Source organism: Emydura macquarii, unplaced genomic scaffold (assembly GCF_026122565.2).
Source record: "Emydura macquarii macquarii isolate MOO-44397 ecotype Brisbane River unplaced genomic scaffold, CSIRO-AGI_Emac_v2 contig_1477, whole genome shotgun sequence".
Lineage (NCBI taxonomy): Eukaryota > Metazoa > Chordata > Testudines > Chelidae > Emydura > Emydura macquarii.
In genome coordinates, this window is record NW_027131614.1 from 17,842,289 (window position 1) to 17,914,377 (window position 72,089).

General features: G+C 41.6%; 1 protein-coding gene across 2 annotated transcripts; it reads right to left on the reverse strand.

Annotated features, from left to right (window-relative positions):
- Window positions 1-17,092: 17,092 nt before the first annotated feature.
- UBXN2B (UBX domain protein 2B) lies at window positions 17,093-51,151 on the reverse strand. 2 transcript variants are annotated; one of them, XM_067553736.1, is made up of 9 exons: window positions 50,867-51,151; window positions 46,419-46,522; window positions 44,095-44,166; window positions 42,244-42,409; window positions 41,811-41,897; window positions 39,453-39,562; window positions 36,787-36,924; window positions 28,257-28,418; window positions 17,093-19,212 (listed from the first exon to the last, which is right to left on the reverse strand). In XM_067553736.1, exons 1-9 carry the CDS (start codon window positions 50,993-50,995, stop codon window positions 19,050-19,052), a joined length of 1,131 nt encoding a protein of 376 aa, XP_067409837.1. In that variant the 5' UTR covers window positions 50,996-51,151; the 3' UTR covers window positions 17,093-19,049. The 2 variants fall into 2 exon arrangements, with proteins under 2 accessions (XP_067409837.1, XP_067409838.1); XM_067553737.1 differs by lacking the exon at window positions 50,867-51,151 and adding an exon at window positions 43,903-43,921 and having other exon boundaries at window positions 46,419-46,519.
- Window positions 51,152-72,089: the final 20,938 nt, after the last annotated feature.

The window sequence follows — 72,089 nt, forward strand, 5'->3', positions numbered from 1 at the left end:
AAATAGCCAATCAGAGAGGGTAAACCAAATATTACAGCAATACCTGCGATGCTTTATCATTTACCACTAGAACAACAGGTCTGTACTTCTGCCTTACGTGGAATTTGTAGATAACACTGATGATGCCTCCACTGGGCAGAACCTTTTTTATTTTTGGCCAATTATGGTTTCCATCTTTGATTCCATCCAGCATTACCTATGACTTCCCCAAACCTAACAGCCACCGACTGGATTCAACAGATTTACCAGGTCCGAGAAGAATTAAAGGCCACTTTGAGGAAGCAAACAAAGCCTACAAGCGAGATGGAGACTGTTGATGATGGGAGGGACCAACATTTTCAGCAGGCCAAAAGGTGTGCCCCTCCACAAAACACCTCTGCACAGATAGGCTATCCCACAAAGAAGATCACCAGTTTCTTGGGCTGTTCTGAGTCTGTCAACAACTCAATTCCGTTACCTTCAAACTCCGCCCACCTAGATCCCTCAAGTTATACCCATCTTCCATATATCGCTCCTGAAACCCTACATGGAGAAGCCATTCCCCCATGGAACCCAACCTCCTACTTCACTGGCACATGTCCAAGAACACAAAATGTTTGTAGTCCACAAGGTGTCCACTTCCCCTCTATAAACAAGGTGTGTGACTCCAAGATAAATTAGGTCATTACAGAGACTTGGTGAGATAATACTCATGACAGGTGTGTTACCAACAAGAGAAAGATTAGGGAAAGTGTGGGCCCCTTGAAGAATAGGGGAGGCAACCTAGTGACAGAGGATATGGAAAAAGCTGAGGTAGTCAATGCCTTTTTTGCCCGTCTTCACAGACAAGGTCAGCTCCCAGACTACTGCACTGGGCAGCACAGAATGGGTAGGAGGTGAACATCCCTCAGTGCTGAAGGAACAGGTTAAGAACTATTTAGAAAGATTGGACTTACACAAGTCCCTGGGTCCAGATGCAATGCATCCGAGGGTGCTGAGGGAGTTGGCCAATGTGATTTCAGAGCCACTGGCTATTATCTTTGAAAGCTTGTGGCAATTGGGGGAAGTCCCTGATGATTGGAAAAAGGCAAATATAGTGCCCATCTTCAAGAAAGGGAAGAAAGAGGATCCAGGGAACTACAGACTTGTGAGCCTCATCTTGATCCCTGGAAAAATCATGGAGCAGGTCCTCAAGGAATCAATTTTAAGGCACTTGTAAGCGAGGAAGGTGATCAGGAGCAGTCAACATGGATTCACTGAGGGCAAGTCATGCCTGACCAACCTGATTGCCTTCAGTGAAGAAGTGACTGGCTCTGTGGGTGGGGGGAAAGTGGTGGACGTGATATACCTTAACTTTAGCAAGCCTTTGATACAGTCTCCGACAGTATTCTTATCAGCAAGTTAAAGAAGTATGGGTTGGATGAATGGACTATAAAATGGATAGAAAGCTGGCTAGATCATTAGGCTCAATGGGTAGTGATCAATGGCTCCATGTCTAGCTGGCAGCCAGTCACAAGAGGAGTGCCCCAGGGGTCAGTCCTGGAGCCAGTTTTGTTCAACATCTTCATTAATGATCTGGAGGATGGGGTAGATTGCATCCTCAGCATGTTTGCAGATGACTCTAAGCTAGGGGGACTGGTAGATACCCTGGACGGTAGGGATAGGATATAGAGTGACCTAGACAAATTAGAGGATTGGGCCAAAAGAAATTGATGAGGTTCAACAAGGACAAGTGCAGAGTCCTCCACTTAGGATGGAAGAATCCCATGCACAGATACAGACTGGGGACTGACGAGCCAGGCAGCAGTTCTGCAGAAAGGGACCTGGGGGTTACAGTGAATAAGAAGCTGGATATGAGTTAGCAGTGTGCCCTGGTTGCCAAGAAGGCTAATAGCATATTGAGCTGCATTAGTAGGAGCACTGCCAGCAGATTGAGGGAAGTGATTATTCTCCTCTATTCGGCACTGGTAAGGCCACATCTGGAGTATTGTGTCCAGTTTTGGGCCCCTCACTACAAAAAGGATGTGGACAACTTGGAAAGAGTCCAGGGGAGGGTAACAAAAATTATTAGGGGGCTGGAGCTCAAGATTTATGATGAGAGGCTGAGGGAACTAGGTTTGTTTACTCTGCAAAAGAGAAGAATGAGGGGGATTTGACAGCAGCCTTTAACTACTTGAAAGGGGGTTCCAGGGAGGATAGAGCTAGGCTGTTCTCAATGGTAGTAGATGACAGAACAAGGAGCAAGGGTCTCAAATTGCAGTGGGGGAGGTCTAGGTTGGATATTACGAAAAAGTTTTTCACTAGGAGGGTAGTGAAGCATTGGAATGGTTTACCTAGGGAGATGGTGGAATCTCCATCTTTAGAGATTTTTAGCTGCGGCTTGACAAAGCCCTGGCTGGGATGATTTAGTTGAGGTTAGTCCTGCTTTGAACAGGGGGTTGGACTAGATGACCTCCTGAGGTCCCTTCCAACTCTAATATTCTATGATTCTATGACTGAACATAATAAAGTGATAAGTAACAGTCAGCATGGATTTCTCAAGAACAATTCATGTCAAACCAACCTAATAATTTTCTTTGACAGGGTAACAAGCCTTGTCGACAGGGGGAAAGTGGTGGATAGGGTATATATTGATTTTAGAAAGGTTTCTCATACTGTCTTGCATGACTTTCTCATAAATAAACTAGGGAAATACAATCTAGATGGAACTACTAGAAGGTGGGTGACATAACTGGTTGGAAAACCATTCTCAGAGAGTAGTTATTAGTGGTTTACAGTCAAATTGGAAGGACATATCAAGTGGGGTCCCATAGGAATCTGTCCTGGGTCCAGTTCTGCTCCATATCTTTGTAAATGATTACAGATAATGGCATGTATGTACACTTATAAATGGAATGTACACTTAAAAGTTTGCAGACGTTACCAAGCTGGGAAGGATTGCAAGTGCTTTAAAAGATAAGATTAAAATTCAAAATGATCTGGACAAACTGAAGAAATGGTCCGAGGTAAATGGAATGAAATTCAATAAGGACAAATGAAAAATACTCCACTTAAGAAGGAACAATGAGTTGCACCCATACACAATGAGAAATGACTGCCTGGGAAGGAGTACCATGGAAAAGCATATGAGAGCTTGTTGCAGGGCAAATACACCCCGTTGTCCCTTGGGGCAGGGTGGGGGCATGCTGGCCTCATTGTTAAACTCATCCGGCTGCCCTCACCCTCAGGACTATGGGGCCCAGCGTCCAGAGTCAATATGGCAGCCCCTGCCCCCAGGGCAGTGTGGTCTAGTGGCCAAAGGGGAGTGGGCCATCACCTGCATGAGGGTGTGTGTGTGTGTGCGTGTGTGCGCTGGCTTTCATGGCCAAGGTAGAGGGAGCCAGGCCCACCCTACTTCACCAGCTCAGGGCCCTAACAGTAGTGGATGGTTCTGCCACTAGGTCAGTGGGGATCCAACCAAAACACTCTTTTCAAGGAGCAATGACTAGCCCCCCCACTGAGTGCCTCTTCCTACCGATTCCTGAAACCGTGGTCTGGGTGTGGTCAGGGTCTGCAGATCCCTTGGTGGGTGCAGTACCCGGTGACTCCGGTCTCCATCAGGCGTCCACAGACTCCTGGGCAGCTGCCTGAGTCTCAGCACCTCTGGTTCCCATGGTTTGATGTTTCAGTGGCTCCCGGGCTGGAGCTTCCACCACATGTCCTTCCTCCTCAGCATCCGGTCCCAACTATGCTGAGCTGCTCCCTTTTATACTAGTGCACCAGTTGGAGCATGCCCATCAAGGTTGGAGGGGTGGAACTTCCCCTGCCCAGAGTGTAGGGTTAACTCCTTCCTGCCCAGTTTGGGGCAAGTACATCCTATCACAGGGTTATAGTGGATCACAAGCTAAATATGAGTGAACAATGTCACACTGTTGCAAAAAAAGCAAACATCATTCTGGGATGTATTAGCATGGGTGATGAAGCAAGACACACAAAGTAATTCTTTCACTCTATTCCGGGCTGATAAGGCCTCATTTAGAGTATTGTGTCCAGTTCTGGACTCCACATTTCAGGAAAGATGTGGACAAATTGGAGAAAGTCTAGAGGAGAACAGCAAAAATGATTAAAGGTCTAGAAAACATGACCTATGAGGGAAGACTGGATTTGTTTAGTCTGGAGAAGAGAAGACTGATGGAGGACATGATAACAGTTTTCAAGTATATAAAAGGTTGCTACAAGGAAAAGGGTGAAAAATTGTTCCCGTTAAGTTCTGAGAATAGGACAAGAAGCAATGGGCTTAAATTGCAGCAAGGGAGGTTTAGGTTGGACATTAGGAAAAGCTTCCTAACTGTCAGGGTAGTTAAGCATTGGAATAAATTGCCTAGGGAGGTTGTGGAATCTCCATTACTGGAAGTTTTTAAGAACAGGTTAGACAAACACCTGTCAGGGATGGCCTGGTTATTATGTACTCCTGCCTTGAGTGCTGGGGACTGGAATAGATGACCTCTCGAGGTCCATTCCAGTCTTACACTTCTATGATATCTCATTGACTGGGAAGGCTTTGGCCCTGAAGAATGGCCCTGGGAACCAGCTGCCTATTTCCAGGCATCTGACCTTGTGGATGCCTTTCATAAAAACCACCCGCACAAGCCTGGTCCAGCAGTGCTTTATGGATGCCCCTGAAACAGGGGAGTGTGATGTGAGGTTCTGTGGGGAGAGGACGGGAACCCAGGTCTGAAGGGTACAGGATGGCTCATCCCTCCACACCACCACCCAGCAGCCAAGGTAGGGCTGCATGCATTACCACATAGACCCCATGGAGATAAATACCACAGGAAATACTGCCTCAGAAAGCTGGACTGTCAGCTTGCCTCGTGGTCTCTCTTTGGTCCATACACTCTATTTAAGCTCAGGAGGAGTTCCAGGAAGTGTCTGTGCAACAAGGTGGACTCCCTACCAGCCATAGTAACGTACCTGCCTGTTGGCTTACTCTCAGATTCCTGAACATGGCTCAGACTCTAGGTTCCTGACTCCAGCTCTGAAGAGAAGCGGTTCCTGGCTTCTGACCAACACTGCTCCAAACATTAGCCCTGACTGCCCAAGCCCCAGTCATGACAGTGGGAGGAGGGGGGCTCACAGCACTCTTCCATTATGGGATTGTCACCTGCTTCCATGCTAACTTATGTTTCCCTTTTGGCTCTGTAAGCTTCCCCTCCTTACCTTTAACACCCACCATAGCCTTTTGCAATACACCTCACTGGGAAAGACCATTGGTTTTCATGCCGTTTTGACCAAGAATGAGTGAAGAGAGCAGGTTAGGTTCCAGATGCAGCTTTTCCCTTCTCCATTTCCCACCCGAGGTTAAAGGACTTTGCTCTCTCTGGGGATGGACTACGAGAAACATCCACACAACAGTGACTTATTTAAAACAAGATTTGTTAGACAAAGAGAAGCAGATCAAAATAAAAGAAGTGATTCATACAACATACCGCATTCCTTAGCTTCATTAAAATGAAGAAAGGAAAACAGGACATGGTCCAGAAAGCAGCTCCTAGCTGTGATCTACCCTGGTGAAAACTGAAAGCCTTGCATGGCTGATTCTGGAGAGAGATACCCCCGTCTTAACCCAAACCAGTTTTCTCTAGCTACATACACATAACGCAGGGGTTGGTGAGCTGCATTGTCTAGGGGATGTGCTACTGAGAATAAGAGGTCACTTTAATGATACTAATGGCTATCTTCCAAATGCTTAACCACCAAACCCAAGTACAGCCTTGCCCAATTCATCTGGGCTGGCTGTCTCCAGTTTATCCAGAATACTTACTGAACACTCTGTCACTTTCCCCTTGCTGTGAAGCGTAAATTATTAATAGAACCCAGCCCCTCTGATGAACCCCAATACTCAAAGCAAAGTCAGCCAAAACAGCCAAATTTTGACTTTTTTTTTTTACCAAGGCTGTAAATCAGCCCCAATGTGCATGAAAACAAGCCAAACTTCAACAACACATGCACAAGACTTGGCAAATCCTGCCTGAGTTTAGAAACAAAACCAAAATCCAGATTTGTTTTGCTTGGTTGACAATTTTATTACAAAACCAACACACTGTTTAATTGCCTTTAACAGAAATAAAATATACAGTCTGACAGAATGCAGCACAAGAGGCAGTACTATAGAATGTCATGTCATTAGTATATGGGAAAGGTTATTTCTAAATACTCTAACTAAAGATAGATTTTTAGTATTAATAAAATACAATATACTTCTCCGTGATAAAATTAGACCTCTATCGCAGCCACATTCAATGAGAGTTTAATTACTGTACTTGTGGAGAGACTAGTCAGAGTATCTGAGTTTGCAGCAGACGGGGTTTTAACAGCTCTACTCCATATGCCACAGTTCTAAGAAAAGTCATAAAATGCAACTTGTTTGCAATTGGCCTTGGCCACTAACAAAGGTCACTTGGAAATCACTAACTCCAGGTCATCTCTACCTGCTCTGCTTGCGCAGTAGATTGGGTAACAGCTGCCTTATAGGCTTTAAGGCAAACAGTCCTTGCCAGGTTGGCATGTTCTGAATTTGTATGGGCTGAGCTAAACTATCACTTCAAAGGGATAATAAATAAATAAAGCAAACGAACAAACATTCAGGTTTACTGGACAGCTTCATGACTATTATATTCCAAGAGTTGTTGACTAATATTGTTTGCTCATCAACAGCTACAGGTGGAGAAACTAAATGATGAATTTACCAACCTGTATTGTTGTTTAGTAGCATTCAGAGGTCCCAGTCAGAACAGCAGAGCCGCTGTGCTAGGTACTGTACAAACACATACAAAGACCTGTAGAAAGTCCCAGGTCCTCGACGATATCAATGAGAGTTGAGCACCTACATTCCTTTTAGGGGCTGGGCCAAACGGCTGACAATCCAAGCTCCCAATCTTGCAAACATGCATAATTTATGCATGGAAGTGGTCCCATCCACTTCAGTGTGATTACTCATGTGTCTCAACTTTTGTATGTGCACGTGTGTTTCCAGGATCAATGTCTCTGGAGACAGCATGAATACTGAGCAAGTCAGGTATAGTTGAATATCCATCAGAAAATATTTGGCTGTGTAAAAATAAAATGTCATGTCTGGAAATAGTCAGTGTGGAATGGAAAACAGATTCTGAAAGTGAAACTTCTCCTGAAATATCTTACCTGTATAGTGTTCAAAATCCTCTCGAATTTGCCTCCTGACAAATGTGACCAGACCCCTATATGTAATATACATAGCCTGATCTGACCAGCTATCTACTTATCTTTTCTAATTTGGGCCACATAGTTTTGCAGGAAGGTATAAAACCGAGCAGAGCCTTCCACACCACCACTAAGGCTGAGATCTGAGAACAGTGTTTGCTTAGAGCTGCAACAACAGAAATATAAAAAGCACTATATCAGCAAAGAACTTGCTCTGCTTACACACCAGTGGGAATCAAAGTCCAGATTTATTGAACTAAGTAAAACAAAATTAAATATGAGCTGTCAAGTGAGCTGTAACAGGCTGGAAAACTAACACCGTATGGTCTGGAGTACAAAATGTATCTAACCGGGTTTATTGCCACCCAACTATGCCAAAAATGCTTTTTAAATTAAGTTTTAAAAAATTGTTTTGGGCAGCCATATTTTAAAGCAATAATTCAAAAGGGCTTCTTTCAGCCAAGATTTTCCCTTTTGTATGTGGAGGGTTTGGTTGCTCTAACAGGCCAGGTTGAGAAAATGAGATTCTGCAGATGACACTTCTCACACAGAGCCTAATCCTTGACAAGATTAAGGTTGCCTTAAATGGGCATTATGTCAATCCCATAAAGCCAGAGGAAAACTCTCATTTACTAGTGGAAGTTGGACCGGGCCTGTAAATCGTGTGTGTTTCAGCAACTCAGTTTTAATACAGACGCATTTTGATCAGACCCAGGCTGAACGTCAGTCCCTATACTGAAGGCGGCAGCAGTAGCACGAGCTCAGGCAGAGATGGTCAGCTCTATCCTTGCCAAGTATGACATAGTGTCTGTAGGCCTTATCTCATGAAAGGTTTCTCAGCAAAAGAGATGCCCAATAAACGGAGTATTGCATTGGCACAAAGAAAAACTTGGAAAGTTCTTCAGTTCTGTTTGAATGGAAAGTAGAGATGAGCCCAAGTCAGTTGAGAGCCTGAGCTTTCCCAGAGTTTGTAATCGCGGTTTGGTTCAGGCCCACCTCTAGGCCTTCATCAAAAATGAAAGGCTACAGCTGCATAACTTCTTGTCCAAAACACAGAGCCCCTCTCCCTAGGTCAGCTTGTTTCCTCAGACCTTGGTCAGTCTATCCCCTTCCTTCTCCCACCCAAACTTGCTGTGCACCTCTCCCTGAGTCTTCCCTTGTGAGTGCTTTTATAACCTTTTGGTTATAAGCTCTGATCACCTGTCTCTGTGTCCTGGTTTAGGAAGTCACCCATAACTCTCCACTTTGGAGAGGAGGAGGAGAAAACATCCTCCCAGCTCGAGCAAAACCATTGTCTCAATGTACTTAGTAACGAATAGATGGCTGTAGAGACTAAATGATCCATAATTGGCCTCAGTCTAATGTGTACCTGTTGCAGGTCCTGCCAGCAATGGTAGATTACATATTTACACGGGGTATTTGGGGATACAGCAATATTTATAGCAACAACTTCATAACAGCCACAAATCATATATTGTGCAAATCAACACATTAATTTAACTCTATAATCATACAGTAACTATCCCAATATAGCCATACAGTCATCGCCCCAATAATAAGGTTGACATAGAGCATATTGAAGAGCAGCACCACATCTGTCACAGCAGACTATGTGCCTAAAGTGGGCCACCAAAAACTGAGGCACCCAAATGAGGAGCCATTTTTGAAAATATACACATTTATTTACATGTATGTGCTTCAGATGAGTGCAGCACTGTCAGCTTTATGCCTGGCTTAGGAATGGCCTCAACCTTCCACTTCCTCTTTTTAAAATAGTTAAATGGTTAAATTAAATGGCTACATTTTGATTACTGGATTTCAGATTGCTTATAGCAGCACTTGAAGGGTGAAAGAGTTACATGCATCAAAATGTTTAGAGATACAGTTTGTGCTTCATTTTCATGCAACTGTTATAAAAATGTCACTGCTGTCTATAAGGACAGATTTTTTTGATGCATATACTATAATCACAAGAACATACAGGGTTACATTTTCGAAAACAGGCACCCCAGAGGTGCATGAAGAAAAGTGGACCCACAATTCTGCACATAGGCTTACACATGCAAATGGCTAAGCATCAAGCTGGTAATTTATGCACAGAGAATTAGTTCATTCACGCTTTTGCATGTGGACCCCAGGCCTCCTAGCTTGAAAATTTCACTTACACAATCTATATTAAAATAGCAAGAGTTCACGCTCCTCCAGTCAAGCAGAAACTGAAAACTTTAATCATGCTCCCTTCTACCCACCACAAAAAATAATACACTCACTTGCAGTCGTCACATTCAGGCAACACAAATACAGGGCTTGTTTACATGAACCAGTTTAGCTAATGGTGTAATTTAAAACTGATTTAGTTTAATCAGCTCAAATGACTGTGGACACAAATTAATATAAACCTGGCCTTCACTGAGTTATTTTTCATCAAATTTAAGGCCAGACCACCAGATTATCTAGTCTGAGGTCCCATTCATCACAGGCCACCAACACCACCCAGCATCTACACACAAAGGCCTGGTCTACACTATAACATTTTGTCGACAAAAGTCAGCTTTTGTCGACAAAACAGTGGAGGTGTACACACAACAATGCTCCTCCTGCTGACAAAATTCTCCTGCTTTGCTGACAAAATAAAACTACCTCGACACGAGGAATAGCGGTTTTTTTGCGAGAAAGTTTTGCAACAAAGTATCCATGTAGACACTGCACTTGGTTATCTCACAGTAAATGGCCTCCAGGAGGTATCCCACAATGTCCATCCTGACTGCTCTGGTCATCAGTTTGACATCTGCTGCCCTGCACCCAGGTACACAGACATCTGCCCCTTCTTCTGTAAAGGCCTGGGAATTTTTGAAATTCCAATTCCTGCTTGGTCAACATGGAGAGCTCATTTTGCATCTTCCCAGTTGACCATTGTGGCGCCACACCAGTGGCGTAGCTACAGATGGGCCTGGGTGGACCATCTGTTGCCTGACATCATGTTTAAAAATCTTTCTCCCTCCCTGAGCTTGGTGGACCATTAAACTTGTGATTGGCATGGGAAGTATGGCCTAAGGATTTAATAGGCCTCACATGCAATAGCTGAATTTTTACTACCGTGTGCATGAAGATTGAGTGCCTGGTGCAAAAGTTAAGCACTGTGTGCACAAAGTTGAATGCCACGTGGAAAAACACTGCAGTGCTGTGTGCAAAGAAACAGTGCCAGGTGCAAATGCAGGAAGGAGAAGCATGCTGATTGGCTGGACTGGCTACACTTAAGACCTTTCGTGACTTTGGATGGATGCTGTCCTCCCAGGCAGGAGCCCTCAGACAACTGCGTGTATTCTCCTTGAAATGTCAGCGCTCTCATCATGGTTCCAACTCAGTTCCAGTGTGTCTGCATTTTGGTTCCTTGTTCCAGTGTCAGTTCCTGTGTTCCAATCTTCAGTTCCTGCTCGTCTCCTGTGCTGTCGTTCCTGAATCGTCTCGTCTCACCTGACCTTCGTGTACGTACTTTATCCTGCCTTAAAGAGCCGGAAGTCATGAGTTAAAGACTGTTTAGTTTATTTTACTATTACCCAGAACTGTAAACCTATGGGTCCTGAGCTTAATGCTCTGTGTGTGTATCTCTGGTTCTGTGTTTAATTAATTGTTTATGGTTTACTTTATCTGTGTTATCTGTTCTGAGGCAAACCCTGGTTGATAGATGCCAGAGGAGACAAGTGCCTGCGAGGGTCCATAATATAAATTTTGGATCTGTTGTTTGATTTGGGAGGGAGGGTTGCAGGCCCATTGGCTCTGGGAGGGTGTTGGGATCTGTTTTCACTCTGCTCTATCTCATTTCGCAACACATGGTCCACCCACTTCGAAAGCAGGCCTACCCAATCAGATTTTAAGCAATTCAGCCTGCGTTTTTATCAGCTTCTGTAAGCCTTGTGACACAAAGCTTGTGCCCACCTGTGACAACCCCAAAAAATCAGTTCTGGTTATGCCTCTGCTGCACGGAGAAAACGCTCTCCTGCTTGGAGCACATTGAAGCTGTTGGATTTGCTGTGCTGATAGAGGGGAGGCTGTGCAGTCCCAGCTGTGTCCCAGCTGCAGGAACTTGGATACTTATGGTCAGATTTCTCATGGTATGTTGGAGAAGAGCTATGAATGGGACATGCTTCAGTGCCATGCGAAACCAAAGAGCTGAGGCAGATGTACCAGAAGGCAAGGGATTCAAACCGTCGTTCTGGTGCTGCACTGAAGACCTGCCACGTCTATAAGGAGCTGGATGCCATCCTTGGTGGCAACCTAACCTCCATTGCAAAGAGACCCGTAGATACTTCGGTGAGCCTGGAGACAGCGAACACCGGACTCAACCCCCAAGGATGAGATTGTGGATGAGGAGGTTGAGTTGGAGGAGGAGGGGGAGCAGGGGACAAGGTCATTCAGTGCCGTGGGGAGCCAGGACGTCTTCTCAACCCCGGAAAGTTCGAGCCAGTCCCAGAACTCCAGTTCTGGCACACCAGATGCAGGAGAGGGGAGCTCTGGTAAGTGATCTCTTTGAGTTGATGCTACTTGGTTACATGAGGTACATGTCCTTTGCTTTGTTGTATTCTGCAACTGGTTAAAGGGATAGAAAATATACAAGAGTAGCTGTGTTTGTGTGTGCTTCACATTCCCCTGTACAGCTAGGCAGTGTGGCGGAAAAATGTGTTAATGCATACCAAGATTTCACAGGAAACCTCCAGAGAGATCTCTAAGAAACTTTCCTGGAGGTTCCTTGGCAGAGCTGCTTTGCTTCTTTCCCAATTGTAGGAAAATTTCCCGCACCAATCAGCGATCACTTTTGCACGGACCAAAGCGGTATGCAGGTGAGCAGCATATTGATGCGGTCTGAAGCTGCTCACTATCTCTGAAGTGAGATATTGGTGTCTATGAATCCTGCCTGTGGAAAATGGTGGCACAATTTACAATTTTGTCCATAGCTGCCTGCGATGACCCCTTTAGACAATCATCAAGACCCTTTTCCCCATCTTGAGCGCCCGTCCCCCCCAGGCAGAACTCAACATGTTTAGGGTGTTCACCAAGCTGTGTGCTTGCCAGGGGACAGTGAGAAAGAGGTCTATTTTACTGTGATGATTCAATGTTGTCAGTGCACTAACAATCATGTTTCTGCTCAGTTTATTTTGCTTTTGCAGATGTGGCCTTCAGGGGTACCTCTACACACTGACAGAGCACCTCCGCCTCATAAGAAAGCAACTGCAGAGGAGCAAGGATGAAATGTTTCAGGAGGTGTGCCGATCCTCAGAGACAAAAAAACAAGAAGACAGGGCATGGAGACAGACTGTAAATGAAAATCAGAAAACAGATAAGCAGGAAAGGAGGGAGAACCAGGAGTGAGTTTTGGCAGGACGTGAGCAGATGATAAAAGCCATGGGTGAGCAAACGGAGCTGTTAAAGTCCCTAATAATGCTTCAGAGTGAATGAATGTGTGCTCGTCCCTCCATGCAGCTGATACAGAACTGCTTACCATGCCCTCCCCAAATTCCTCCCCCCCACATCTTTCCCACCTCTCATCTCGACTCGGCATTTCGTTCACGCCAAATTTTCAGACAGTTTCCAAAATGATAGCTGGACTTACACACAGCTGTGAGAGCTCACACTGCCCCTCGCTGTTTTCTCCCTTCCATGCAATGTTTTGTGTGGGTCGTGAATTGTTATTTAACAATAAACATGAAACGTAAGGCTATCTTTATTTATCTCCTACGTACGGAGGTTGCTGCTGAAAGTGATACACAATGGAAACTGGATCATTTGCAGAGTACAAATCACTGTCAGGAATCATCCAGATTTTCAGGCAAGGTGACTAGTAAACAAAACATGGCACAGTGCTTTTTTGAAAGACACCTTAGTGGTGCTCATTGTCAAAAAGGTTCCCCAAGATCTCCCTCATTCGAATAGCCCCCCATTGTGCCCCTCTAATAGCCCCAATGTCTGGTTGCTCAAAATCAGTCTCCAGGCAATTCACCTCCATGCTCCACCCTGGGGGAATCTTTTCACCCTACTCTCACAAATACTATGGATCACACAGCAGGCAGCTATAACCATGGGGATATGTTCCTCATTTAGATTTAACCGGCCATAAAGGCATCACCAGTGAGCTTTTAATCTGCCAAATGCACATTCTACAGTCAATCAGCATCTGTTCAGCCTCTTATTGAAGCCTCCTTGCTGTTATCCAGGTTGCCCATATAAGACTTCATGGGCCATGGCAGTAAGGGGTAGGCTGGGTCTCCCAGGATCACTATGGGAATTTCAATATCCCCCATTGGAATCTTGTGTTCTGGAAAGAAAATCTCTACTTGCAGCTTTCTGTACAGGCCAGTGTTCTTGAAGATGCGTGTGTCATGCACCTTCCCTGACCACTCAGCGTTGATGTCTGTGCCTTGTCTGATGTCAGTGTTGATGTGAAATGCCTACAGTGATCAATAAGCACTTGCAGTACCATAGAGAAGTACCCCTTTCTATTACTGTACTCTGTCACAAGATGGTCCAGGGCCAAAATTGGGATATGCGTGCCATCTATCACCCCGCCACAGTTGGGGAATCCCATCGCTGCAAAGCCATCCACTATTTCATGCACATTTCCAAGACTCACAGTCCTTCGTAGTAGAATGCGATTAATGGCTCTGCATACTTGCAATAGCACAGCTGCAGCGGTGGGCTTCCCAACTCCAAACTGATTAGCAACCAACCTGTAGCAGTCTGGAGTTGCCAGCTTCCAGACGGTGAACTCCATGTGCTTCTCCATCAAGAGGGCAGCTCTCATTCTGGTGTTCTTGTGCCACAGGGCAGTGGCAAGCTCCCCACAGAGTTCCACAAAGGTGGTATTGCACATTTCAAAGTTCTGCAGCCACAGCTCAACATCCCAGACCTTCATAATGATGCGATCCCACCACTGAGAGCCTGTTTCATGCCCCCAAAAGCAGCGGTGCATCATGTGCAGATGATCTGTGAAAGCAAACAGTAATCCAGCGTTGTTTGTTTGCATGACACACAGCAGGTCAGGCGCCTTGGATTCCAGTTCCAATTGGGAGCTCATGATATACTGCATGACCAACTGTGATGTGTTCAGAACACTGACCACAACAGTGGAGAGCAGTGCAGGATCCATCCTTTCAGATAGAGATGGTGGGTGCTTAGGAAACTGGGGCCACTGAAAAATGCCTCGAAACGCAGTAGGAAACCCATGGCATGACAGAACAGAAATCACTGCATCATGGGATGTTGAGCTCATACCTATGATGCACTATGATCCTCTCAGCCTTTCAATAACTCCTAGTGGCATAAGGGGGTGAATTACACAGTGGGATAGCTGCCCACAGTGCACTGCTCTGAATGTCAATAAAAGCGCACCAACTGTGGACGCGCTCCGCCGACAGAAGTAGTACTGTGTGAACAGGCACAAGCGATGTAATTATAGAGCTTTTTGAGCATCGGCGTAATTGCATCGACAAAACTCTGTAGTGTAGACAAGGCCTCAATCTCACAGTTAGTTTAAATTGATTAGGAACAGCTGTAAACTAAACTGAACTAAACCACTCAAGCCAAAATAAGAGCATCTAACCAAAATTTTGCACCTATTTAAAGAGGTGGAGTACCGTGTGTAGACAAATCTCGAGTCAGATATGAAAAATGAATGAGTCAAATCCGGAAAAATTATGATTTGCAGGCTGGTGGCTACTAGGTTTATTTGGTCTAGAAATAAATATTTATATTTTGCATTTAGAAATTAATCTGCATTATCCTTCAGTGCTAAAAAGAATCAGATTCTAGATTAGTGACTCTCTACCTTGAACTGCTGAATGGCCACAAACAGAGCTTCCAGCTGTGACACTGCCCACCCCACAAAAACCACCCCCGTTCTTATCTAAACTTAAAAGGATAGACTACGTTATTTGGTAGAATGACAGCTAGAATGAAGATGTACTTTTCACTTGTGATAACTGCTTGGATTTTGATTTGTTCGACCTCCTCTGCTTTTCAGTTTAGATTACCAACTTTGATCCTTTCTTCCCTCATCTTGTCCTTGCTCTCTGGCACTCAAATTATCTACAATCATAGCTTTTAAACTGGAGGCAGGACAAAAATGTTTCCAATGCACCGCTTTCACCCTGGCTACCAGGGAATCTGTCAGCCCCTTGTAAAGCAGGGGAAGCCAGCTGTCCAGTGAAGAGAACCATAGGAAGGAGATCACTGTGCTCTAAATCTGAGTTTTGTTAAAATAATCATTTGTTTGAAGTCCAGAATCTGTCCAAATTGTTGATTTTAGATATTTGAAAAGACATTGTTCACCAGCAGAAGCCACATGGCAAGATCACTTAACATTTTCAGCCCTTAAATTTGGCATAATTTCCTTCCCATCATGAAGTTTTAGAATTTTGCTGAAAGCTATGGGAATGAAGTTTTCTGAAACCTTTGGCACTTAGCAAACAAACAATTAAGTTATTGCTGTATTGCAATGAGGCTTATAGTATAACTAGCCTGAATCATCCTACACACACCCCTGCTGTTCAATTACTCACGCCTGACTAGTGTACAGCATGCCTATGCTTACATAGCAGATGAGAGGAGAGAGAAACAGAGAGAAACAGAGGATGTGGGTGAATATTGTGACTCAGATCCACCCTTAAGATACACACTTGCCTGAAAGGTGTTCCTGTACCCGGATCACACGGAGATCAAGAAAGATCCTCAGAGGGTCATAAACCTTGCTTTGAGGGTAAGAGCATCCCCTCCGGTCTGCCTTATTCTCCCTTGTCAGACTCCTTTCCTTACCTCATGGTATACAGAACAAACATAACGATGTGTTGCAATGCAGCCTTCCTTGTGATGCTGTCCTCTCCATACCCACCCCCACAGTACTGGTATCTGAGCTCCCTACCATTTTCACCTCCTCCCCCACTTATTCTGATCCCTGTCTGACTCTGCCACCTATCACTATAGGACGTATAGCTACTCTCAGCTGCATGTCTGTGTGGATCCTTACTCCATGCATTGTCTGCTTTAAGTGTGTCAATACTGCAAAGCAGCCAGTGAAACACTGTTGCTTGAACTCCTTAACCCGTGCCTATTTATTCAGTTATGCTTCAGATATAATTAGATTGAGAGTACGTGGGATCAAACTCCCTGCCTTGGCGGCCCTTACTCAGATCATGCCTGGACACACACCAACACCAGTAGTCAATTTGCTGGGCAGCCTCCGGACAACTTAGCCAAGAGCTAAATGCTCTTGTCTAAATGCTCTGGCCAACCAACTCAAACTTTTAGCCAGAAATAGCTGGTCAAATGTCTGTTTGTGCCCATACAGGCTTTTGAAAATACAGGGGTTTACTTTTAGTAAAGGTTGTGACTTGCTGGTATGGCACGCAGCTTCCATGGGGTGTAGATGACTCCCTAATACAGAAGTTTTCAAACTGTAGGGCACGATTCCCTAGGGGGCCCTGGAGGAATGTTAGGAAGAGTCAAGTGGCAACACCAGCTTTGCACAGAGTTGGAGCGCCACTTCTACCTCTTGACTCACCTTAGCAGGCCACCCAGTTTGTGGGCCTGTGTCAAGATCTGCTGCGGCTGCACTGATTTCCACTCCCAGCAGCCTCTGTGCCCACTGCTGGCTCTGCCCCCAGAGACCATCACACGCACCTTCCCCCAGCCTGAAAACCTGAGGTAGTGTGTCTATTTTTTTCTAGGTTGAGGAGGGCACATCCAAAAATTGTAACTCGAAAGGGGTGGCTCACCTCAAAAAGTTTGAAAACTGCTGCCCTAATACCTCCAAAGATATCATTAATAAATACAAATGCATGTTGTATTTTCTATGAGCTCTTTAATCTTGAAGTAAAGACTTTTACCCAGTTATTACAAAGCTCTTACATTAGACGTTTACTGGCTATCTGGAATAAAGAAAGGGGTGATAACATATATTTATATGTCTTAGAACAATCCTGAAAAATGAGAACCTATTTCTTTTATGTAACCGTAGCTTCTTATGCATCAAAGTAAACTGTTTTATTTGTTATCATTACCTGTATAGTACTTATATTTTATTAGGGATGGATGTGAAGCTAATCCTTGAATCCAAACATGCCCAAACTTTGGAGTGGTTCGGATCCATAACAGAACTCTGACTTGGAAATCTATATTTCATGTACTTAGGTCTAGTATTTAAAACAATCGTTTTAAACATGTATTTCCCACCTCAACCCAAATATACAACATGCATAACACACAAACAACTGCTTTTCTGTCACAACCTAAGAGAGAATAACATAGTATGAAAACGTTGCCTGGGACATTTTAGCTTAAAACATTTTCTTTATTGATTAGCACACACAATGTATTTGTGATTGTTTAAATCATGCAGATATTTGTCTTACAAAACATTAACCTCATATATGGTTGCAAATGATTGAAAATTACTTATAGTTGGAAATGCCTACCATGAGGTTAGAATTTAAAATAAATTATATTGACCAACAGAGAGCTAAGTACAGTGAAATAAGTTTTCAAGTTTTTGGGAAATAATATTTAGTAAAGACAATATTCTATACAGTGTGGGGCATGGAATGCACCCTCTCTTTCCCCATCTAAGGTTTGATCCTCTCTTCTGTCTCACTGTATGGGGATTTATAATATCTGTGGATGTGTAAGTACCCATTTTCCATTTCACACTTTCTATCTGCATTTTAGAATATAGGATTGAGCTCATTGAAAAGGATATATTTTCAAATAATTGACATGATTTAATCAAGCAACTGCCAGTGAGAATAATGAAAATTGGACAGCTAAATCCCCATTGTACTACTTTGAAAACAACACTTTTGGCCAAAATACCAAATATGAAGACCTAAAGTCCAGGTGCAAAAATGCCTGCACAACTGCACATCTTCTTTTGTGCGTGCAGGTGACTGCATAAAGAAATCTTATGTTTGTGCACACAAATGTCATTTAGGCACCTAAATAACTACTTGTGCACAGAACTGCGTATCTGCATAGGTCTCAATTGCACATGGGTATTTGAATGTGACCATCAGTCCACTTCTTTTGAAAACATGGAGCTTGATTTTTGTCCATTAGTTGCTATTACTCTCTACCATTTCAGTGTAAAACTAAATTATTTCCAACATTTCCAACTGGGGTACAAGTGAGAACAATATTAAATATATTCAGAAAAAGCTGAGATTTATTTTTCTTTTGTTACTGATCCGCTCATAAGTGAAGGATATAGGATAATTTACAGGAAAAATATTTATAGGTTGTTTTATGTAAGTAATTACACTGTACCAACAAAACACTACAAACGGAATATTTTAAAATCATATTAGGGCATGTAAATATATCAACTTACAAAGAAAAATGTGAAAATCAATGTGCTAAGGGAGGTAAACATATGTCAACCTTCTGGGTTATGTTTTCAAATGGCTGTTCATAAATGCAGCATAAAACATTTCCTTAGTGCAAGACTTACTAAGTGTGTAAAAAGACACGGACTCCCTGAAAAAACTGCTTCCCCCCTAAAAATATGTGAATAATAAAATGATACTGTGTTTCTTAAGTAGCTTATTAGTTTTTGCTGAGTTTTGGAACATATCAATTTATACAAGCTTAGTTTTGAAACTGTAAAAACATTTGGTGAGAAATCACTAAAAAATCTGATTCATATATGCTATAATTGGAAGACAGAACAGAAATAAAAACAAAACTGATCTGTGTAAGTGAAAGAAGATGCTGATTTGATTCCCTCCCACTACACCACTGGAAGCATCTTTGTATGACAGTTTGGCACATTACCTATCCCCAAAAGCTATATTGCACTGACAGGCACAAGATTACTTTAGTTGTTGAAGAATCACAGTGTTAAGTACATCTGCTTCTTGTAGTGTCAGACTTTCATCTGTTAGCTCTTTATTTGGAAATGTAGTCACAAGAACAAAATCAGCTTCTGCAAATGCAGGACGTGACTGGATAATAAAGTCTCGAACATCCATAATCCTGTTGAAATAATATAATTATATGATATAAATATGGAAAACTACTAATGAATTAATTTCTACAGGTATCAGCTGCCAGAACCAATAAGGGTAAAAATATGAATATTGCAAATACAGCATGCACAATTTACAAATGCACTTTTGAATATATACCTATATTTTGATCATATTCTTCAAATGATTAGGATGATAATCTAGGAATTCTTGTTTTCTGAACACAAGGATTGAAAATAAAGGTAGACCAGTGGTTTGTCTCATCATATAATAGAAAGAGGAGGTTATTCACCTTGTGCAGTAACTGTGGTTCTTCCAGATGTGTCCCCTATATGGGTGCTCTACTTAAGGTATGAATGTTCCTCTTGAGTCCTGAATCGGAGATTTTCAGCTAGCAGTGTTGGTTTGGCCTCTGTATGTACCCTATGCCTCCTTGTGCCAGACACCAAGGCCATATAGGTGTGTGCAGGCAAACCAGCTTCAGTTCCTTCTCTACCCAAAAGTTCCCTAAGAAACACTCTGAAGCAGAGGGAAAGAAGGGCAGGTGCTGGAGCACCCAGAGGGACACAAATCTCAAAGACTGCAGTTACTGCACAGTAACCTCTTCCTCGAGTAGTGTCTCTATGGGTGCTCCACTTCAGGAGACTTCTGGGCAGTATCCCCAGGAGGGAGCTTCAAAACACAGTCCAGAACTGAAGATAATGCTGTAGAACCTATTACTCCATCAGTTCTGACAACATGGATAAGGCCATAAAGTTTCATAAATGTATGTACTGAAGCCCACTCAGTGGCCCTATATACCTCAGTAATGCTGAGATCTGATCAAATGTGCTATCATCTGGGGAGAGAGGGGTGTTAAGTACCTGTGGATTCACAACAAGTGAAAATACAACCAAATATTCATTTCAATATTCTCTGAGTTAAAAGAATCCCCAGGATCTATCCTATCTATGATAGAAACGAAGAGCCGAGTTGACCTTCAAAATTGCCTGGTCCTATCTAAATAGGCCAAAGCTCTTCTAACATCCAGGGTATGGAAATAGGATTTCTGCTGAGAACTATGAGGTTTCAGAAAAAATACTGGTAGGTGGATGGATTAATATGGAAATTGAATAGAACTTTTGGTAAGAATTTAGGGTGTGGGTGTAAAAAGACCTTATACTTGAAGAACACACAAGGGGAAATCTGCCATTAAGGACTCAATTTCCGCAACCCTATGGAATGACATGATGGCAGGTAAAACAGTCTTCATAGATAAATGGAGCAGGGAGCAATGTGCCATTGGTTGAAATGGAGGTCTCATGTTGAGAACCAGGTTGAGGTCCCAGGTGTGGGTTGGCTGTTTAATGAGGAGGTAGAGACTGTCCAACCTCTTAATGAATCTCGATGATACCAAGTGAGGAAATACAGAGAATCCCACCACTGGGAGATGAAATGTACCTTAGTCAAACTGATGGATAATCCCGATTTCTTCAGATCCAGCAGGTAATCTAGGATGGGTGGAAGTGGAACTGAATCAGGCCAGAGGGAGTAACAACTGCACCAATGAGAGAATCCCTTCCATTTCTGCAGGTAAGTTGTGCAGGTTGATGTTTTTCTGCTGTTTAGTACCACTTGTTGTACTTCCACAGAGCAAGAGCCTTCTAACTCAGAGAACCATCAAGGAACCGCACTATGAAATGTACAACCACTAGGCTGGGATAAGCATACAACCCGCATCCTGAGATAGGAAGTAAGGAATGAGTAGAAGCTTGAATTGCGGTTGGACAGCTAGGTGAAGCAGGTATGGGTACCAAGGTTGTCTCAGCCAGGTTGGAACAACGATAACTCTGGCTCTGTCCTGTCTGATCTTGTTCACGACCCATCGAATTAGGGGCGTAGGGAAGGGAACACAAAAAACATATCCTTCTTCCAAGGTAGAAGGTAGGCACTTCCCAAAGAGTGGTGACTCAGACCTCCTCTTGAACAGAAAAGAGGGCACTTTTTGTTTTTGGAGATAGCAAAAAGGTTGTCCTGTGACAGTTCCCACCTTTGGAATATGCTGTGGAGAATTTGAGTGTCCAACTCCCATTCATACTTCTGTGAGAAGAGTCTGCTGAGAGTATTGGTTATGATGTTTTGAATGTCTGGGAGATAGACCACTGAAATATATATCTGATGGGTTATGCACCCGTGCCATAGCTTCATAGCTTTAGCGCACAAGGAGGGGGACCTTGCTCCCCTCTGATTGTTGATGTAAAACATGCACAGCATGTTGTCTGTCATGACCCTGATTGCTTTGCCCTTGATCAAGAGTAGAAAATTACTTCAAATGTTCCTGATAGTCCTGAGGTCAAGCAGACTGATGTGTAGACTAGTTTCCTGGGCTGTCCATCTGTTCTGAATCATGAGGGCATCGAGATAGGCTCCCCATCATAACAGGTGTGGATTGGTTGTTAAAGTCACTAATGGGGTCAGGCAACAGAAAGGGATGCCCACACAGATACTGATTTGCTCCTTCCACCAACTTACGGAGTTTTTGAGTTGCAGGAGAACCATCAGGTGCCTGTCAATGGGTGTCCCTGACTGGGGAGTAGGTTGATGTGAGCCAAACTTGGAAGCATCAAAGACGCATACTTTGCATGATCAGTCACAAAGGTGCAAGCTGCCATGTGTCCCAAGAGTCGAACACAGTTCTTTATTGTGGTCCTAGGGCTTCCTTGATTTGCCCCACCAGAACTGATAAAGTTACGAATCTGTCCACAGGACGGTAGGCTCTGCCTGTCAATGAGTCCAGATACACGTCTATAAATTGTACTTTTCATATGGGTGTCAATGTGGATTTCTTTACATTCAGATGCAGGCCCAGCTCCTGGAACAGAGCAAGTGCCACGTGCATGGATGATAACACTGCTTCGTAAGAGCAACTCTTGAACAGCCAGTCGTTGAGGTATGGAAAGACGAGGATCACTTCCTGCCGAAAGTAAGCTGCTGCTACTGTGAAAAATGTTTGAGACTACCCTTGAAACTGATAATAGGCTGAAGGGAAGCACCTAGTATTGGAAATGATCTTAAATGTAGATATTGTCTGTGCAATAGGTATATTGATATATGAAAATAGGTATCTTGTAGGTCAAGGGTCAAAAACCAGTCCCCTTCCTCCAGTAAGGGAATTACAGTTGCCAGAATTACCATCATGAACTTTTGAGACTTCATAAATACTTGCTTATGAGACTTAGAGCTAAGACTAGCCTCCTCCTTTGGCACTAGGAGATACTTTGAGTAGAACCCTTCGCCCCTGTGAGGAGAAGAGACTGGTTGTACTGCTCCTAGCTGGAGGAGAAACAGTGCCTGTTGTCTCAGCATAAGCATGTGAGAGGGGTGCCTGAAGAAAAATGGGAAAGGGGGTGTAAGGAAGGAAGTGATGTAAAATGGATGGTATAGCCTGATATTATGACCTCCATGACCCACTTGTCCAGGGTGTTCCACTTCCAAATCTGCTGGAAATAGAAAAGATGGAGGAGGTAGGCCCCAAAGGCAGGGGAGGTAGGCTAATGGGCACAGCTATAACTACAAAGCTACAGTAGGATTCGAACCCTCGACCAACCTGATCAAAATTGTTGCTTGGATGAGTCTTGGATGGTTGAGGAGGGTGGTTAAGTAGCTCTTTTTCTCTAGAATGTGTGTCTCTTTCTGTGGGGTTCAGAGGATCTATGGAATCCAGAAGACTGAGCAGGAAGTGACCTCTGGACAGTCTGTGATCTATTAAACCTCTTCTTATTTGTAGGTGTATATATACCCTGGGATCGTAAGGTAAGCACTTGAATCTTTCTAAGTGTGCAGGGATTCATTCATGGTTTCCGAGAAGAATTTATGACTGTTGCAGGAGAGATCCTCCACAGTGTTCTGCACCTCTCTCGGAAACCCTGGAGCCATGATGCCCTGAGAATAACCACCGTCATGGAGATGGATCTGGCAGCAGGGTCCACAGCATCTAAGGATGCTTGAAGAGCACTTCTGGCTATTAATTGGCCCTCTGAGATTATGCATTGGAATTGCTCCCTGTGTTCTTGTGGCAACTGTTTAATAAAGGTTGTGAGCCTGTTATAACTGGTGAATTGAATTTAGCCATTATCACCTGATAATTCACGATCTGAAATCGCCGGGTTGTTGATGAATAAGTCTTTTGTCCAAAGAGATCCAGCCTTTTCTGATTCTTATGATAAGGGTTAGATCTAGAAAAATGCTGTCTACCCTGCTCATTTACAGTATCTACACCAGTGAATCTGAATCTTTATGGAAAACATAGTACTTTTTATGCGCTCTTTTACAAGTGAAATAGCAGAATAGTGGTAGGTGTTTGCCACGTCATTTTAGCTGGATCTAGAAGTGCCTCATTGATTGGTAATGCCAATTTGGAGGGTGTTGCTGTCTGCACAATATCCAGCAGTTTGTGTTGTGGATCCTTGACTTCTTCAAGGGGAATCTGAAAAATGTCAGATATCCTTCTAATGAGGTCTTGAAATTGTCAGAAGTCATCAGCCATGGAAGGGGTGAAAGCATGACCACCTCCTCTGGAGAAAAAAATGAGATGGGCATTGGCATTTCAGGGACGGTCTTCTCATCCTCCCTAACCTCCTGCTCCATAAATTGATCCTGTTGGTGTGATGGTTGGGGAGGGGAAGGTTGCGCCACCCTGGTCTCCCTGTGAAACAATAACGGTGGTCTGGCATAATGGGGGTCCCAGTATTGCCACTGTGGTCCATATGCCAGTTGAGCTGGCATACAGAGTTGGTTCCACCACCCTTGATGACCAATACAACTCCCTGTGACTAGCCAAAAAAGGGATTCCTGAAGGGGCATGTTGCAGAACCCATGACCAAAAGAGAGGAGGCCAACTGAAAGTCTCCTTTTTTTCTCCTCCACATCATCTCAGGGGGAAGGGATACCCACTGAAAATGGTGGAGAGTCCTATGGCGCTGGGATCTTGGTACCAAAAGGTGCTTAGTACCCATAAGAAGCGGGGACTCTGGCTCATCAGATACCATAAGGTCCTTAGAGTACTGCAATTCCTGAGGTACTGAGAAGGAATCTTTTACTAAAGCCGTAGCCAAGGCCATAGTTGCCAAAGCCAACAGTACAGATGATGATTGCACTGCAGTTGAAGGGTGTGGGGGTGTCATGCCAAATGTGCTGGTGGCTGGATAAACTGCATCAGTACCAACAGCTGGGTTAAGGAGAGTAATGGCACTGACGGCTGGGTCGGATGAATTAGTACTGACAGCTGGGCTGAACTCGACAGTGCCCCACACCTGTTCTCCTTGCTGGTAGAGGATACTGGGGCCCTGTCAGAATGATGTCTCCTTTCCTTGGAGCTCTAAGGCTTCAGAGCCCCCCAGTGGTTCCTGTAGAGGAGTCCTTGACCTCAACAGTACCCTTGGAGACCGTGGACTTGGCTGGGCATTTAGTCTTTTCTGGAGCTGGCTCCTTGGAGTGAGAGTCCACACTTCTCTTTTTGGGAGTTTTCCCAGAAGCTTCCAAAGTCTTCTCTTCCTTTGGGGAAGCTTGCCCCAAGGTAAAAGGCATGCTCTGGATCTGTCTGGGGACAGATATCCAGAGGGAAGGGGTCACCTGGTTTTGGTTGCAGGGAGCACTCCATCGCAAACAGTCTTAGCTTGGTCTCCCTGTTCTTCCTTGTCTTAGACTTGAGGGCCAAGCAGAAGTTGCATTTCTGGGAGATGTTGGACTCCCTCAAGCAATGAACACACAGAGTGGCCACTGTTTACAACAATAGCCTCTCAGCATGACAGGCAGCATTTGAAGCCTGATGAGTCAGGCACATCCTGCTAGGAAAATGAGTCTCCTGGAGGGAAAAAGGGGGAGGAGAACAAAAAAATCCCCTCACTATCTTTAGAAACTAATTAATTATAACTACTAGTAGTAAGTAGTAGAAATAGTCCATCGCTGAAAACGATGACAATATTGTCACAATTCTCATCTATGGCTACACACGACTCTGAAGTCCAAATTCTGGTGCAAAAAGTTGGCCACACTGAGGGCACGGGAAGTTTGTATCCAAGATGTTTGATGATACAGCTCTATGGCGCCTTTCATGTGTAGCCTGGAGATGATTTCATCGATCCCGCTCAAACCTGTTGCATGCTAATCTTGTCAGAGACTGTTCTGAGCTGTTTGCTTGAGTTCTTTGAGATTGATGTCAGCCCTGGAGACAGCTCTTCAAATTATCTTTCAAACGCTTACACGAATGACCTTTCTTTTGCCCGCCTCATATAGCATGTTTTGAGAAGTGGTGGTCTTCCATTCTGATGACATGTCCAGTCCACCTAAGTTGTGCTCTGATTAGCAGTTCCTCAATGCTGGTTGTGTTTGCTCTAATTATACTACCCTAACTATATTCTAACTATATACTCTATATACTAACTATATACTCTAATGACACTACCAACTACTAGACCAAGTATCTTAACACTAAGGAAAAATAGAATGGCCGAGGCACACTCAAGGTAGACATGCTAAGGCTCCATCTCAGGCTGAAATGGTTGATAAGAAGCTAAGGACGGTTCACCTGTGCACCCCTATATAGTTTTGGTATCTGGCATGAGGAGGCACAGGGTGCACAGGAGAGCCGAGTGGACGCTGCTAGCTAAAAATCTCCAATTAAGGGCTTGAAAGGCACATGAGCACCTAAAGTGGAGCACCCATAGAGACACGTCTTGAAGAATAAAGGTTGTGGCATAGGAGTTCATTGGATAAACTCCTTTTATTTTTCTAATTTATTCATTCAGCAGTTTGAGTATATGAGTAAAATCCAATACACAACATGTAATGACAAAGCCAAACTAAATTAATGCCAGTTCCTTAATCAGTTTCAATTCCCAGTGATCTACTTCCCAGTGGTCCTTACTTCCCAGTCAGGGCCAAGTCTGAACAAAAAGAGAAGCATTATACAGTACCCCTGTGGTGTAGCTAGTCATGGAAATTTAGGTGGGCCCCAAAACATGATGGATGGGCAATGTCCAATATCTGAGCTCCCACCTTCAGGATGCACGGTTCCCAAATAAAGCCCATTAATAAATTCACTTAAACTTGGCATTCACACAGACTCTGATTCTGGTGGGCCTAAGTGCTAATTGTGTGAGCCACAACCTGCCTGGGCCTACCCATGCCTACACCTCCACTGTACCCTGAAAATTAGCAGACTAGTTTACAGAAAAATCATGGTTGGGGACAGGAATATATTCTAAAACCAAAAGGGTTTCCACTGAATACCTACCAATCATCCACTGTCTAAGAACTGTCAGCAAAAGTACTTCAGATGACATTATATATGTATGTCAGCAACAGAATAAGAAGTCATTTTTAAGCCAGCTAAGATGCAAACTATATAGGCTCTGGAGAACAAAAGTAATGTTGCAAAAGTCTCCGAGAAGAAAATAATAAGCTTGTGCAATCTTTGGAGAGTTAGTATAATACATCCTCTTTAACCAACAACTAGGCAATCAGATAGCAGCATTCTGCAGTAGCTGTAGTTTCCGATAGATCCACAGCCAGACATAATCCACTAAAGAGTAATCTATATTGACATCACCAGCACATGAATAACTACAACTATGTGAGAAAAAGGGTCACTACTGCCTAACAAATATATGGAAACAAGTGCTTTTGGCTATTGCTGCTACCTGGCAATCTAGGAGCAGGTTGGGGTCCAGAATCCCCTTTCGATTCCTGGATGGCAAAACTTCTTTAAGACTGGGAAAACTCCCTCAATAACGGGGAAAAGCAACATCTTGGTCACACCTTCTAGAAGCTTCCCAACTGGAGCTAGTCAGGAACATTCAATGCAGTGGTTTGTCACAAAATGTTGATTTGCCAAAACCTTTTGCAGAAACATGCTAGTTTCAATAAAACTTTTCTCAGGAAAGGTTTCTTGGGTTGAAGATGGAATTTCTGGTCAAAATGAGAGAGACAGACACCCGCCCCACACACACACCTCTGCCACAATAACCCAGTGGTGAGGCTACTCAACCAGATATGAGAGATCCAGGTATGAGTCTTGCTTTCCCTGATTCAGACCAGGGATCTGAACATGGTCTCCTACATCCCAGCAGAGTGCCCTTTGCACCATGCAAAGGCTATTCTGGGGTATGTCTCTCTCCAGCTCTTTGCAACTACTTCAGAATGTGTCTATTTTGTCTCTATACAGAAAGGGAATGTTTTTGAGATCACAAACATTTTAACAGGACAAGAAATTTGTTTCCTGCACAGCTCTATTCCAAACCTTCCAGCAACATCATTATTTTAATTGGACTGAGCCTCTGCCACCTTTCTCTCACCCAGATACTGGTAAAAAAGAGAGGTTGTACTATTCATGTCTACTAAAATAAAGAGACCTAGTATTGCAAGTCTCTCTGCTCACTGATTGCACCACAGCCCAAACTGTCTCACACTGCCATCAGAGCTCTCAAGTACAAGCAGAACAGGAAATGTGACAATAGTATAACTTTGCCAAACTACACAAATGCACCCTTAGAACGGATAAGTAATTTAATAACACCACACTCAAGGAGCTGACAGGATGGAACAGTACCACTAAAATGCAATTCCATTCATTTCAGCCAAGGTCCTCAACCAGATCAATAAAAACTTATGATAAACATTATCAAAGTTTACTGAACAACAAAAATCTTAATTGACACTCAGTATCTGTGCATCACTAAAAGGGAATCAACCAGCCAAACAGAAGTGCTTCTCAAAGCTGTATCCAAACTAAAAGCCAGAATGATATGAATATGGACAATGAAAGTTATATGAATTTAGCAGTTACCAAATGCCTGAGTCTGATCACCTCCAAAAGTGTTATTCTACATCTAGTATTCCTCTACCATGAACGTTCATAATTAATACATTGCTTACACACTTTACCTGTGTTACCATCATTCTTGCCTTTTTATATGCCAGCTGCTATTTTAGTTCCTTTTCCATCTACTAGATACAAAACACAATTTTCCTGAAAAAGGCATGGTTACTTGTATATCCCTGGTACTACTGTACCTGTGTGTTTGATTGAATCTTTGTATCAAACGGCTTCCATCCGCTAGCCTAATCTGAATTTTAGTTGTTGCAATGGAGTCATCAATCAGAACAGTTGCATTAAGGATGGATTTCTCCTCTTCTTCTGGGGAAGAAGGTGTACTGATAATTTCAGGTGTGAGGCTAAAGAATTGAAGCATAGGTGTTACCGAAAGAATGAAAGCACAACTGAAAAGATGCATTCTACAGCATTTCTTCTTAGCTTTCTTTTCTATCTGAAGCTAGTATCATGCACAATATACTAATTGAGTTGAATATTGAAGAGTGTCAAAATTGCCTGCATTTGTATATGGATAAGATTTTAGATACATGCACTTAAGTCACACAAGAACACATTCTCCATACAAGATGTTTCTTGTACATGACTATATGTACAGGAATATTTCATGCACATCACTACTATAAAAAGGAAGATTAATACAATCACATAATTTTATATATATGGACTATGGATGAACATAAAACAACATTTTTGTGTATGTTAATACTAGAACATGAAATAAAGGGTGCATAATTTTAAATTTATTCATTGTAGCTTATGGGCCATATTTGGAGATAATGTAAATGGTTACGTAAATTATACATTGGTAGGTTGCCTCAACTGCTTTATAGTTTATGCTTTCATGCACCCTGTTGACTGTTCCTGCGACAACCTTTCTCTGTCTCTTCACCCTCTCAGGATCTTATTTATAATGATTTATTGGTGTTTAATTTACACCATCATTTAAGTCACCTCTGAATTTGGCCCTTTACGCACAAGAATGTTGATTAGTGTAGAAACAACGAGTGTCCTGCAATACTTTAAAGACTAACAAATTTAATTTCTGCAGGCATAAGCTTCCGTGGGCTGTAACCCCACGAAAGCTTATGCCTGCAGAAATTAAATTTGTTAGTCTTTAAAGTGCTACAGGACTCTCATTGTTTTTGCTGTATACAGACTAACACAGCTACCCCTCTGGAACTTGATTAGTGTAGGGATTGCTAAGTCTGTTGTAAAGATAGGGTGAAGGGAAGTGTTTCGGCTCCGGTTGGGTGCAGTCTAGAGTTTTGATTATGGATAGGAGATTGCATCCTGGGCAGGGTCTATATCTGAGAGTGCTATAATCTCATGGTAGAGAAGGGTTGAGTAGCTAACATAAAAAAAGAAAAAAGTTTTCAGAAACTGTAACGTTTACAGCTTGGGCTATTTTTCACACACCTAGCAGCTGTTCTTTAATGAATGCACTAACGCCAAATTAATCTGCTATCTACTTTTTCCCTCTTGGTCACATAAGTCTGTATGTAATTTAACATTTAAAGGATTTATATCACCAACATTTTTATTTGTTTTTAATAATCAGTCCTCTTTCCCTAGCCTCCAAGTCTAGGTTTGGCAAATTTCGATTGCAAACTCTTTTGGAGTAAGGAATCATGTCCCATTTAATTTATGTAAGCAATATTCCATGTTATGGTTATATTTAAAAGTTTAAAAATGATACTTCATTAAAGAAAACCTGGGAAAATGACCACTATGTGACAAATAAGTTAGCCTTTTAATCACATACCCGATTATTAATTTTGTATCTATTAGATTACCTTTTTCACTGTTTATGGAGTTAAGACTTTAGGGGCCAGAAAATCAGAAGTACATACAACTACATGCAGAAAAATAAACAAATGCAATTGTTTGCCTAATTTCCATGCATAATTATCCAGTTTGCGAATGCCATCAAAATGTTTGTAAATGCAAATGGCCAAATCTGAATTAAGCTGCCCATTGGCAGCACACTTTCTTCATGTGTCCAACCCATGCATTTAGTGCTTGAGAAATTCCATTTAAAAAAGGCATTAAACACATGAATAATTGTGAATTTGCATACTACAAATTAAACTGTTTTGTATTAGAGAAATTAAGAGCTATTTATGTACTCTTAAGTGATGAGATTCAAATTTTGTAAGACGAAACTAACATCATTAGAACATAAAAAAACAATATAAGCACAGCAGAAAATCATTTTTTCTAGTGTGGGGTATTCTACTACTTATATATAATATGAGTATCTACACATACATACACAAAATATATAGGAAATATCTGATGTAATACAAAAAGTTTTATTTGCATGAGTTTGGCCTTGGCATATTGTTCAGAAGAGGTTAAGCCATGAGTTCTACAAATATGGAAGTTGTCCAGTGTTGAGAAAACTTTTATATCACAATGTGATATATTGTGCATGTGATTTTAAACATAATGATCCAGATTCTCAGCTTGTGTCAACTGGCATCACTGCATTGAAATCAACAGAACTGTGCAGATTTACACAAGTTTAAGAATTTGATCTTGTAGAAGCCTTTCATATCCCCCACCTGGAAAGCCAAATTCCTTTGTTACAATAAGTCCCCACTGTAAACGGCTCAGAGAAAGCCAAAGATCATAGGCCATGGACAATCTGTGACAATGACCTAAAATAAGTCTTCCAAGGCAAGAAGAATGCTAGAAACTGACAGCTTCCCTTTTCCAATGATATAAAACTTCTGCTTTTAACTTTACAGGGCTGAAAGATCACATTTTTATGCTGAAAACAGTTGTTATTGGCCCAGGACAAGATCTTATATCTCCAGGGCTTGGGCAGATGTAATTTTGTGCAAGAGGAGGAGAAATAATTTCTCTGGCAACTTAATATATTTTAAAAAATAGAAGGTGTTTAAAGCTGCATAAGGGTTTGTAATGTAAGAATAAATTCAGGGAGATGGAAGGCAGAGGAGGGGATCAAAGATGCAGGATAAATAAATTGATAAAATGGTTCTGAAATTTATCACATGGAAACCATTTCCGCATATATAACATATACGTACTATATCTTTTACTTAACAGGGAAGAGAGCTAATGGATGACAACAAGAAGGCAGAAGTGTTTCATGCCTATTTTGCTTCAGTCTTCATTAAAGGCAAATTGTGACAAGATACTTTAAACAATTAATATTAACAAAAAGGGGGAAGGAACACAAGCCAAAACAGGGAAAGAACAGGTTAAAGAATATTTAGATAAGTTAGATGTATTCAAGTAATCAGGGCCTGATGAAATTCACCTTAGGAACTAGCTGAAGCAATCTCAGAACCATCAGTGATTATTTTTGAGAACTCATGGAGGATGGGTGAGGTCCCAGAGGACTGGACAAGGGCAAACATAATACCTATCTTTAAAAAGGGGAACAAAGATGACCTGGGGAATTATAGACCAGTCAGCCTAACTTTGATACCTGGAATGATACTGGAACAAATTATTAAACAATCAATTTGTAAGCATGCTGAGGGTAATAGAGTAATAAGTAATAGCCAGCATGTATTCGTCAAGAACAAATCACCCCAAATCAATCTAATTTCTTCCTTTGACATGGTTACTAGACAAATGGACAGGGGAGAAGCTGCAGATGTGATATGCTTGATTTTAGTAAGACTTCTGACACAGTCCCACATAACATTCTCAAAAGCAAACCAGCAAAAGGTAGTCTAAATTAAATTACCATAAAGTGGATGCAAAACTGACTGAAAGCCTATATTGAAGGAGTAATTATCAGTGGTTTGCTTTCAAACTGGTGGGACATATCTAGTGGGGCCTCACTGTGATTTACAATGGGTCCAGTACTTTTCAATATTTTTATTAATGATTTGACAGTATGCATATAAAATTTGCAGGTGACACCAAGCTGGGAGTGGCTGCTTGCACTTCGGAGGACAGGATTAGAAGTCAAAATGACCTTGACAAATTGGAGAATTAGTCTGAAATCAACAAGATGAAATTCAATAAAGACAAGTGCAAAGTACTACAGTTAGGAAGGCAAAATCAAATGCACAAATAGGGAATAACTGCCATAGCATTAGTACTGCTGAAAAGGATCTGGGGATTATAGTGGATCACAAATTGAATGAGTCAACAATGGGATGTAGTTGTGAAAAAAGCTAATATTCTGGGGTGTATTAACTGGAACGTCGTATGTCAGACACGGGAGGTAACTGTCCTGCTCTACTCAACACTGGTGAGGTCTCAGCTGGGGTACTGTGTCCAGTTCTGGAGGCCTCACTTTAGCAAAGATGTGGACAAATTGGAGAGAGTACAGAGGAAAGCAACAAAAATGATAGAAGGTTTAGAAAACTGGAAAGATTTAAAAAAAGCCTGGATATATTTAGTCTTGAGAAACAAAAAATGAGGGGTGAGGGGGAATCTGATAATAGTCTTCAAATATGTTAAGGGCTATTATAAAGAGCACAGTGACAGATGGTTCTCCATGTTCACTGAAAGTAGGACAAGAAATAATGGGCTTAATCTGCTGTAAGGGAGTTTCAGGTTAGATATTAGGAAAAGCTTTCTAATTATAAAGATAGTTAAGTACTGCAATAGGTTACCAAGACAGGTTGTGAAATCCCCATCACTGGAATTTTTTAGACAAACACCTGTTTGATATATTTGGTCCTCCCTCAGCGCAGGTCCCTTCCAGCCCTATATTTCTATGATTCTATAGTAATCCAAGTAACATTAAATTTATACTTATCTAATTTTAAGAAGTACTTACCCAAGTCCCTTCAAAATTAAGTTAATTTACCCAATGACAATATACAGAAATGTCACTTGACAGCATTTTAAGGAAATTTGTAAGTGTAGCAATATATGTTTATAACGGAACATTTCCTGGAGCTTTAATTATATCACTTCTAATACGACATTCTCCACTCATACTTCAATAATACTAAGATGATGGAATAGACTGTGCATGCACAACCCAGAATCCTGCTATATATTACTGCCTCATAAAATTTGTTGAACCATATATAAACAAGACATTATTTAGTGTAAGTTCCGTGGCCTTTAGAGACCAAAGTAGAAGTAGCTTTTCTAACACCACACTGCAGGTTCATTTATTTCTCTTAAGAGATTTACTGTTTTAGGAAGGAGGTGGTGCACTGCGAAGAGGTTTCCTGTGCCTTCTCCTCCTTTAGCACCAGCTACAATTTGGTACTAAATGAAGTAGCGGGGATTAGGAGGTGATGAAGAGTGTTACACATTAGGTAATTCTCCCCTTCTATCTACAGATATTTTTTCTGATCAAGATCAAATAAAACCTGAGTCCAAAATTGATCTCTGTTATAACTCCATCTAAGTCAAAGCAGTTACAACAGGATAAATTCAGTCCATAATCTTTAACAAGCAGTGGAAGGTAGGAGAACTGGGATGCAATGCTTGAAGAAATAGATGTGAAATTCTTGGGAGAAAAAAAAATATCCTTCTGGTGCTCACAGTTAGTAAAACACAGGACTCAAGACAATCTTGAAGAAAACTGAAAGTATTTTCTAAAATGGAAGAAAAATCATTCTGGTTTAAGATATTTGAGTGGCATGAATGTGCAAAGATGCTGGGGAGAGAGAAAGCGAGACACGGAGAGATGGAGAGAACATTACTCAAGTTTGTCAGTAACCAGGCACAGATCATTACAGCTGATACTGAAAGCTCCAAATAAAAAACCTATGCAATTAATTAAACCAGCTTTTGACACTTATACCCCATACACCTTAGCTGCAAATGAAAGGTTTTTCAGCAAATTCATTTGAATATGTCAGTTAAGTTCAAAGAAGGAAGACTTGGAGAGTGAGAACTGAAGTGGAGTTTTGAATCAATAACACATAGCTATTGCCTATTGTAATCATATCTGCTTATGTGATATTAGATATGTTACAGATTTATTTTCTACTGTAATAAGATCTTTTAACAGTTAACAATCAATTAAGCTATTTCCAAAAAGTATCAGAACTGACTTGCTGACAAAATGAATACACATTATATAACATGGTGAGCATCATGAAGTTGAGATGTTTACTATTCAACTGCTAGACATTATTGAGTTAGTCTATAAGGTTGCTATGGAGCCTATGATTCTATGTTACATAAAAGCTTGATGACAGAATGTTACGGGTATATTTCTTGCTGCTTATTCTTGCTGAGGTACCTTGAATAATTCTTTAGAGCCTTTTCGAAAAGGTATAATATCTCAAGTCTGATTAGGGATGCAAGCTGACTGTCACATCTCAGATGTTCAGTCATTGGAACATATTTTGGAGTTGCATTATTATGTAACTGTTAGAATTTTATCATTCACCTATTGCTCCAGATACCAGACTAAGCAATTCAAAGGCAGATATCAGATTCTTTAACATTATTGCTTATGTTTCAACTACCTTACTATTATCTATGTACTTCAACTTTTTGTGGTCTCATCAGGATTTCATTGGAATTAAGGTTTTAACGTCATGCAATTTATTGTTTATATTCATTTTGCATCAAATCAAATGGGATTGTCATATTAATATCTCTTCTGTTTAAGGATACTAGACCTGTCAATAGGGTGGGTGGGAGCCTTATAATCAAATGTGTTACCAGTTCATATATTAGATCACAGTATTTCTGCCACTGGCATGTCAGCCAACAGCTGATTTAATTGCTGCTGTACAAAAATTCCATCAGGAACTTGGTCAAGTATCAGACAATGAAAATGTTCATGGCTAAAAGCTGAAAATGACAGAGAAGGATGGGGGCTGGATGGCTCAGGGAATTGGTAATGGAATATATAGTTTGCCATTTATATTGAACACCACAGGCTTAAACACAGACCAAGACTGACAGCCTTAAGTGAAATGAATCAGTGGTCTCAGTCAAATTCCTACAGAATTGGTGCCTTTCTTAAAGTCTCCAACAAAGTTGGCAAACTTGTTAGCAGTCTCAGGTGAGACAGCGAGGAATTAACAAATATCAAGACTTTATATATGGCTCCTTCACACTTAATTGTGGTCCTTCCTGATCAGGGTTGAGGCATATTGGTAAGGTGGCATGTGGAATCCTATACTGCTGCTCTCAGTGTTCTACCCATTCAAAGGATAAAAGGAGGGCTTCAATCTGCACAATCAATCAATCCATTTACCTTGAATCAGCTACATTTCCTTAAAAAAGGAAGGCTAGGTCTGTGTGTAAATAAATTTATTAAGTGTCTAGGTAAACTGATCTGGTAGATTAGATGACATTCCACTATGAATGTCAAGTTCCACTTCATGATACTCTAGAAACAGTAATAAATAAAGCTGTGAGCTTAAATCTGAATAGAATAATCTTAAAGTACTGCATACATTTTTTCCCAAAGATTACAGGCAGAACTGATAGCATCACCCTTAAGTTAATGTTGTCCAAAAGAATTCCATTATAAGACCCAGATTTTAGTTGCTTATAATTTTGCCAAACGTTCATCATTCAGGCTGAAATGTTCTATGCAGGTGTCTGCTTCAGGCTGAACTTTTTGGAAAATTTTAGCAAAAATGGTTCAACCACTGAGAATAAAGATAAGGGTAAAATCTGTTGTTTTGCCAGTGTTATTTATTTTTTTTTTTTTACAACTATGGCAACTTCATTCTTTGGAACAGGGACTTGAAATTCAACTGGGATAATCATCCTGGTTTCAAGGTTGTAGCGTCTGCTATTCCCACAAAAATAAAAGCCTAAAATTTGACAGAGTTATATAAAAAAATAGTACGTGATCATGTAATTAAGCAGGGCTGCCTGGGGGTCGGAGAGAAGGGGAAGGGGCTATATGAGAGGGCCCACAAAATGACAAAGAGGTGGCTGAGCCAAATTTGAGTGAGATGTTGCAACATAGTGCAAGGGATTGCAATACCACTCTGTCTTGATGCCTGCCATCAATAGGGCAGGGAGTGACTTGCCCATCTTAGCCAGCCCAGAACCCACAGTCTCTGTCATACCAGGCCTGAGGTGACCTGCCAGGTTGAGAGCCCAGTGGAAGAAGTAAGGTCAGGGATGCTGCTCCCGCTGGTAACGGGGCCAAAGCTCAGAGACAGGCAAGACCTAGCTGCATGCAGGGAAGAGCAACCCCATCCCTGTGGGGAAGGCTGTGACCCCACAGACCCAGGCCCTCGCTGACCCCCCCCCCCCCATCCTTTTCCCTCTTATTAATCTCCGTCGTTTCCATGGTCATTTTTTTCCCCAGATGAGGGCCTCAATTTTAGATTTTGAACCCAAAACCCTTTCTGCAGCCTTGAAGACTGTATAATAAGGCAGGCAGTTTTAGGACAGAATGGGACAGAATCAGGTTGCACAGGCAACCTTAATTCTGGGATTTTCTAACTTTTATGTTTTGACATATTTGACTTGTGATATTTTGGATGAATAAAAGTATTTGTTTTCATTCACTACATTCCCTGACCAACACAGATCAATGCACACTTTTGGTATTAACTGACATAAGTGGAAAGCACACTGAATTAGCTTCTCCAGAAGTTTCCTCTAACTCAGTTAAAATCAGGGTCTGAAACCACTATTTAAACAGCATCATAGAAAACATTACAAAACTAAAATGTGTCTTTTGCAGTCACCCTGCGCCCTATTCTTTCTTTTAATTGCAAAATGACACATACACATGATAGAATGGAATATTAATTGTTTTACATTTATTTTTACCTTCCAAGCTTTTGTCCTTCTCCACTGAAAGCTTTGAATTTCAATCTAGGCTTTACATACTCCTGTTCTTGGTGGTCTTCCATATCCAAGTTAACTTGGCCACCATGCACCAGTCGTTGAAGTTCCAAAGGAATCTCTCTTAATTGCAAAAATAAACCATTTTTAGCAGTCTCCTTAGAAATTCCCAACTACAGTACAATAAAATATTGCAGTACGGATTTTACAAGAAAAGAGGCTAAACAATATTTTAATAAAGAATAGAAACTAGTGCTCTATTCATATTAAAATGCAGAGCAATTCAATTATGACTACTTCTTCCAAAAGTCACAGTTAAAAATAAAGGCTAATTGAAAGTATAATTAATGCAATTCACTATTAAGTCACAAGTTGAAATCTAGGATGTGCACTGATACAAGGAATAAGTGTGTACAATTTAAGAGCCACATTTTGCAAATGATGTTCAAGCAGAAGAAATTACTGGGGAGTTCTGTGTTTAAAAACAGTGTGATGGAATATTGCCTATCCTTAGTTATTTTTAATATTTGGCTAAGAATTTAAAAAATAATCAAGAAGAACAGAATTAGAAATGATGTCTAAAATAGTCGCTGTAACTTTAAAGCTATAATATAATTTTTCACTAGTCAAACATTTAAAAAGTTTTCTTAAGTAATCCCTAATGCAATACATTTTTTGTCTGTCAATCACAGTCCTTAGCAGGGATCATAAACCAATTCAGGTGAGGAAAAAGGCTTTGAGAAATAATCAATTGATTATTATTTGATTATTATATTGAAGTAGCAGCCAGGGCCCTCAATTAGTAACATTGCCCCCATTGTGCTAGGTGCTGTACAAATATGTACAAAGACACAACCTCTACCCTGAAGAGCTTGCAATCTCAGACAAAAATCAATATGTACAGGGTGAAGGGAAGAGGGATGCAATCAAATATATATAAAATACAAATATATAGCAGGGGTGGACAAACTTACTGACCCCCGGAGACCCTCCTCCCCGCTGGGCAGAATCCTATACCCACACCACCCTGCCACAGGGCAGAAGCTCCGAGCTCCCCACCCCAGTCTGGTAAGCAGAGAATGCGGGGGGGAGGGGGAGGGGGGAGGAGTTGGGGGCGGGAGGGAGGGAAGGGTGTGCTAGAGAGATATGCAAGCTGCATTTTAATGGTAAAAAAGCAGCTCATGAGCCAGAGTCTGGCCACCCCTGATATATAGAATAGGAGGTATAACGGAATTTAAAACCGGACTTGCAGTCACTGGAGTAATTACGAGTGATCAAAATGTATTTCATTTGATAACTTTTGTGGTGTTTCAATATTCCTCATAAGAATAGAAATTGTATCCCTATATAAACAAAACTTCTAAGCGTGTTGCGTAACAATTAGTAATACCGTACTTTACTTTTGCATAATGCCATTCAATTCAAAGGATCACAAAGTGCTTTCCAATTTACTTTATACACCCCTGAAATGCATCCACCTCTTATGCAGAGCTCAGTTGTTCAAAAACCTATATCAACACTTTACTTTCTATGCTATTAAGAAAATATTTCTGCTAAGATTGCCTGATATAACAAATTGGGCTCTTCACATATACAGTGGATACCTTACAGGTATTAAAACATTATTCAAGTTAAGGAATAACCACACCTGTTTTGCTCAGCCCAGCGTAATATGAATATTCAAAAAGAAGGTAGCATCTGTCACCATGAATAACCTGTGAATTATTTTGAATCAGTTAGCACTTCCAAACCTACTGATAAGTATGATGTTATTTGTGGCACAGGCCAGGTGGAATCTCAGTTTTAGGGCTTGATTACACATCAAGAGGAGTGTGATTTGTAAAGTGCTCAAACATGCTGCACTCTAATACCCTGTGTAGACCCTGCTGGCATGCTCTAAAATGTAATTAGTAATGTAGTCCTCAAACAGCTTTACAAATCACACCCCTCTGGCACACTTTGCCACTGCTGTGTACAGAAGCCCTAAGTGGCTGAACCAGTGTACAGTGTGCTTTAATAGTGTTTTAATCATCACAAAAAACATGGTAAACAATATTTTAATCATTAAACTTCAGATATTTTCTTCTGATTGTAAAAGGCATTGACGTACACCTGTACTCTGCCCAGCAGGAGCTACCAGCACACCCTCTATGTAAATTATTGCTATTTGAGCATATTTGCACAAAGAAATAATTTGCATGGAGTGGCAATGTGTATAGGACCTTTGTTGTGTCAGAGAGCATATGCGTGTATATATGCAAATAATGCTCTCTAACATCCCAGCTTCAGAGGTGTCCTGGAATTCCCCAATGCAGCTATAGCATAATAAAGTGAACAGACAGTCTATGGAATAGTCCCATACTGCAGTCCTTCCCTCCATCATAAAAAATTCCAGGAGATATAAATGCTGTTTGATCCATTGCAAAGAGGTCCCTATGACAATATACACTGTCTGTATCTCTGCAGTAACATCAATCAGCCTAATCTTGTTTCTGGTAGAATAGTTATTTAATTTTTCACTACCCAATTGCTTAACATTGCAGAAGTGTTATATCCTTTTTTAATATTTATCAGTGTTTTATTACTTATTTCCCGTCTCTCCACCTCATTGCTCTAATATAGTCAGCAAAATAGCCAGCATTATAACTTACCCTCTTTTAACAGACTCAAGAAACTGAGCATTTGTTGGGTCTGTGTAAGATCTCAACTCTCCATCATCTAAACTGAAACCATTCCTCCACAGTTTAAGCAAAATTTGAACCTATTGAGCAAAGACAGTATAATAAAAAACTGAATGAAAAAAAATTCCTAAGCAATTATCTGCTGATCTCTTTTCAGCATTGTACATATTGCCAAATATTAGCATACTGAATCTAAAACAAAAATATTTATCAAAATACAGAAACATAAGACAGAAAGCAAAAGAAATAAAAACACTGTGTGTTCGTTTCTGTGGTTAGATTTTGGACTGTCATTTTTAGATTCCCTAGAAAAGTGACATGGACTTCTACTAACAGTGGCACTGTTGCTACAGTCGAAATTACAAACTCAGTGCTACTGAGACTCAGTGCTACTGGCGCCCTTGAACTTCACAATAAGCCTTGACTTTTATCAGCAACATATCTAATAGATAAACTACAAGGTACACAGAAAATATATGCCAACAATCGTGTACTAGGTTTAACAGATGATGTAACTGCTTTCAAAATAGTGACTACTGCTCTTGTTTAAAATTGACCTAACACCCCATAAACTTGCAGATTACTACTATTCCAAACAGCAGTACATCAAAACACACTAAAGAAATGTTAGTATGCTGTAGCAGGTTCCACAGGGGGACTTAACTTGTAGCAGGCTAGTGTGCTGTTCATTCACACACTGGTTTGCTGCACACTAAATTTCTATGTAGACAAGCCCTTAGACAGGAAGACGTAACAGAATTTAATGCTAGATATGGTGGGGGAAAGAGCAGGAGAAGTCAAAGATAACACCAAGGTTGCAAAGAGGGGAGAGTAGTGTTGTCGTCAATGGTGTCAGAAAAGAGAACAAAATGAAGAAAATTCAGGTTTGGAGAGAATGAGTTTGAGATGGCAGTCGGACATTCATGTAAGTGTATCAAACACAGTTGAAGAGATGGGCAGAGGGATGAAGATTAGAGGCAGAGAATTAGATTTGTAAAATAATTTGTATAGAGGTGATAGCGCCACATGATTTCAACTATCTTGAGCACAGAGGACAAAGAGATGACCTAGGACAGGACTCTGAAGGAAACCAAAAAGAGAAAGATGTTTTAGTGTTAATTTAGTTTTACTGATGATATTAAAGTGTAGTTTTGCTCTGAAAAGGAAATATATGAAAATGGCACCATCTTATTTCCCAGTTCTAGTCCTGTGTACATTCAGCATCATGTCTGCTCTCTTTAGTGGCAAAAGTACGTTTTATTGTTCTTTACTCCTGTTAGCACTGCTGACCAAGCTTAGCTAAGATTCAATCACTGCTGATGTTTTTTCCATCTTGTACATCAACAAAGTTATTTACTAAGCTCCAATCAGTCACATGAACTCAAGTCCATTGAAGACAATAACACAATCAGGAAACACCTCTTCTATTCTATTCAGTTTGTCATAATGACCCCAGCACTTTCACAGGTGTAGCTGAGGGCCCAATGTGGATGTCAGAATATTTATTATTGTTGATGATGCATGATATGGAAAGAACCCTGTCTGACACTCACTGTGCAAATAATATACAAGGCTGACAGAAGAGACACATCTTTCTAACTATAAACTGACACAGAAATCATTGTGCTACAGTAACACAGAACACTATGATGCCACTTTTATAAAGAAACTTCCATAAAGTAACTTTTCAAAGTAGAACTATTCTGGTTGTTTGCATAAATTGGAATTAAAATTAGTCATATACAGTATTTATTTTCTTTCTACACAATATCAACTTTAGAAGGATCTTATCTGGCTAGTGAGTATTAAAGTAGCTTATTATCGGGGACACTCAGTTTTCTATTTCACAGGGAATAAAGACAACATTCAAAATTACAAGTTATGAATTGTAGTGAGTTGCTTAATAAGGATAAATCAACACAAGTAATCCCCACAGGGTCTTAAAATATGTTATGCACCTCCTCACAAAATTAAGCTTTTAATTCCAAAAGAGCAATTTGCAACTCAGATCAAAGAGTCACAGAGCACTCCCAGTAATGCAGCCCCATTTTCCCACAACTCTGGACCCAGTTAGCCAACTCCTTTGCCAAATACCTCTCTCTCTACCTGCAGAGCTTACGTACCTCATAATTATGTTTTTTGTCCATACAGAACGGTTGCCTTTAAGAAGTTTTTCTTAAAATGTACATTACATGGATCTATAGCTATTAATTATAAACAAAACTATTGCTATATAAAAACATCATCTTGAAAACTTGGGCTTTGAACATTGCTAACCAGGGGTCAGGATGCATAGCATTGTTTTCTGTTATTCAACATTTTACTTACATCTTGCCCATTCTGATTTTCTCCATATATATATTCAGAGCGCTTTAGTGATGAGTCACCCAATCTGTATCCACCACCTGAAAATGACTGATAAAATATTTTAAAAGAAGTTAATTAAAAAAAATAAACAGCCTGAATAGATACATGAAACAATTTTAAATATATTTAATGGGTGCAAGCATATAAATTAAAATGTCAACAAGCCTGCTTTGGTTAACACAAACATATAATGTTCTAACTGATATGCTTTCTAATTAGCAAATTAGGTAGTTAGAAATTATAACCATTCTAAGCAGTAGCTGTACTATGAAATGTTAAGATTGGAAATTGAACATTTTTAAGCATCAGTAATATAATTCAAGAGACAATAAGCCATTTGGGCAAAAATAACTATAATTTATTTGGTTTTTACAAAACTATTTTTTATACTTACTTTAGCTTTACTAAAATCTCCTGAGGCTCTTGTGGCTTCATCCAGTGGAACTGCCCCATGTTCTTTTGCCTCTTTGAAAAGTTCATCAACAATTTTACTGGGATTCTTATTATTAGAAGGCCCAACAATCTGTAGTCCACTATATTCTGAGTCACCTGAGTAAAATCTTTAAACAATAATGTTCATGAATGACAATCCTTCTGAAGTAATTGGTGGACACCCATTTTTCAATAAAAAGAGCTCAGTAAACAAATGGAGCCAACTTCTGGCACAAAACCTCTTCACTTTGATCACAGCAGCATTCCATCCAGTTCTTGCTTTCTCAATACACAAAGCAGCTCTGCTCAAAGAGTTGTTACACTAGTGAACCTACAGAGGTATACTCTGGGAGTGGTCCCAGAAGTTAGGTATCATGGTCATGTGTTGTAGCTGTGGCTTTACACACTTTATCTTGTGTGGATTCCGCCAGCTCCTGGAAAGAATAATTTCCACTGGGAGGTTATGTGCATGGACTATGGCTGGTCTGATCAAAATACAGATGCACAATTAACACTGCCTTTGTAGAACTAACATACAACTGTTTGCGAGAACATCTAAAAATAGCACCAAAGTCAGATCTTAGGCATAATGGTCAATTATAGTTGCATTTCTAACAATATTAGTACTTTTTTAACAACATTAATTTATATCCTGGGGCACTTCAGAGTCTGCAGTAACTTCAGAGAAAGCGATTGGATAAAATAAACAGTAGTAAACATCTAGATTTTAAAAAACCAAAAAACTAATTTCTAGCCATTGCAAGAGATCCATTTAATAAATTACGTATAAGAGGCAAGGTGAGTTGATTCAGGATAAAATAAGTCAACCTGCTACTGCTTACTAGAATAAAACAGATTCTGCTATTTCAACAGTGATGTCTGTAAACTAAGCATGATGTAATGAAGCAGACTTGAGAGTTCTATCACATTAATAACTTATTGCTAGCAGTTTAAGTATTAAGTATCACTTTTAATATTAATATATTATTTTATATATTATATATTAATATTATATATATTTAATATAAGATTCACACATCTGAAGGTAACAAAGGAACACAAACGTAAGGTGTGAAACAAGAACACAAACACAGAGAAGAGTTGCAAGGAAAAGAGGGGAAAAGACTCATTAGGAAAGATATTTTGAGTAATGGACAAAGTTAGATTCTTCTAGAGGAAAATTACTCAATATGCACCAGTGTAAATCTGACTATGAACTAAAAACCAAGCTATTTAAATAAAGGGTATTAGAGTTGCTTACCAAACATAATGGATAATAATGCTGAGGTAGAAAATAAGCATATTTGGAAGAGCTACTAGCACATTTTAATATCTCTACATCATATTCATTTCAGTACCATAAATAAAATCTAAGAAATGCATAATTATTTACATAAAATGTAACACACACATTTGATTTAATTCTAAAATTTATTTTTCTAAAGTTGGCAAATGCATTATGTACTATCAAGTACAATGTTTTCCAGGGATTTTTAAAATATATATTACATGTAGAACAAAGGTGATTAAGAAAGAAAGTCTATAGTTCATAAAGATTCAAATTATAGCTTTAAAGTGGGATGAAGCATTTTATTTTAATAGGAAAGGCTGTCCTCCATACCTTGTGTCACCATTTCCCTCTAATGAGTTACACCACAGCCATCATATTCCCATTTAGAGGAAAGATCAAGGTTAACACCATTATGAAGAAAGAAAAGAGGGAGAAAAGTGTATGAATGAAAGAAAAATAAAATCTAAATTAATATTTTATTCATAATTGTTATATATAAATAAGCTTTTGTTTTTACAATACCTTTGGTTTTCTTTGTCATCACTCATGCTTCTTTCCGGTTTTCTCAAGCTTCTGAAGGAGTCAATTTTTAGACTGCCAATAAATTGGTTTAAAAATTCCATTTGATTAAAAACATTACTGATATAAACACTGCATAATAGATCTATGGTATAAAGTACTTCACACCTTGTGACTTTTATGTAAAATGTGTAGTTTTTGTATACTTTAAAAAAAAATTTAGAGTGAAAATAAGGTCTCTCAAAAGTTCTGACCTGATGTAACAGTTACTCAGGTTCACTGTATAAGCATTTGATAAAATAATTCTAAATTGGTGACACATTGTAATGGCACATGTTTTTTTGGCAACAGTAACTAGTTCCAAAAATATTCACCATGTAGCAAGGAAAGAATGAAGGGCAGCTCATTTAGGGCCACATAGCAGTACTCTTACACATGCTGAATGATAATTTACTCCACAAGTAACCCCACGAACATCAATAGGTAATATTCATTGTGAATAAGAGATGCAGAATCTGACCCTTAACCTTCAATTATATTTGAAAACTGGTTTTATAGTACTTGAACCTGCAACGGGACCAATCAGCATTATTATTATTTATTTGTATTACCATAGTGCTAGGAATCCCAGTCATGGACCAAGACCCCATTGTGCTAGGAGCTGTACAGACACAGAACAAAAAGACAGTCACTGCCCCCAAAGAGGTTACAAGCAGTAGTTTTTCCCCCTACTCCTTTCTATTTATTTAATGGATTCAAAAATATTCTTAAAGTCAAAATTGCAAAGGTTTTCAGTAAACATTTAGAATGGATTTAAAAGCTACTTTGATATGGAAAATCAGAGCCAGTGAACTAGCTTCACATCCATAGGACAGGTCCACCTCTGGTGTAAATTGGCATAGCTCCACTGCCTTCAATGGAACTTCGACAATTTACACCAGCTGTGGCTCTGCCCTTTATTAAATTATGGAAAAAAATCCATTTTTGGAGAAAACATTGATGTAGACTACAATCTGTCCAAAGTAGGAATTATTGAACACTGTGTAATTAAGGGGGCATCTTTTCTTTCTAGAAGAGATTTATCTGAGTTATGGTATATAATTGCAAGTAAAGAACTAGAGTTTGCCAACATATACCACTCTGAAGTATTCAAGATACAGACCAACCTATTCCATACTTGGAGTAGGAAATAAGTAAAATACATTTGTGATATGTATTGGCAAGCAGCTTTTTAATAGTGATCTCCGTAGATGGTTAACCATTCTAGATGCATGATCTCAACCAAAAACAATTATTATCCCCCAGTATCCAGCCTTGGGCTGAATTCCATCTTTCCAGAGATGCATGTGCACAAATGGACTGGAGATTTGCCACCAGTCATGGAGATATCTGCTGGTATACACCCATTTTTTTGTAAATGAGATCCATATTGACACATCTGTGTGGACAGGGTCTTTTTGGAGAGCCACACAAGCCTTGTGTTTGGTTCATCATGACCCAATCACTAGCCGTGCATAGATTATTTTAAAAAAACCAAACACGTCTTACTATTCAGTTGTTTTGTATTTGTTTAAATTTAAACTTTAAGATTTTTTCAAAGTTTATTTGACAGTGCTATAACGAGTCGCCATATATTCTGTTGTGTGAAACCTAAGTACTTAGAGCAAATTCTTGTTGGCCATATGTACCTAAACATGCCAGAAAACCAGAGGTAAATATATTCAGTTTCTGTATTACAAAGGGGTTGTCCATCCAAGTTCTTTGTTCCAATGAAGAGGCTTAGAGGATATTTTCCAAGTCTCCTATGATAGAAACTGCTGAGGGATATTTTTGGATAGGGCTTAGTGGTCAGGTATCATGCTCCTCATGTTGACATGAGTACTGTGGTTTCCTGACCCAGAAGAAGCACCTATGCATAGACCTCCATGTGAATTGCTCCTACTCTGAACAGTTGTTCCCCCCTAAAGAAAACAGGTCATATGTCCAAATCTGTGTGACACCATAACTACTTCTGCATTTAACTTTGAGTCTCTTGCCAGTATCTAACAGAAACACAAAGTACTTGTGCATACTTGCAGAATGAAGACTACTCGATAAAAATTACATACTAAAAACACTTCCTAAGGAAGCAGAGTGGACACAGTATTATAGGGACCCACACTTTACTCCTCTGTATTGTTATAGCTTTTCAAACAATCATTGAAATATAATATTCAAGTCTGAGATAAAATTTCTGAATGTTGTGACAAAAGCAGGGTTAGTGAACTGAAACAGATATTACAGATGTCAAATAAGTTACTAATCCTAACATAGAAAGCACTTCTTACCTCTGAACAGGTACTCTTGGGTTACCGACCACTGTAGCTGGTGGTCTGTCAGAATGGGATAACTTGCTTTTAACTTCATCTTCATATAACCCAGCCAAGGCCAACTACATGAAATACCAGACTTTTTAGAAAGTCTATACAACTAGAAATATAAACTATACAAAGAACAAGAGAATAAATGTTGTATGCATTATTTTAAAAGCCTGGGGTCCTTACTGATTTAGGAGCATAAGTGATATTATTCAGGTACTCATATAAAAGAATTGTCTGGATAGCTGTACTCTGAAATAAACATTTGTATTTATTTACACATTAAAATAAACACAAGTCTGAATTACCACATTAAGTAAGTAAAAAGGCTACACTAGCACAGAATGACAAGACTTTTATACAGAAGCATCTGTTCAGAATACATAGAAAGCACTCACATTACTGATAAAAGGTTTAGATAAAGATATTCTGTATTCATGTGGAACATGCCACATTACTTTCAATAAGGTTGGAAACAACAACAGCTTTTAATTTATATTTTCTGTTCCTATATACGTGTTTATAACCATGACAGATTGTACCAATATTAAGACCCCAATTCAGCAAAGCACTTTAGCATGTGTTTAACATTGACTTCAGCATATGCTTAAATGCTTACACTCAAGAGTAGTTACCTGTATTAAAAAGGCTTTTCCCAAGGACAGCCCTAGATGCTGCCACTTCTCTAGCAGATTCAGCTTTAAAAGTAGTATGTGGATGGATACCAAATATGACATTTCTGATAGCTTAATTGCTATCGTCTTTAACAATGTTGTACTTAGTTTTTTTAAATATTAAGATTTTTGACTCAAAACCAGAATTCTAAAATTTGATTCTGCTTTTCTCTGAAGAGGTGAGTGATATTAACATTTCATCACATGGTGTTGCAGGGCTATAATTCTACTATGGTTTGGTTTACAAACAGCAAACTTTTAAATAAAGAGAGCCCTCTGCAAGACAGACTGTATTAGAATCACAGTATTTAAATACTTTAGTAAGTATTGTGGTGAGATGTGCATTATCCAGGAAAGTAAAGTAATTGAAGAGTGACCTAAACAAACTGGAGGATTGGGCCAAAAGAAATCTAATGAGGTTCAACAAAGAAAAGTGCAGAGTCCTCCACTTAGGAAGGAAGAATCCCATGCACAGCTATAGACTGGGGACCGACAAGCTGGGCAGCAGCTCTGCAGAAAAGGACCTGGGGGTAACAGTGGATAAAAAGCTGGATATGAGTCAGCAGTGTGCCCTGGTTGTCAAGAAGGCTAATAGCATATTGGGCTGCATTAGGAGGGGCATTGCCAGCAGGTCACGGGAAGTGATTATTCCCCTCTATTCGGCATTGGTGAGGCCGCATTTAGAATATTGTGTCCAGTTTTGGGCCCCCCATTACAAAAAGGATGTGGACAAGTTGGAGAGAGTACAGCAGAGGGCAACCAAAATGATTAGGGGGCTGGAGCACAAGACTTATGAGGAGAGACTGAGGGAACTGGGCTTGTTTAGTCTGCAAAAGAGAAGAATGAGGGGGGATTTAATAGCGGTCTTCAACTACCTGAAAGGGGGTTCCAGGAAGGATGGGGCTAGGCTGTTCTCAGTGGTGGCAGATGACAGAACAAGGAGCAACGGTCTCAAGTTGCAGGGCAGGAGGTCTAGGTTGGACATTAGGAAAATGTTTTTCACTAGGAAGGTGGTGAAGCACTGGAATAGGTTACCTAGGGAGGTGGTGGAATCTCCATCCTTAGAGGATTTTAAGCTGAAGGTTGACAAAGCCCTGGCTGGGATGATATAGCTGAGGTTAGTCCTGCTTTGAGCAGGGGGTTGGATTAGATGACTTCCTGAGGTCCCTTCCAACTCTAATATTCTATGATTCTATTCTATGATTCTATTAAGAAAATTGTAGAGAATAGTGAGATTGCCATGGAACTATTTAAGACATCCAGTGTCTCAAACTTAATATGCATTCTACAGATTTGCGCTTGTTAAAAGGGGAACTTTCCTTTCAGATAAATATAACACCATGAAAGGTCATCTACTCAAAAAGCCTGCTTAACTACAAGTCTAATCTTCTACAGTTTGGAAACCTGAAGATGAATGTAACTATTGTATGCTTCAGTTAAAAATGTTAGTCCCAATAGACTCATAAACCTTTTTAACAATAGTTAATGTGCTATCCTAGTAGTAGTAAATATAAAGGAAAAATAGTCAGGACAGATTAGCAATGTACTTGTCCTTATGTGTAATGTTTTTTAAAAAGCAACAGTAACACTGCCTAGAGTTTCACCTTTCTTTTACTTAAGTAATAGCTAAAGGTAGGTCTACACTTATGGCTTTGTGTAGAGTAGACACAGCACACCCAGCTACCATGGGTTTAAATAGCAGTGAGGGATGGCTGAATAGAGCAGAAGGCCCTACATGCCTGAACCCTAGAGCAGGGGTTCTCAACCGGTAGTATGCGGAGGACGGCTTGGTGGTACGCGAGGCATACCCCACCGCCGAACCCCCCCCCGCCGAAGACGCGTATCATACCGGCGGCTGCACCCCTGCTTCCACCGAAATCCCACCCACCGCCGAATATGCTTTCTCTACTGCCGCCGATTCCCCCCCCCCGCCAAAGACGCGTAGCATTCTGCCGGCTTCCCCCCTGCTGCCACCGAAATTTCTTTCCACCGCAAACCCTGCCGCTGAAAAGCGGCAAACAGCTGCAGGGTTTCGGCGGTGGGTTTCGCCTCGTGCACGCAACCCGGCCGGCTCCGCATGTCCCTATGGTAGAAACCCTGCCGCCGAAATTTGGGTAACGGCGGCCAGGATTCGGCGGCGAGTACTGTTCCCCCCTTTTTTTAGTCGAGTACCACTCGGGTCAGGACTAGTGGTACTTGACTTGACCCGACTGGTACTCGGGAAAAAAAGGTTGAGAGCCGCTGCCCTAGAGTATATACTCTACATAGCTCTCTACATGCCCAAGCCATGACTCCCATGTCTACATTGCTACTTTTAGCAACACAGTTCTGCCATTGGATTCTTTCCCACCACAATGAAAGGCTCTGGCAGGGTTGAAAGGCTCCAGCAGCTCTCTGCTGGAGACTTTTACTGCTACATCTAGTTACACACCACTGGAAGTGTGGACACAACCTGCCCATTCATTGTAGCATATAGTGACACACAGTGGCGTTGGAACATTTTTATAGTGGGGGTGCGGAAAGCCATTGAACAAAACTGTAAACCCTGTATGTGATGGAAACCACTTTAAGCTGCGGGGTGCCCAGCACCTCTAGTCCCAGATCTCCTGGGCACATGTACTCTACATGCTGCTGCATGCATGGGGGGCAAGCACAGACACAGTTTTAAAGAATTTCATTTTGAAGCATTCACAGTTTTAAAGTTGGTGGGGAAAATGGATGCTGCTAAAGAAATGGTCACAGCTGGGAAGATTTTATTGCAGGAACTCTACACCCGCACCTCTCCATTGCTCTAGGGAAGTGGTTCTCAACCTTTCCAGTTTACTGTACCCCTTTCAGGAATTTGATTTGTCTTGCATACCCCAAGTTTGACCTCATGTAAAAATTACTACTTGCTTACAAAATCAGACATAAAAATACAAAAAAGTGTCACAGCACACGGTTCCTGCAAAACTGCTTACTTTCTCCTTTTTAACCATGTAATTATATAATACATCAACTGGAACATAAATAGTACACTTGCATTTGAGTGTAATACTTGAACCTATTTTTCACTTGTGAGCCTTGTCATTCTGGGAGGCAGTGAAGCGACAGCAACAATTAAGTATTTATTCACACAGAGTCTATTCCTGTAATCCGTTGCAAGACTAGGCAAATATTGTATCTAGATGAATTGATGTACCCCCTGGAAGACCTCTGCGTAACCCCTCCCCCCTTACATGTACCCCTGGTTGAGAACCACTACTTTAGGGTTTGAACGCCAGGCTCCTCTGCACAACAGGCAGGTTCTCGCGCTAAGTGGTTTTATTCTGGCCATGCAAGGACTGGCAGCCTCACTCAGCCGGGCGCGCGCCTCTGAGAGAGAGGGGTGGGACTCAAAGCCCGTCCCCCGCCTCCAGCTGGCGGACCCATCCACCCGCCGGGGGCACGTTACAGCCCCGTGGCGTGGAGGGCTCCGGGGGCAGCACCGCGGTGGATGGCCCAGAGGCAGGGCGCCAGGTGCGGGTAGGGAAGGCAGGGACACGGCAATACAGCCCGTCAGGCAGCACCCTCCGCGGAGACCGGCCTGGCCCAGGCCTCCCCCGCCCAGCAGCCCGGAGCACCGCAGCCAGCCAGGGCAGGACAGGCTGGGCGGGGCCGGGGCTGATCCCGGGGGGTGGCGCCTCCCGCCTCTTGTGCATCATTCCCCAGCCCCGCCCCTCCACGCCCCGCCCCCAGCCTAGCCTAGCCCGCCCCTGCCCGCACCTGTAAGTCCCGGGCCGTGGGCGGCCGGGCGTTAGCCCGGGCCCCTTTGTTCCACCGCGGCTCGCCAGCCGCCGCCGCCGCCGCCGCCTCTTCCTGATGCTGGCCCGCGGCTCCCCCGCCGTCCGCCATCTTCAGCAGCGCGGAGGGAGCCGCTCGCTCCCCGGGGCCCGGCGCGCGGGCCTGCGTGCGGGAGGGAGGGAGGAAGCACCGCGGAGCACTTCCGGCGGCGGGCTGCCATGGCAACGGGAAAAGCAGGGCTAGACCAGAGCCCCCCTGCGCCCTAGCCCCGCCCCCCTCGCCGTGGGTGGGTGGGTGTGCGCGCGCGACCACCTACCCCCTCCCGTGTGCACGTGCGGGGCGGGCTCGCGCCACTTGCCCTCCCTCTCGTGTGTGGGTGGGTGGGTGCGTGTGCATAGGCTTGCCAACCCCCTTGTGTATGTGTGTGCGTGCATGCCCGTCTGCCCCTGTGTGCATCTGTGTGTACACCCATCAGCCCGTTTGTGTGTGCGCACGCCTGCCCCCATTTGTGTGAGGTACGCTCGATCCTGTGTGTGCGCACGCCTGCCTGCCCCCTTGCGTGTGCGTTCACGCCTTTGTGTGTGAACAGCCTCCTACCCCTGTGTGTGTGTCTGCCTGTCCTCGTCTAAGTCTATGCGTCCGCCCCCGTGTGCATGACTGTGCCCTGCCATCTACCCCGTTATGTGTGCGTGTGCCCGTGCCTGCCCGCCTGTGTGTGTGTATGTCTGCCCGCCTGCGTCTGTGTGACCATCTGCCTGCCCCCTGTGTGTGTGTGTGTGTGTGTGTGTGTGTGTGTACTGGTGCACGCCCATGTGTATGTGTACACATCTGCCTGTCCTTTTGTGTATGTGTCCACCTGCCCACCTGTGTCTGTGCCCACGTGTTTGTGCCAGTGTGCTGTCAGCCCGTGTGCTCACCTGCCTGCCCCATGTGTGTGCCTCTGTGTGCCTGTGCGTGTCTGCCTACTTGCCCCTGTGATTGTCTGCTTTTACCTGCCACTGGGTGTGTGTGCGCGCGTGTGCCAATCTGTCTTCCCCTATGTGTCTGTGTCTGGTTCTGCCAACTCTGGTAATCCTATTGTGACAGCCACAATATTTAGATTTTTTTTCCTGGAAGCCCAGCTCTTGGACTCGTGATTATGTGAGAAACTGAGATTTCATATTTTTTAAAGTTTTTTAAGTTTCTAATCCTCATGGGTGAAGAGAACCCCAAGGCTCAAACACCAGAAGGCAAATAAAAAGAAACCAAACATATTATTTTTTAAAAACCACACCATTTTAAAGGCACTCTTCTTTATTTTGGGGGCCAAACTGATGCTTTTTGAATGCTTGGGGTTGGCAATACTGTACTAATGATGAACTTGCCATGTCTCTGTGCCTTTCTGCTACATGTTATAAAGGTGCCCAAGGATTTAAGTTAATTACCCAGTATTAAAAATAGGATTGTTGCTATTAGTAGAAAATCCTAAAAATGGAATTGTATGTATACATTTGTATACACCATCTTTTACTGCAAGCTGGGGTGTAAATCAACCACTGACTAGCCTGCACACTCTCACTGCTGTGTGGATACCATAGAGTTTGGGCTATTACTCGAAAGTAAAAATAAAGAGATGATTCTGGCATGTCACACTACATTGTAGCAATGGGGACTCATCCCACAAACAGGGTTTCCAAGTCGGTGACAGAAAGGGCCAGAGAGAGACACACATGGGACAGGCAGGCACACACATGCACAAGAGCAGGCAGATGCAGACGCACTCAGGGCAGGCAAGCAGATATATAGACATTGTCCCTTACACATGTGCAGGCAGACCAGTGTGGCCATATGTGTAGTTAATGCACAGTGAGTAATTTTTACTTTAAATAATAGCTATAATTGCTATATATTACATGGATTTCTGCCTGTTGTAGTGAATTATCTGATCAGTGGACAATTTCTCATTTTGACACAATATATCAATTGCTCCTGACTGGCCTTTGCTATGTTACATTGCTACTGCTGAATATAGGAAGGTGGATTGTGCCTCTTATTGAGGATAGCAAGATTTGAGACAGGCGACCTTAGCACAATATATTAATAAAGCAGCAGAATGGTAGTGTTTATTTTTTAATTTTATTCTTGTTAGCTATAAACTGGAAAGGGGGGCAGAAAAAGAAGGAAGGATAGAGGAATGCAAATAATAATAATAGAAATCTTGAGTTCTTAACAAATATTGGTGTTCATTTATGGGCTGCACACCTAGTGTAAAGCACAAATATGATCAGCTAAACTGCTAAAAATAAATAAAATCGACATTAATCAACACCAATTGGCTATGCAGTTGAGGCCCTTATTTGAGTATTCCAAGGATGCAAATGTACTCACATGCTTCATTTATCCTTCCTTGGACTGATTAGTGAAATGCAATCATTACCTAAAAGAAAATACCATCTTCCTGGAGTGACACAGTCTGAATTAGGAAAGGGCAACCAAATTTTAATTGCTATAAAAGCCAAATGAATTTATGAAGAAATCAATCTTTGTGTAGTCAGATGTCCCATATTCTGAAGGACCTATCTTCCCCCAAATACTGGCAGTATTCCTGCTTGCCTGCTTTAGGGTAAAGGTAAAGGCTGCCATCAGCATTGCAAGAGATCACCTGAATATAGATTAACATTAATTTTTTTTCATTGAGAATTTATATAGACCCGAACATCTGCATATGTAAATCTGGCTACCCTAAAATGTCATTTTGATTTGCATAATATATTGCTTGGAGCAATGCTTTTATGCACAGTTGAATATTTAAAATAGTTAATTGCTATCTTGCAGCTATCTTTCCTTAATTAAAAGTAATCTTGTATTTTCTTGATTTCTAAAATGCTTTTCAATTATCCCAGCTATTCACCCCCCTTTTTCTCCCCTAAAATTAAAATTAGACATATTAGGAAGGGAAAAGGCACACATTCAAAGCCAGCAACATAGATAGAGCTCAGGTGATACTTCTAGACCTGTGTAAACTACAAAATACAACCCCATCTGCAGACCTAGTTTTGGAATGATTGTCCCAGATCTAGTTATAACCTGATCTATATCTGTAGCATAGATGGACCTTAACAGAGATCCATAACCAGGCAAACTTTATGCAAAGCAAAGGATGGCTGCTTTCCATGGCATCATCCCACACCAATCCCCTGAGACATCCTAGTACTAACAAACACATTAGCATTAGCTCAGCATTAACTTGTACGGCTACCCATCCTAATTAATGAAATTCCCTAGCAAAGGATAGTTGGGTGAACATCAGGAGGAAGGGAAGACTTAGGGGACTAAAAAGGGCAAACCTATTTTCTCAAGCCCACAGATGGAAAGTGATAAGGGAAATCAGCAATTGGAAATACACACCATTTCCAGTCTTTTCTGTGGTACTCCGGGGAGAAATCTGTGCAAAAAGTAAAAAATTCTGCACCAGAAATTAAAAAATTCTGCACATTATATTTTAAAATTGTGCAGCATCCTGCATATTTTACTTGTCAAAATAACACAATATAATCCTGCCAGTTTCAATTATTTTAGTAATTTATTTAAAAATACCTGTCAGCAAGTATATCTGTAATGATACAGACAACAAAAAAGATTCAAGAAATGATTTTTTTCACAAATAGATTCCTTACTAGGCATAATAATACAGAACTTTGAGTAATAACTCTTTTAAACTACAATATAGAAATGGATTTCCTGCACCCACCAGAAGCAGTGCAAAGGCTCAGGGGCATTAGAGGTAATGGAGGAGCTAAAGGAGAAGGAATTAATTGCTGGGAAGAAGCCTGGGAGGAAACCTGGAGGGTTTTTGAGTGCGGGTGGGAAAAGTATGGAACAGGGTTCTTTTGGGGGTGGGAGGAGGGATTGTTGGAGCTGAGGAACCTTAACTGCAGATCCTGGCTGACCCCTAGCCTCTCTCATTCAGTCAGGCACATCTGCCCCTCTCCCTAGGTGTCCCTGCATCCCCTCATCCCCTACACCCCCACTCAGTTACCCTCCGTCTCTCATGTGTTTCTGCACCCCTCCATCCGTACGTGGCCCTGCACCCTCACTCTCATTCAGTCCCCACCCCAGTCTGTCTTCTCACTAGCTCCTCTGAAACCTAGTCTCTGAGCCTCCCTAGGAGCCACACTATCCATCCCCCATATCCTGTGCCTCCTGACCTGGTCCCATGGGAAGGGTGCTGTGACAGATTCAGTCTCTTCTCCCCATCTGCAGAGGGCTGCCCTTGCCCAGGAGTGGTTACCCTCTGTTCTGGTGCCACAGCAGCCCCTGGCGGGTGAAAGTCAACTGCAACACCTCTCCAACCTAATGTATTTTTTATGTAGAAAAAAAGATTCTGTGGGGGACATGAATTCTGCACGTGCACAGTGGCGCAGAATTTCCCGAGAAGTAACAGTGTGGGAATAATACGTGTAGGGGACAACATGGGTCTTTATTTTCAAAATCCACACTGAATTTTGTGCCATAAGACGTTAAAATACAATTAATATATAGTTAATGCATAATTTAAAAAAATGCTCATTAAAACTCAAACTAATCAAACTATTTGTGGATGTAATACAAAAACAAAAGTATGTTAATAAATGTGGGCCAACAATAGTTGTGTTTAAGAAGACATTGCAAATAAAATATGAAGGGTTTAAAAGAGGGGTGAGGTTAGGGTTAGGTGGAAAAGTCTATCGTAGGGTGCAATCAACCTAATGCCTAGGTGGTAGCAGAGGGACCATTAAAACGTGAGACATCTCAGCCCAGATCCCTGTCAGGATGAGATCCAATGAGGATTACTCATTAGAGCTAAGTTTTAAGGCTTTTGAATATAGTGCTTCAGAGAGTTCTAGGAGTGAGGTCAGAGAGTTCTAGGAGAGAGGTTTTTGTGAAATCAGTGCTTCTTAAGAATTTTCTGCCATTTGGGACCAAATTGTTGTTAGAACAACTGGTGAGATTTGGTTCAATTGTTGAACCTTACTCTGATTACTAGCTTTCAAACCTGAATTCCAAACACAAACTTAATTTGGCTCCAGACACCACTGCAGTCTGAAATGAGATTTGAAAACACTAGTGGAAATGGAGGCTGCACCATGTGTTTAAATTAGGCACATATTCGAATACCTTGTTGAGTGAGAGCTTATATTAAAGTTTCCATATAAACATATCAATAAATAAATAATAACAAATCTTGTTTATTTTATTTTCTGCCAACATGTCTAATGCTACAAGTACACATTTAATAGCATTTACAAATTATTTTCATACCAGAGCTAATTTAATTAATGGTGTGTTTCCTCTTCAGCATTTAGATTTGCCACAGGTGGGTTACTAAAGTAACAAAAAACAATTTAGCTAGACAGGCAGAAAATTATACTATTAAATGCTATCAGAATTTTCAGGAAACAAATATGCTACAGTGCACAGTAACATACAAATTAGGAGATTGCTCAATATAAAATACATGTAGAGTGAATTGGAACAGCTTTGAAAGCCAGCCCTTGAAATTGTTCCAACTATCATTCTGAAACAAACAATTTTAAAGATCTCTACTCCTCTGTAAACTGTGTTAGGATTTATTAAACACACCTGTAAAAATCTCAGAAGCCCATCCGTGACTGCTCTATGGAGTTGTGATTTCATGGTGTGGGAATGGGATGCTGAGGTTGGATCCTCAACTATGTGGGCTTGGAATCAACTGGAGTCTTTCCATCAACTTCAGACTCTGCATCAGACCTTTAGTGAGTAAAGTAATGCAGGCCATGTCAAAATTCACCCCCATCTCTAAGAAGGCTTCTGGAGGCAGCCACCAGCATGGAATTCCCTTGCAATGTGGCTTCTTTGCCACAGAGCTTGAGATGGAGAAGGCAGCTGGGAGGTCGTGTGTGCCCTATACCTTTGCCATTCTTGAAGAATAAACCCTGATTTTGGGGCCCAAATACTCTGGCACTTCTTGGGTGCTAGAATGGGAGGAAACATGCATCTCCAACCCCAGCAGAAGAGTTACAAGGAAACTGTGTTAAAGTGGCGTTTCCTGCACTCTAAATTGATAGGGGCCATGTGGTGGAGAATATTGGCCTCCAGTTCTGCCACTGACTATCAGGTGGCAAATCCCTGTACCTATGCAGAGTCCCCCTGGGTATGTCTATACTGCAGTGTAAGCCCAGGGTTAGTAGGACTTGAGTCAGCTGACCTATGTTGGGGAACCTGGGGCTTATGCAGCTGCATTGTCTTTTAACCCTCTGGTTCTAACCCGTGCTCAAACATAGGACTCTGGAGTCCACACTGCCGTGCACAGACCCAAATGAAAATAACCATATTCCAGAATCCTTAATGCCATCCCCTCCCCTCCTGCCTGAAATGTGGCTGCTCTAGTCCTAGGACCATGGTGCTCTGTGGGAACACTTTACTGGTTGCCCTGCATGTTACCAGGAAGCAGATTGCTTTGCAAAAGGCACTCTCCATTGCAAACTCAGGAGAGGACTCTCTGACAATGTGCTTGCAGCTCAGTGATCAGAAGAGAATGGGTTAATGCTGACCTGAGTTGGTGCTGTTTGCAAAGGGAGGGTGGCTGCTTCTGTTTTCAATAGAGTGGATTGCAGATTGTTGAGATAGAGAGGACCAAGGAAGTTGTTCCATGGAATTGTGGGTTACTTCTGGCTGACTTCTGGAACCTGAGTCAAGCGGGGCTGTGTCTACACTGCAAAGTAATAGAGCTTGGACTCTGGGTCCTGGCTTAACTGGAACTCAGATCCTCTAGCCCCACAGAGTCCTGGGATTCTGGATTTGAGCCCTGGGTTAGCGCAGTTGTAGTGTTGACACAGGGGGAGGCTTAGGCATAAGCCCGGGCTCAAGCATGGGCTTACATTGCAGTGAAGACATACCCATTGACTTTAGTGGGGCTTCATGTGGGAGCAGAGTTCCATTTCCATGCAACAAATGCAGCATCGGAGTCATAGTCTTTTGTCAATTGCAAAGCAATTTGTGTTTTCATAAGAGCATATGTGCACTTAAGTTCTCAGCCTTTTTCCATGAAAAAAAGACTGTGAGATGTCATAAACACAGCACTTTGATTTATTATTACTTGTATTGTGGTAGCACCTAGAGATCCTAGTCCCATTCTGCTAAGCATTGTAAAAACATATAGCAAATTGTTTACATAAAAGTATAATATGAGAGACAGACTGGAAGCTCTTTGGGGCAGGGATTGTCTTTGTTTTGTGTTTGTTTGAACAGTACCTAGTACAATGGGGTCCTGTTCCATGGCTGAGGCTCCTAGCACTATGGTAATACAAGTATTAAATAATAATAACAGATAGATACAGCAAAGAAATAGGGGTAAGCACAAGCTAATTTATCCTGGGATAAACCCAAGCTAATTTATTATGGTCAGAATAAGTGGTGTCATAGCACCTAACCAGCTGCCTAATAATTGCCTTAGATGCAGGATCAAGCAAAAGGAAAAGAAGGCCCATGAGAGATTTACATTTTTTTACAAGAAACATCTCCAACAATATCAAAGAAAACACAGAAAAAGGACGATCAGTTAATTTTAAAAAAACTATTTATATTAATAACTTTGAAGCTTTACATTGCACAAAGCCGTAAAAAATATTTAAGCCAACTTTTCCCCATGATATCTATTGGCGTCCTAGTTCATTGTCAATTTAGTGTAGAATTTCTCTGGATTCACATTACAGTTTGCATTATATTTTGTTACTGATTTTATTTTTAAATAATTGCACAATGATGATATCTTAATGGTTAATTTTCTCACTGTTCTTGGGTGTTCTGCAAGTGTTTCATCACTAAACAGTCTTTGCGCTGTTCATATTTGCCCACATTATTGAAAATACATTTCATAATGTTAGTTCAGCTGTGGGATGTATAAATGAAATGTAGTTGACCTTTACTTGACAAGACTTATGTGTCTGCAAAGTTTTCCAACATGAAGTAGAAACAGCAGAATAAAATGAAGGATAAGGAAGAAAGAACAGAAAAAATACAACCCCACCCCTTGAGCTGTTAATGTTGCTAACAGTCACAGCTTAACTGATTGTAGCAGGAATAGACTGGCTCAAGCAGAATAATTAAGTAAGTGCCTTTGAAATGAAGGAATAGCCCATTTGAACTCCACTCTGCCTTATCTATGCACCTGACTGAGTAGAAGCACTCCAAGGGTTCAAGAGTACCCAAAAAGAGAACAGATGCACAAAGAACAGATGAATCATCCCACAGACAAGACATAAGACCCATTGCTGAAAAAGAAATAAGGAAAACGTTTCTTTTTGATAAACATTTTAAAGGTATTTTTTAATGATTAAATTTTTACACTTTTGTAGATGCTTTCAAAAATCATGGGAGATAAGATTAATCTTAGCTGGGCTATTCCTTTTTTTTCTGCTCTGCTCCCTCTCCTTCTCAGGGTAACTACCAGTGGAAAGAAACTTGGGCAGGCTTGGAGAAGGATTGGGGGGAAGATCCAGAGAGGTGAGGTGAGGTGTGGCATGGAGCAGTCTCCAGGGGACTAGGCTCCATAGATTACAGAAAAGGTTTGGCGAGTAGGCTGCAGGAAGGGAGAAGCAGGCCTTTAGACGAGCAGGAAGGGCACGTTTAAGATGCTGGCAGTCAATCTACAAATGCTATCATTGCTACCACCAATGGAGCTGCAGTGATGGAAACATTTAACAAAAGGCTAGTGTAGTCACAATCTTTATCAGACTGTGCAGAAGCCTCTATGCACAGGTACCAAGCAAGCAGTGCCTGCTTTGGCTCTTCACTGTCATCTTTAAGTCCTGCAGAACTTATCAGGCCAGACTTAGCCACTAAGGTGATTGATTACATTCTGCGTAGAGAAAAAATAGTCCTAAAAATGCCATTTTTTATCATATTTGAGTACCAGGCTTTTTTTCTAGGAGCAATGATATTTCCCATAAGGTTTATTTGTATTTGTTCATTTTTATCAGTGTAGCATGCTCTGAATATCCTCTTTTAAATATGTGGCAACAGGAGAGCAGGGGGGAAAATTACATGATGATTGACAAAACCCTACTCCCTTGAATAGTCCCATTGAAATCAAGTAGGTGTAAAGCAAAGAGGATTTGGATTAATATCTTATGTGACCTACACTTGACAATATCTATGAAGCAAAGTCCCACAGCTATAAAAAAAAATCATTTGTTTCTAAAATGAACAATATTTCTATAGATATTCTTAATAGCTATGGCCTCAGTCCTGCATAGCCATGGGACTACTCACAATGTGTAAAATGACCATTTATCTAATTCTATTTAACTGCTACTTTAGAGCTGCTGAATCAGGCTACATGAAAAAGAGTTAAAGTTGTGTAAAAGCTCTGACTCTGAAAAAGATTTGGGGTCATGATGGATAATCAGCTGAACATGAGCTCCCCGTGTGATAGTGCAGCCAAAAAAGCTAGTGCGACCCTGGGATCTAAACAGGGGAATCTCGAGTAGGAGTAGAGAGACGTTAATTTGCCTCTGCATTTGGCACTGGTGCCACCGCTACTAGAACAGTGTCCAATTCTGGTGCCCACAATTCAAGAAGGAGTTTGATAAATTGGAGCAGGTTCAGAGAAGAGCCATGAGAATAATTAAAGGATTAGAAAATATGCCTTATAGTGATAGACTCAAGGCGCTCAGGAGAAGGTTAAAGGGTGACTTGATTACAGTCTATACACATCTACATGGGGAACAAATATTTGATTATTTACTCTTGAGTCTAGCAGAGAAAGGTATAACATGATCCAATGGCTGGAAATTGAAGCTAAACAAATTAGACTAGGAATAAGGTGTACATTTTAAACAGTTAGAGTAATTAACCAGTGGAACAATTTACCAAGGATAATGGTGGATTCTCCATTACTGACAATTTTTTAAAATCAAGATTGGATGTTTTACTAAAAGCTATGCTCTAGAAATTATTTTAGGGAAGTTCTATGGCCTGTGTTATACAGGAGGACAGGCTAGATGATCATAGTGGTCTATGGAATCTATGAAAAACAAAGAGAGAGGCCCTGGAGCCATAGCTCACATGCTTCAATTGAATTTTGCTCAGGTCAGCACTTCAGGAATTAATCATAGAATATTAGGGTTGAAGAGACTTCAGGACGTCATCTAGTCCACCCCCTACTCAAAGCGGGACCAACACCAACTCAATCATCCCAGCCAGGGCTTTGTCAAGCTGCACCTTAAAAACCTCTAAGGATGGAGATTCCACCAGTTCCCTAGGTAGCCCATTCCAGTGCTTCACCACCCTCCTAGTGAAAATGTTTTTTCTAATATCCAACCTACACCTCCCCATTACAACTTGAGACCATTGCTCCTCATTCTGTCATCTGCTACCTCCATCCTCCCGGGCACCCCCTTTCAGGTATTTAAAGGCTGCTATCAAATCCCCCCCCCCCCCCCCCATTCTTCTCTTCTGCAGACTAAACAAGCCTAGTTCCTTCAGCCTCTTCTCAGAAGTCATGTGCTCCAGCCCCCTCATCATTTTTGTTGTCCTCCTCTGGACTCTCTCTAATTTGTCCACATCCTTTCTGTAGTGGGGGGCCCAAAACTGGACACAGTACTCCAGATGTGGCCTTACCAGTGCTGAATAGAGGAGAATAATCACTTCCCTCGATCTGCTGGCTACTAATGCAGCCCATTATGCCGTTAGCCTTCTTGTCAATAAGGGCACATATCCAGCTTTTTGTCCACTGTAACCTGCAGGTCCTTCTCTGCAGAACTGCTGCCTACACGGTTGGTCCCCAGTCTGTAGCTGTGCATGGGATTCTTCCATCCTCAGTGCAGGACTCTGCACTTGTCCATGTTGAACCTCATCAGATATTTTTTTGGCCTACTCATTTCTTCTAAACTTCACAGAATAATTTGTGCTGAACATTATTTTGTGAGGTTTCCATACAATTCAGAATTAAGAAAACAGTCATTGTTTTGTCTCCCACTAAATTCTTCTCATAATGCAAAAAAAAACAAAAGGAAAAAATCTTACTACAAAATAAAAGAGAAAAACTTCAGAGATGTGATTTGACACTAGGTGGAGCTCATATAACAGTAAGTAGTAAATCTGCAGGGAATACATTGTTCCCAGCTGTTACTTTTTCTACACCACTCTTTACTATTTCATATTATATTTTTATTATTATTATATTTATTACTGTAGTTCCTAGGAGCCTCATCAGTCACCAGGGCACCATTGTGCTAGGCACTGTACAAACACAAAAAGAAAAGTATTTTGTTCCTCCACGATTTCAGGTTATAGGACAGTTACATGCCACATAGGACTCTTCAGGATTCCCAGGGTCTCATTAAAATACTACCAATAAATTGAAGGTTAGGTTGAGATGATTTCCCTGCCTTTCTTGGAGCTGACCTCATATGGATACTGATACTACATGCGGAAATACCTCATCCCTAGAACTGCCAGTTACACCAACTGGCATGCACTTTATACAATAATTTCCAGGGATATATTCCCCCATCAAGGTATCTCATCATCCACTTCAAATTAACAGTTGAAGCCTGTGTTCTATTTTTAATGTACTCTGTACATTTTTTCAAGGAAAAGTATATTCCAGCAAAGTGCTCTTAGCAAAAAGTATCTCACCTCCTTCCCTGTTTATGGAAAACATTTTTGTTTAACTGGGGAAACAAATGAACACATCCTCCTGTTTTGCTCCCCTATCTGTCAGACCAAGGAGTTTGTCACAGGTAAAGGGAGAATAAAATAATTTGGGGGGACCCCTTGTAGAAATATTCACTGGGCATCACATTCACTGCACATCACTGGGCAGCCAAAATTGATTTCTTCCTTGTTTTGCTAGTAGCCGTCATATTGCAGGATCAATTTCTATAGTTTGCAGGTAGGGTTTTATGATGCGCCTCAGGCTGTTTTACTTTCATTAGTGTTGCTAACTCTTATGACTTTATCAAGCAATATATGGCTGTTTTCTTAAACCTCCAGCTTCTGGAGTCATGTGAATACCTGAAAATATGTGCTTTCAGCTTTTTTCAAAAGTAAGTTTCTAGACTTCATGGTGGTGGAGAAATGTTTGAAAATATGGCCTAAGTGCACCCTACAGAATAATAATAATAAATAATAATAATAAAACCAACAACCCAGAAGGCAAATAAAAAGAATTCCAAATATATTTTCAATTTAAATATCATGATTTTAAGACAATATCATGATTTCGGGGGGAGGTGGGAGTGGGGAGAAGAAGGGTGATTCGTGCTTTTCATGCTTGGGATTAGCCATACTGCTTTCAGAAGTTCACAGAGTTGTGGCCTTTAGATCTGGAAACACTTGCTCTGAGAGTCTTTTTTCATCTTTCTGTTTCTTTTATCTCTTTTCTACCTGTTTTTTCCCAGTTTTTTTTAGCTGATTTTTGTTTGGGGGGAGGAGAGGAGTGGAAAAGGAGCCAGGAAGTGCACAAGATGCTCCTTCTCCATTCACTTGCACATCCAACTTTTACTTCAGTGTATGGCCTAGAGTGTGACTTTCCACTGGGAGCTTGTCAACGGCACTTCTTCATCTCCATGTTCCTGATCAGTGTTAGCCCTGTTCCTTCTTTCCTGGCTCTTCTCTGTCTTCCTTCAGTGCTGCAACGAGCATGTAAGCAGCTGGTAGGAAGATCAGTAGCAGGAGCTGAATGACAATAGGCAGCTGTTTGCTGCTGCTCAGCAGCCATGACAGTATCCCCTAGATACTTAAAAACAAACTGTAGGAATGCAAAACTGCAAATCTCCTACCGTTAGTATGACTTTTTCAGGTCTGCCATCAGCAGGGGAGAGTAACATATGTAACCTGTCACAACCTGCTACCTGAAATGTGACTGGCACAAACCATTCTGGTGAGACGCATAAGAAATTAAAAAAAAAAAAAAAAATCAGAAAAATACTCCCTAAGAAATGATCACTAAGCAGACCTCCAGGGCGAGTCTCCGCATTGCTTGGCACAGAGAGACAATGTGGGAGTGCCAAGGCCATGATTAGTTGAAGCAACATGGCATAAGGTGGAGCAGTGGACGTCATCCATAAATCCTCCCACAGCAAAGACAGATGTAAGTAGTGGCCCCAAATCTCCATTGATGATTGCTGCTCCCTGATCCTGCAGCCTGGCCCCAGTGTAAGTTAGAACAGCAGAGGGTCTACTGTTAAGAACTTAAGAACGGCCATACTGGGTCAGACCAATGATCCATCTAGCCCAGTATCCTGTCTTCTGACAGTGGCAATGCCAGGTGCTTCAGAAAGAATGAATAGAACAGATAATCATCAAGTGATTCATCCTGTTGGCCACTCCCAGCCTCTGGCAAACAGCAATCTGTGCATATCCTGACTAATAGCCATTGATAAACCTATCCTCCATGAATTTATCTAGTTCTCTTTTGAACCCTGTTATAATCTTGGTCTTCACGACATCCTCTGGTAAGGAGTTCCACAGGTTGACTGTGCGTTGTGTGAAGAAATACTTACTCTTGTTCGTTTTAAACCTGCTGCCTATTAATTTTATTTGGTGACCCCTAGTTTTTGTGTTAAGAGAAAGAGTAAATAATACTTTTACTTTCTTCACACCAGTCATGATTTTATAAACCTCTATCATATCCCCCCTTAGTCATCTCTTTTCCAAAATGAAAAGCCCCAGACTTATTAATCTCTCTTCATATGAAAGCTTTTCCATACCCCTAATCATTTTAGTTACTCTTTTCTGTACCTTCTCCAATTCCAATATATCTTTTTTTAGACGAAGCAACCAGATCTGCATGCAGTATTCAAGATGTGGACGAAACATGGATTTATAAAGAGGCAATAATATATTTTCTGTCTGTGATAAGGTATGGCCCAGTGGCTATGAGAGAGTCACTGAGGGCAGATATGTAAGCCTCAGATTGGTCAGAGCCCTGTTCCCAGCCAGCTGGGAAGGGGTAATCTAAGGTTAATGAGACCACCTGGGGCTAAATAAGGGCCTGCCTAAGACCTATCAAAAGCTCTTGCTCCAGTCAGAGGGTAGAGAGAGTTTGGAGCTGTGAGAATGAGGAGCTGAAGGAAGCAGAGTGAAGAAATGAGAAGCAGGAGTAGACTAGGGGGCAGAACCATGGTAGGGGAAAGTTGCCACTACCAGGAGGGTGGCTACTAAAGCCTGGGAAGGGCAGCATGGGGAAGCAGCCCAGGGAAAAGACTGTAGCAGTTAGGCAAGACAGCAGTGGGAGACAGCTGCCATCAGGGTCCCTGGGCTGGTGTTTGAAGTAGAAGGTGGGATTGGACACCCCCCACTGCTGCAGCTGGGATGGCCAAAGCTCCCTCCACACCCCAGAGAAGGGGTGAGGACCCCATGGGACCCAGCTGGGGCTATAGGCTATGGTGAGGGCGGACTGCTGAGAGAAATGCCAGACCCAGAGGTGCTGGGCGGATGCCCCATCAAGTGCCAAACCACAACTGGTGTCAGGAGAGGGATCTCAACGGTGCAGCGGCTGGCCTGCCTACCTTTCTGCATGGAGAATGTGGTCAAGACCTTGATACAGGCCACAGCAGCCCAGCAAGAAGCTACCATAGTCCAGGCGGCTGCCCAACAGGAAGCAGTGTGGGCACAGCAGGAAACAAACCAACTGCTAATGAGTCAGGTTGCTCAGGACCGAGCTATACTACAGGAGATAGTGGCCCAGCTTAAGACCTTGACCACAGGGGCCCAGACCCATGACAAGTTGCATGCCCTGAGGGCCACAATCTACCTCCAGAAGATGAATGTGGGAGATGACGTAGAGGCGTACCTCCTGGCATTTGAGCTGATGGCTGTATGGGAGGCCTGGCCCTGAGACTAGTGGGCCAGTATCCTTGCTCCTTTTTTGAGCAGATTGGCCCAGAAGGTGTATTATGACATGGCTGTCAAAGCAGCCACTGACTACACTCAGCTGAAGGCTGAGATTCTGGCCAGATCTGGAATAACGACCGCCATGAGGGCCCAGAAATTCCACGACTGGTGGTACCAGGAAGCCAAACCCCCATGATCCCCACTGTTCAACCAATCCACCTCGCGTGGAAGTGGCTGCAGCCAGAGACCCATAACACGGATCAGATACTAGAACTCCTGGTAATGGACCAGTACATGAGGGCGCTGTCCCCAGACCTGTGAGCTTGGGTAGGCCAGAACGGCCCCTCCTCCTATGATGAATTGGTTGTGCTGGTGGAAAGGCAACTCATGGCCAGGGAACTCATGACCCACCTGGGATGAACCCTGTTGCTTCCTGAGACCCGTCCCAACCCCAAGGACCTGGCTGCCTGAGAACCCTAGCTGAACCTGGGCGGGTAACACGGATGCTGAAGAGCAGCCAGATGCCACGAGGGACTGGGGGATCTAGGCAAGGAAGGCCAGTGGAGCCAGCCAAGCATCCCAAAAGTTAGGGACCCACCTAGAGTGAGGTATAGGTGCTATACGTGTGGGGAGCTAGGACACATTGCTGCCCAATGTCCTAACATGGAGGAGCCCATGCAGTGTAGCCTGGGAGAGTATACAGGCCCATGCGCCTTGATCCACTTGGTGGGAGTTGCACTGACCCCCCACAGGTACACCTGACCAGTCAGGCTGAATGGAGTGAAGACAGTTGCCCTGGTTGACTCAGGGAGTGCGGTCACGCTGGTCTCTGGGAAACTGGTAAAACAGCACCAGATACCTCAGGCTAAGTGCACCGGGATCATGTGCGTGCATGGATCCATTAGTTACTACCCAACCATCCAGGTCCAGATTGAAGCCCTGGGAAACACTAGCAAGGTGGCAGTTGGGGTGGTCCCAAGGCTCCCCTACCCTGTCTTGATAGGCCAAGACTTCCCTGGGTTCGGAAGCCTCTTCCCACCAGAGGAGGGGGAGGACCCCGGAACCACCATAACCACTGCCACAGGTAACAAGACCCCTGTTTTTGCAGAATTTGCCCCAGAATTGTTTTCTACCTCTGGGAAATCCCGGAAAACCAGATGACAGAGGAGGGCAGACAAGGCCTTAGGGACCAAGATCTTGGCCCAGCACCAGCGAGCCGCCCTCATGGGAAGAGAGACTAGGGCCGAGTAGGTGGAACTTACTCAACCTATCTGCCCCCCTGGTAACGGGTTAGCTTCCCCCAGGTAACGGGTTAGCTTCCCCCTGGAAAGGGTAGTATCTTTTAAATTTATGGAGAAAACAGAAATGTTATTTCATACCGGATTGGCGCTGGACCGGGTTAAAAACGCCCCCGCTACTAGTTTCGACGCCCCGGCTAGTAGTGTTAAATTGATTAGGGTATTATTCATAGAGCCAGACCGATGCTATCTCCTTATGCTATAGATAGAGTAAAAGATGGAGGAGCTGGTTTTATGGATGATTTTAATCTCCAAGTTGGAGAGAAGAATCTTGTTCGAGAGGAACAAGAGGATTTTAGTGAGAGCCAAGTTTTAGATTTTAATCTTTTACCGATGGCTTTTACGAATGTTTTATATAGTGACCAAGTTAAGATAATTGATTCTAAATCTAGCTTTTATGACAAATATTTAGATTCTTTTGATGATCCATATTTAATAGTTTAATAATCTTAATAATAATAATAATACCAATTTTAATAATTTATGAAACTCACAACATGATTCTATGGAAAATAGAAGAAATATTTTAGGAGATAATTTTAATACAAATTTTATTAATATAGCTAGTTTTAAAGAGAGCAGTTCATTTAAAGAGGGAATATCTTATTTAAATACCCTGTAGATTGTTTTAATTGCCCTATATGGTCACAAATTTTAGCTAGCTTCGGTAAATGGGTGAAGCATATAAATAATGTACATAAAAGCACTTCAATAAGAGTTATTTGCAAAAAATGTGGCAAGCATTCGCAGTTCCATAACATAGCTTGCCAAGTGCAGGCCCAAGGAGGTGGACAACTCAGAGAAGAAGTATGCCTGCACAGTCTGTGGGTCTGCCTTCTACACTCGCTCGGGGCGGAGTCAACACATCAGACATAGGCATCCCGTGGTGAGGAAATGAGGAAAGAAAGGAAGCTAGAGTGGTTGGGAAAACAAGTCGCTCTCGGGTATGGACAGAAGAGGAAATTGAATTATTGATTCATCTTGAAATAAAATATGCGGGGATTAGAAATATTAATAAGTGTATAGAAAGTGAATTAAAAACAAAAACAAATAAGCAAATATCAGATAAGAGGAGGGACCTGGCCAAGAATAAGGTTAAAAAGGATGAAGATTTTATGGTTTCAGGGGGAGAGGGAGGGATGGGAGATATTTTAGAAGATATTCCTCCACGTGAGAAAATTAAACCCTTAAAAGATAAAATTTTAATTGATAGGATTTTAACAGGAGTTAGGTGTAATGGGGCTCGTATTTTAGAGAGATTGGATTTTATTGAACAGCAATTAAATGTTTCTGCCACTGTAGCAGAATGTTGGGGATTATTTGAGGAATTATGTAAATTATTGATGAACTCTCCTCATGAAGATGTAGAGAATTTGGAAAATAATAAAGATAATAATATACAGAATGATAATGGGAAACAAGGAAGAAAAGTGGGTAAGACTCCTGATAAATATAATAGAAATAGAAAATATGCTGGGAGAAAAGCTAAATTTAGATTCTATCAAACCCTATTTGAAAAAGATTAGAAAAGGTTGGCTAGGATCATTATGGGAGAACCCGATAAAGCGACGTGTAATATAGCAGTTAAGGAGATGGAAACCTATTATAAAGAAATTTTGGGTAGAGAAGGACATGGGAATACCAGAGAATGGCCAAAAGTAAAAGAAGTGGTAGATAATGAAATTTTAAATTGGCCTTTATCAATTGATGAAATTAGAGAAGCCTTAAGAGAGATTGATAATAGTAGTGCTCCTGGACCAGATGGAATTAAGGTTAAGGATTTATGGGATATTTATAATTTAGACAGTAGGATTTTAGTAAAGATTTTTAATATTTGGTTTTTAAATAGACAGATTCCAGAGTGTTTTAAAGGCAATCGTACAATCCTAATTCCTAAAGTCAAGGATCCACAAGAGTTGAAGAAAATATCATCTTGGAGGCCATTGACTATTGGTTCGATTTGGATTAGGTTGTATACAAAAATTTTAGCTAAAAGATTATCAAGTGCTGTTAAATTATGCCCCAGACAAAAAGGTTTTATCGCAGCCTCTGGCTGTGAGGAAAATATATCAATTTTAGAAAAGTTAATTAAAGGGGCCAAGAAAAATAAAGACGAAATAGCTGTTGTTTTTATTGATCTTGCTAAGGCATTTGATTCGGTTGGCCATGGTCACATTTTAAAGGGGTTAAAGAGATTTGGGATATCAGAGAGTTTTATTGATATTGTAAAGGATTTGTATACAGATTGCTACACTGAAATTAGTGTTGGTGAGGATAAGACAGAACCTATTTTAATTAAGAGTGGAGTTAAGCAAGGTGACCCGCTCTCCCCTATTTTATTTAATATAGCTATAGACCCTCTTATAAATAAGTTGGAAGATGAAGGAGATGGTTTTATAGTGCAGGGTAGAAAGATAACTTCATTGGCCTTTGCCGACGATATTGCTATATTAAGTAGGTCCTATAAATGGATGGTTAAGAATTTAAAAATTCTTAATCAGTTTTGTAAAAATTCAAGTTTAAAAGTAAATGTTAAAAGACAAAAGGCTTTCATATTTTCCCAAGTATGGGAACATATGTTATCAACCCAAAAGATAAATGGGGATTAGGTGATGAATTAATTGATTATATTCAACCTGGTGAGTCTGAAAGATATCTAGGTGCAAGAATAGATCCATGGGTGGGAGTGGCTAATAATTCCTCTAAGGAAAAATTAGTTGATTGGTGTGAAAGTTTATGTAAGGCTCCGTTAAAACCTGCGCAGAAATTGATAATTTTGAAAATTTATATTTTAACGAGAATTTTTTATGAATTAATTTTAATCGAGCCGCCACTTTATATGTTAAATGAATTAGATGTTTTAGTTAGAAACACTCTTAAAAAGATTTTACATCTCCCCCAGTGTACAACTGACGGGTTATTCTATGCTAGAACTAAAGATGGGGGTCTAGCAGTTACAAAATTCAGTACCCAAATTCCAAACATGTTAATTCGTAAATGGAGGAGACATATTGTCTCCAAAGATGACTGGATAGATTTCTCATTTTTATATGCCGGGGAAAATTTAGTGGAGAAAATTTTAATATATAGCGCTAAAACGGCTAATCCTAAAATGTGGAGAGATGAAGAGTTTTTAAAATGGAGTAATTTAAAATGTCAGGGAATTGGTATTAAATATTTTAAAAATGATTGTATTAGTAATTCGTTTTTAAAACATCCTTGCTTGGCCAGATCCTCCTCTCTGATTGCGGCATTACAAATGAGAGCGAATGTTTTTCCCACCAGGGAAAGTCTAGCAAGAGGACGGAAGATGGAGGAAGGATTATGCAGATGGTGTGGTAAGGTCAAAGAGACAATTCCTCACATCTCTGGTCAGTGCATAAAAACGAAAGAAGCAAGAATTAAAAGACATAATAGAATAGTTAAAGCACTAATTGATAAAGTAGGAAATAAAGGATGTAAAATTTGGATTGAATCTTACCTTCGTAATAAAGAAGGGAAGTTGAGAAAACCCGACCTCATTATTGAAAAGGAAGGAGTGGTAGCCGTTGTGGATGTCACAGTTGGATGGGAAGACAACACTGATAGTGTGGAGGCAGCCCACACTGAGAAGGAGGCATACTACTCTGAGTTGGAGGAGGAGGTGCTGCAGCTCACTGGTGGGAAGATCATCCACTTCCTTGGATTTGTGGTTGGGGCGAGAGGTAAATGGAGCGAAAGAAATGATGAAATTTTAAAAATTTTAGGTATTGATAAATGTAGAAGTTTTAAAGAGAGTGTGTGCAGACTTGCTATGTATGCTACGACGGATATGTTGGCTCTTTTTAGTGATAAACAGTGAACCCGAACATTCATTTCATGTATCCTGTGGATTTTAGATATATTTTAGATATAAATATATTTATTCTCCATATTCTAATCAGGAAAGGGCAGGTATTTATGCCTGTACAAAAAAATCCAGGTGAGCCAGAGGCTAGTCCTGGCCCCAGCGACACCGAGCTCGGGGGTGGAGCCGAAGCGGGCCCCCTAGGGCTTGGCCGGGTTGGCCCCGCCTGAGAGACATTTGGCAGAGGCCAGTTGAACGATCCCCGATATGACAATGCCAGGAAGGCAGTCGTTGAAGTGAATGGGGTAGCAGTAGAAGGAAGAACCAAGGGCCCAGGGCCCTACTTCATAATAAGGGGGGACCTACTATACAGAGTAGAGCAGGTACAAGGGCAAGAGGTAAGACAGCTCCTGGTGTGGTGCCTCAGAAGCACCAGAGAGCAGTATTAGAGCTGACACATAGCCACCTCTTCGGGGGGCACTGAGGGGTGAAGAAAACCCTGGATTGGGTCCTACAACATTTCTTTTGGCCAGGAATACATGCTGAGGTCCGGCGCTACTGTGCCTCTTGCCCAGAATGTCAACTACACAGTCCCCAACCCCACCTGAGGGCCCCTCTCGTGCCGTTGCCTATCATAGAGATCCCATTTGAGCAGATAGCTATGGACCTAGTGGGCCCCCTAGAGAAGTCAGCCAGGGGCCATCAACACATACTCGTCATCTTGGACTATGCCACTAGATACCCAGAAGCCGTGCCCTCCGGAGCACGACATCCAAGGTTATAGCAAAAGAGTTGCTCCTGATCTTCGTGCAGGTGGGCATACCCAAGGAAATCATAACAGACCAAGGAACCCCTTTTGTGTCAAACCTGATGAATAACTTACGTATATTGCTCCATGTCCGGTCCATATGAACCTCGGTCTACTACCCCCAGACCAACAGCTTGGTGGAACACTTCAATAACATTCTAAAGAGTATGATAAAGAAGGTGGTAAGCCAGTATGGGAAGGACTGGGATGCCCTCCTCCGCTATCTAATGTTTGCCAGACGGGAGGTCCCCCAGGCATCCACAGGGTTCTTCCCATTCGAGCTGTTATATGGCCGCCAACCCCGCAGCATACTAGACATCACTAAAGAGGAATGGGAGGAGCAGCCCAACCCAGGGAAGAAAGTAGTTCTGCATGTGATGCAGATGAGGGTTACCCCTATAGTACGTGAGCACATAGAGTAAGCACAGGCAG

What these genes read in the sequence shown, in the direction of transcription:
- UBXN2B (XM_067553736.1), bottom strand. Translation starts at nt 50,995, where the DNA reads ATGGCGGACGGCGGGGGAGCCGCGGGCCAGCATCAGGAAGAGGCGGCG. An exon ending in GATGACAAAGAAAACCAAAG is followed by an intron (nt 42,410 to 44,094) that starts GTATTGTAAAAA and finishes TATTGTTTAAAG; the next exon opens with ATTTTACTCAGGTGACTCAG. An exon ending in AAAATCAGAATGGGCAAGAT is followed by an intron (nt 39,563 to 41,810) that starts GTAAGTAAAATG and finishes TTTGCTCAATAG; the next exon opens with GTTCAAATTTTGCTTAAACT.